The sequence below is a fragment of the Cucumis sativus genome, chromosome 6, assembly GCF_000004075.3.
Source record: "Cucumis sativus cultivar 9930 chromosome 6, Cucumber_9930_V3, whole genome shotgun sequence".
Taxonomy (NCBI): domain Eukaryota; kingdom Viridiplantae; phylum Streptophyta; class Magnoliopsida; order Cucurbitales; family Cucurbitaceae; genus Cucumis; species Cucumis sativus.
In genome coordinates, this window is record NC_026660.2 from 11,045,249 (window position 1) to 11,096,914 (window position 51,666).

Below are 51,666 nucleotides of genomic sequence, written 5' to 3' on the forward strand. Positions count from 1 at the left end.
ACGTGGTTAATATTTGATTACTTCTACCATACCATTTTTTACTTTTGGACCAATATATGATTACTCTTAATTATTATTTTATATCAATTTCTAATTTATTATTTTATATTTGTTTTAGGTGGTTGAGAAAGAAGTAAATCTATAAAATCTATTTTTAAAACCTACGTTCCATTTGTGGCATCTTTAAAATCATTTTTTGTTTAGCTTTTAGATTCTCATAAAATTAGATCTTATCATTAATTTTTTTCTATTTTGATTCTAGATTTTATTCTTCAAAATTAAACAACATATAATCTCATAAATTTTAAAATAAGGAATTTTGAGATTTTTGAAATAAGTTGAATATAATGTGCTAAAATTATTGGTTGAGAAAATAATTTGGAATTCTCTGCTTTACAAAAGACCCAATGCATGACAAACATGCGTGAATGAAGTTTGTGAGAAGACATGCCCAGCTGCCGCACAAACAAACCAATCAGCAAAAAGAAATAGGAAAAATGGTCAAAGTTGGGTTTCTGATTTCGTTCTTCTTTCTTCAGACATGCACCTATACCCTCTTCTTCTTCTTCTTCACTTTTTTCTCTTCTTTTAGTCCAGATCATGAAAGACTTAAAAGATCTATATGCATTCGGGAGTTGGAGGACCTTGATATGAGTAATTAAGAAGAGAGAACTCAGCACACAGAATATAGAGTGGTTCAGCCGTAAAGGATAACTACATCCACTTTGCTGACTATCAACTCATTTCATCAAGATTACAAGCACTAATTCGAAGGATGGATCAAACATAATAATTAAGCTTTCTATCACTCTCTTTTGCTAAAATATTAAATGTTCTGTCCAAATTTCCATAACAAAAACATGTGAAACAAATAGGCCATAAGACATTTTAATGAGCCAAGGATATTCTAACCAGTAACCTGTCACCTATATCCTCATATTCACCTCATGATTAACTATACATATATATATATATATACATTTAGAGTGAAATTACCAAACTATCATCTCTATTTCCCTAGCTATAATTTCAAGCTTTGGATATATAATAAATACTATATTAAACTAATGCAAGGTTTGTCATGAATAAGATTTAAGGGCATCTTTATTGGAATATTGGTTTTTCAAGAACAGAAATTCATTTAAAAAAGTTCAATGCAACATCTGACCGAGAGCAATACTGACAGATTCCTCTTTAGCCAACTGAACACAAAAGCCATAATCATCTTCATTGCCTTCCAGAATGGACAGATCAAGTTTCACCCAGAAGCAAAAGCAAATGAAAATTAAAATTGGGCCACGTTTACGTAGGTTAGAAATCTATGACCGCGAATAAATGGAAACAACGGTTGGACCATCAAAATAGAAACTTGTTAACAACTCAGTTGTGAAGCTCGTTATCCTAATTCATTAAAATGTTTCACGGTTTGCTTGTTTTTGTGCAAATTTCCATCTATCTCTCTCAAATTCTTTCCATCCATCTTTCTAAAATTTGGAGGGATGTATAGAGATACTTTTGAAAAATACTTTGAGGGATATTTTTCTTATTTTTTAAATAACCTAATTAAATGCAAAAATGTCATTTGAAAGTGTTCTTTAAATAACCTATTAAACCCTAAGTGTTCTTTAAATAACCTATTAAACCCTAAATCCTAATTGCATGTAACTAGTTCACCAAATGTCAACGCATTCCATTAACCATTAATGAAATTTAATGAGCCAAGTGTTTATATCTCATCTAGCCACTTATTCCACTAAGAGTTAGTAGAATCATCCAACAAAATGTTAGATTTTTTCATTAACTTTATTCAAAGGGAGAAATGGTCATTTGACAATTCAAGTCAAAAGTCCACATTTTTACTTTTTACCATTTTGTTCATCTTGACTAATTCTGACATCTAGAGCATGAATCTGAATTCATTTTTTCGAAATTTAAATCTCATTAGATTTTTTTTAAGGTCTTGTAATATAACTAAGGGGGATTTGAGGACAGGACCTAGGAGTGTTAAAAAAATTCGATAATCCGACCAACCCACATTACCCAATCCAAAATGTAAGGGTTGAGTTATATTTTGTGTTGGGTTGAGTTCGGTTAAAAATTTGAGAAAAAAAAGTTGAGCCGGATAACCAAGTCATGTAAGTAAGGGGTCGGGTAACCGATTATGTATATAATATAAAAACATACATACATATATATATATATATATATATATATATATATATAAAACCTAAAACGTAAAAATAAACCTCCTTTTGAATGGATATTGTAGACTTGGAATTTGAATCTATAACATAAATATAAGTCACATTGCACCTTGAATGACAATTTGTTTACCTTGCATATTGAAAAAAAATAAAAAAGTTTGTCTAAATCTTGGAAAGATGAAAATAAATAAATAAACCAACCTGGATTTTTGGGTTGGGTTGAGTTGACTCTTGCATATTGAACTGATAGAGTTTATTTTTTGCCAACCCGGATGCTTTGGATTTGTCCATAATTTTCCTTCAACCCAGCCTAACCCAACTTATGTACACTCACACCATAACCTATTTTCCTCGAGGACATATAGGTGCCAGTTGAGCTAAGATCATGTTGGCAACACATTGAATATATTGTCAATCAAAGTTTAACTTTTCAAAGTTAAAAGTAAATCCTTTGACTTTTTAAAACTCTGACAATTTCCATCATTTTCAAGCTTTTGAATATGTGAATCAACATTCAAATTTTTTGTATTTAAATAATATTTAAAAATATAAAGCTCTATCTCTAAACTAATAATCGATTGCTATATAACATATACTTGTCGATTTCTCTCTCCTTAATTAACTAATTCGAACTCTTCGAACTAATCCAACATACTCTTCTAAGTTAATTTCATATAACCTAATAGGGGAACCTAATGAACCTATAGATCATGGACTCCAAAGACAAGAGATTAACTGGCTAAACCCTTTTCGAATGACCTAATCAACATTCGTTGACTGACATGTCATTCCACTAAAGTCTCTTAGTTGCACTCTCCTCACCGTAGATATATTTGTGTTAATCTAATGAAACCATGATTAGTAAGTTAATCCTTCACATGTTGTTTGTAATCTACCTTGGGTCAAAATATCATTTTATTCTCGAGATTACATCTTGCTTCTTAAGTTCCACTAATCCACCATTGAAAAATTGGTTTTAGGTTTAATCTATAAATTGAATCCTTCTCGAGCCAATGAGAGGGTGGGGCCCCTTGTTCCAAATTTGGATTCAATCTTTAAGGGAACAACCTATCTACTAACCTTACAATGGGTAGGAGTGAATTCCACGTAGCTGCACCCTATATCCCCAACTATATGTCCGATCTTACCTCTGAAATGGGAGGCCTATTAGGCCAACATTGTTGAGCTGCCCTGATCACCTATGCAGATCTAAAGATAATTTCTTGTGAACAGAAGTTCATAGTTACATAGGCCATCAATGAAAAAGCCAATGAAGTTTTGAATACTTCAACTCTTTTATAGATAATTATTCAAGGTATGATTATTTACACTTAATGGAGCATAAAACTAAAGCTCTTGAAAAGTTCAAAGAGTATAAGGCTGAAGTTGAAAGTCTCTATTAAGTAAAAATATTAAAATACTTCTATCTAATCAATCAAGTTAGAAAGTTATATGGATTTGAGATTTCAGAACTATATGATAGACCATGAAATTCAATTCCAACTCAGTACCTGTTATATCCCAACAAAATGATGTATCAGAAAGGAGAAATAGAACCCAGTTAGACATGATTCCTTCAATTGCCTAATTCATTTTGGGGGTATGCGATAGAGATTGCAGTTCATATCTTGAATAATATTTCCTTGAAGAATGTTTCTGAAACACCTTTCAAGTTTTGAAAATGACATAAAAACTAGTTTAAGTCACTTCAGAATCTGAGGTTGTCCAGCACACGTGTTAGAGACAAATTCAAAGAAGTTGGAACCTCGTTCAAGGTTATGCCAATTTGTTGGTTACCCTAAAAGAAATGAGAGATGGTCATATGAGATCATATGAGATCATAAATCGCTAAGTAAATTAGTATTAAATAAAGCAACTGTTGAATCAACAAGAGTTGTTGATGAACCTGGTCCCTTATCAAAAGTTGATGGAACCAATACATCAAGTCAATCTCGTCCTTCTCAATCGTTGAGTATGCCTCAACGCAGTGAGAGAATTGTATCACAACCTAATTGTTACTTGAATTGTATCAACAAGAGGTGTACGTCTCAAGAAAAAGTTAAATTGTTGCTGACGATTAGCCTACGTGTTGTGTTTGAGTTGGCTACATGGCGCGACGAGTTAGTAAGGTGATACATGTTAAGCGTGGAAGTGACCCTTTAGTGTAAGAGGACACTATAAATAGGATCGTAAGAAAAAGGGAAAAGTAGAAGTTTTGTTTGAAGGTATTAGATCTTTTTGGTGAAAGTGAGAAGACAAAGTTCTGAATGCTAAATGGTCAGTTGAGGAAATTGTCAAAAGAGAGGAGAAAGTCGAAAGTAAAGAAGGAACGAGTTAAGGCTAAGTATCTTCTATAAGTAATCATTCTTCATGAACAAATGTTTTATGAAATTTTTATAATGAATAAACATTTGTGAATGAAAAATTAGTTTTCGAACATGATTTCTGAACTGTTATTTATGGGTATAAATATTTTTCTATGCTTGAATACGAATGATTGCTTGAGATAGGACAACGTCTGTATTTATGATCTTCATGTTAAAAGGGAATGTTTCATAAATGTGGGTTGTAAGTATTTTTTCATCACCTTGTGATTTTGTGTATGAGATGCCCTTGTTACTTTGTGATAACCTATGGTAATAATAAGCTATAAGCTAACTCCCCTTTGTTAGTAACTGTGTGGTTTTTGTGTTATGGTGTGGTATAACCTATTGCAAGACGCTGGTGGAAATCTCAAATAACTCGCATGATGCTGGTTGAGTGTGAATTTCAAGTCTAGACGAGGAGAGAATTCTAGGTTGAGGTGAGTTATGATGTGTTTTTGATGTTGGACACTAATGGAAATCCAGGTAACTCGCATGACACTGGTTTAGTGTGAATCTCAAGTCTGGGAAATATTGAATGTGATGAGACACTGGTGGAAATCCCAGGTAACTCATTGATGCTAGTTGAGTGTGAATCCTAGGTCTAGGCAAGGGGAGAATCCCAGGTCTCAATGATGATCTTGTTTGCAAGATGATTTTAAGCACACAGTGCTTGTGATGCCTATTATGATAACGATTAATTGTAGTGACTTGATGCGGTGTGATTTATCTGAAGTAGTTTGACCTTATTATTGTGGATTCCATATGTTTTCCCCAAAAAGGTTTTCTCAAACTCATCACTCACTAAGTCCATTTGACTTATGTTTTAAGTTCCCCTCCCTAGGTTGTCAAGTGGTGAAGCCATGCGAAGGTTGGTCCTCAGGCATTGCATCCTAGTGAAGGAGGAAAGACAGAGTTACTCTATCGTCTTTCGTGGCGTGCTAGTCATGGCATCTCATCATGCATCTAAGCAGCCGATTGGTAAGGGCATCGCTCCTTAGCGCAATGGCCTGACTCGAAAGAAAGGTGAGAGAAATACCCAGGTTAGTGAGGACAAACCCGGTGAGACAGAGAGCCAAAGTGTCGAGTAAGGGAGATGATAGCCCTAACGCTGTCTGCTAAGAGAATTGGTTGAACGATTGAGGCGAAGGACGAAGTTGCACCTTTACACCTCTAAGTACCTACTAGAAGGATCAATGTTTAATAGTGAAGAAAGAAAAGAAAGACCCCAAAGGATGTCCTTGGGTTGGATTGAAGATGAAAAAAAAAGGAAAAAAGATGAAGATCAGAGTCTTATACACCCAAACACCTCGACACGAAGAACAATATCTTAGTGAAAAGAAGAAGGAGGTGAGAAGATCATACTTGGTTTTATTTTATGAAAAGTAAATTTAAAAGTTTGTAATTTGTATTGTATGAACTCTTTAAAGTGTTAAGTTAATAAAGGGAAGAAATTAAGTTATTTCACTACTTTATTGTTATCTCTTGAGTTGTCACCTAGAAGTGGAATTTAAGTTGTTCTTGTAAAAGTACTAGGCGACGGAGTAAAGTTCAAGAGTTGTAGTTATTTTCCGCTATGTTTATCCTTGTGCTTATCGCCTACAAGTTAATTGAGTTATGTAATAAGAGCTAAGTGATGAAGCTAAGTTGAAGAGTTATTTTTTGCTTCAAAGTTGTGGAGGTCTCTAAGGCTCAATGGAAGAGCTTTCCGAACGGACAAGAAGAAAAGTTTTTTCGCATACTATGTGTTTAACGCATCATCTCACGGAGAGATACACAATGGATGTCTAGGTGGTACGCCCTCATCTGGTCACATGAAGTGACATATAGGACAGAATGTGACAGGTTTAACTGAAACTCCGATTGTCAAACCAGATGATGATGTTGAGGATCCATTGTCTTATAAATAGGCAATGAATGACATGTACAAGGACAAATGGGTCAAAGTCATAGAACTTGAAATGCAGTCTCTGTACTTTAGTTCAGTGTGAGAGCTTGTAGATATACCTAATGGGGTGAAATCTATAAGGTGGAAAAGGATCTATAAGAGAAAGAGAGATTCAGCTAGGAAGGTAAAACCTTCAAAGCTAGGCTTGTAGCAAAAGGATATACCCAAAGGGAATGGGTTGACTATGAGAAAACTTTTTCCCTTGTTGCTATGTGAAAGTTTATAAGAATTCTATTATTCATAGCCACATTTTATGATTATGAAATATGACAAATTGATGTCAATACTACTTTTCTAAATGACAAATCTTGAAGAGAGTATCTTTATGTCTCAGTAGGAGGGGTTCATAACCTAAGGTCAGAAGTAAAAAGTTTGCAAGCTGAATCGATCTATTTATAGGTTGAAACAAGCATCCAAATCTTGAAACATTAGGTTTGATGTTGTGATCAAATCTTATGGTTTTGACTAAAACGTTGATAAAATTCGTGTATACAAGAAAAATCAACAAAGGTAAAGTAGCTTTCTTAGTACTTTATGTGGACGATATCCTTTTCATTGGAAATGATGTAGGATACCTAACTGACGTTAAAACTTGGCTAGCAGCTCAATTCCAAATGAAAGATTTGAAAGAGGCATAATATGTTCTTAGGATCCAAATCATAAAGGATCATAAGAACAAAATGCTAGCACTATCTTAAGCAACCTCTATCGATAAAATATTGGTTTGATATTCGATGCAAAATTCTAGGAAAGGTTTATTACCTTTCAGGAATGGGGTTTGCTTGTTTAATGAACAGTGTCCTAGGACACCTCAAGAAATTGAAGATATGAGACATATTCTTTATGCCTCAGTTGTGGGCATCTTAATATATGTTATGCTTTACATTAGGTCAGACATTTGCTATGTAGTGGGAATAGCCAGTAGGTAGCAATCTAACCTAGAGTTAGACCACTGAACGACAATTAAAATTATGCTCAATTATCTTAGGAGAACAAGAGACTACATACATGCTTCTGTATAGAACTAAGGATTTGATTCCAACCCCGCTTCTTTTATTCATTTCTCTTCTAGCAAGTGTAAAATTACAAGAACATTTCATCTTTCGGTTTGATTCCAACCCCTATTCTTTCTTTCTTCATTTCTAATAAGCAACCGGTGGATGGCATTGACGATGACTTGTTCAACTTTTTTCTACTACTTCTGCTATTCTTCTTCTTCACTGTTTCATCCTTTGTTTGGTTTTTCTTCAATTCTTCTGGTTTGAACCTTGATTCTTCTCCTTATTTGATTTTAAAGAAGAAATTTGAAGAAACCACTAAACTTGAAGAATGATAGAAAAAAAAATGTCAAGTGCCTCATTGAAGAAAAAGAAAACACGTTTTTAGGCAACAAAAAGATGTAAAAGGCCGAGCACCTCAAACGAAGGTGCTCACCCAGGGTACTTGTAAGGCAGACACTGTGGCCTCCCATTGTCTCGCCTCTCACCATAGGCACTCACCTTACTGCCTCACTGGTTTATAGTCAACTTTTTGCAGACAAACTTTGTCCCTAATAACATTAGCTCTGTGAATTTTGAAAAGATATTTTTAGTGTCCCTTATCTTGAATGAAAATTATAATTGTTATTTTATCATTTTCAAGAAAAAAATAACTTCAGAAATACAAGGACTAAGACACACTTTAAGAGTGCACTGCCTATATCTAAACATATGAAAGTATCAAAGTTTAGTCAGGAGGTGTAAGCATCAAAATAGTATTTTTGATTTTCTAATAATCTATTATGCCCCCAGAAGAATTAAGTCAACCAACAAGGTTTTTCTGTCTAATGTCTACTCACCAATGTAGATCGGCTGATTGTCTTTCACCATGGCTGCCCGGAAACAAGGAGCTGTAGAAGGCCTAAGTTTGAATATCTAAGGACGCAGACTTTTTTATTGACTCTTCTTTTGAAATTCAACAGCTTCTGTCATCTCCAAGGTTTTGCTGTTTAATGTCTACCCACCAATGTAGATGGGCTGATTGTCTTTCACCATGGCTGCGTGGAGACAAGGAGCTGTAGAAGGCCTAATAAGTTTGAATATCTAAGGACACAGACTTTTTGATTGACTCTCTTCTTTTGGAATTCAACAGCTTCTGTCATCTCCCTAAGGATGCTACAGGTCGTGTTGAGCAAGCTGTTGCGGTTCCTGGTTCTCACCCAGCGTGTTGTTCTCCGCCTAAGGCTGGCAACTGGAAGTTGAATGTGATTGCAGTTTGGCCGAAGGAGAAAAGTTGGGGTGGACTGGGGTGAATCATTCATGATGGTCCTGTGGTTCTTGGAGGTTGTAAGTTCACTAACAAGAATTGGAGCATAAGCCTCCTCAAAGCTGTGGCTTTGGTGGAGGGATTGAATGCAATCGAATTGGAGTGGTCTGGGCTTAACCCCCCATTTGAAGTTGAGTTTGATGCTTTAGAGGTTTATTCATCTCCTCGACAGGGATGAATTTTGTTTCTGAATAAGGATTGTTCATGAACGATATTCTTATTATTGAGAATTCTGTTAATGTATCTTTGGGTCACATCTCTAGAGAGGAGAATAAATCTGCCTATATTATTGTAACTTTGGCATCCTCTTGTAGTTCTTTGATTTCGAAATCATAGCATTGTCCTTTATCCTTGATGGGATTCCTAGGGAGCACCTGATTCTAATGGCATCCTCCTAGAGAGTACCTGGTTCTGTTTCCACCTTAGGAAGGGAGCTACTACGGATATACGAGTTTTGACACCCTGGAAAAGGTAGTTCCTGGACAGGTACAATTTGACTTTATTAATTTCACACAATGAGAATCGAACCTTGAACACCGCCAAGATGTTGTACAACAACTAGAATTAAAAAATGTAGCTACTGTTATGCTGTAATAAAAAGAAACCTTCAGGATTCATATTTACAAGTTCCCTCATATTGTATCAGCAGGTATACTAAAAATGTTCCTATCACTAAAAGCAAAAAGGTATGGAAAATTGAATAACAAGTTAAAATAAGATATGCGTATAGGTATTAGGTGTTACTTGTTAACTCCGCCCCTTCCGACGATATCCTAGAATCTGAGAACATGTAAAGAATGATGAGATAAGTGAACCAATAAATCAACTTTTAAAATTAAGTTCCAACAATTAATGTCCAAGAAATTAACTCAAATCATTCTTATTGTGTACTCACCAAGAGGTCCCTACTATAGGTGCAATCTGATTGAAGTCCTGCCAAAAAAATTTCGCCTTCCAAACTTTGTAGCTCATACTTAAGTGGATCAAAAACAAGAGACATGCCATCAATTGAGATTGAAGCACTTGGGGTTGATTGCTCATTGCTAGTCCTAGGGCGACCTTTCAGTGACAGTATTTCAACATCATCAGCTTGCAGAGGTGTCTTTCGCGAGACATACTGCTTTCAATGGAATAAGAAAAGAGAACGTGATAGTTGTTAGTCAAATGGAAAAATCATTGGGCAAAAAAAGAAAGAAAGAAAGAAAAAGTCTCATTGGCAGGTAAGGTCATTAAACGTCACTTACTTCACGCAAGTGTTTGACAGTCAAACTTGGACGGCAGTAGAGATGTGGCTGCTGCAAACTTGGAGTGCTTTCTTTATCCACTGAAATAAGAAGGAGATGGACATCCAACTGCAATAAAGAATAATTTTTCATAAGAAGATGATGGTTGTGAACTAGGAGGGATGGGAATCATTGGCACACAGCAAGTGGTTGAGTTATCCAAATAGCAGCTAGGAACAAAGAACTTGAACTGCTTTGCTTACAAACAAAACCCAGTAAAATATCAAAGTGGGATATGAGTTATGACTACGACAGATACTGACTTACAACAATAGACATTGTTCCATACCTCATTGTTATTTTCTTCTAGGCCTCGCAGATATTTGGCTAGTTTCATTAAACGACTACTTCTAGAACTTTTATTGCCGGACCCACCAGCACTACCATGCCTGGAGTTACTACGTACACCACCACGCCCCCAACCAAGCATTTCAGTGTTCAAGACAAGACCTGGAGAAACTGTTCGATTCTCTCTGCTCATATCTAAATCACTTTCAGCACATCCATCTCCACTATCTATGTTGGCTATTGACGAAGAAGGCTGAGAGGAACGAACGGTGGGATGTCTCTTCTTCCTCCTTTGTCTAACTTCTGTAAATCTTTCATCAGCTGAAGATGAATCTTTGCCCTCATTGTTATCATCGTCATCGTCATTATCTTCATATCCCGATACTTCATCTCCTCGGCCATTTTGTCTCCTTAAATGAACATTCCTATGATTGCGACGTGATCTTGTTAGAATCACACCAGCTGTATCCTTTCCCAATATGCGTTTCTTACTTAGTGCTTCTGATTGTCGTTGAAATATCTGAGCAATTGATTCCTGAATCTGTACTACAAAACAAGAGGACATGAAATCACACAAGATTGGACAAAAGAATTCTTTTTACCTTCTCAAAATAAATGCCCTGGAATTCATATGTACTATTAGACTCTTGTCATATCATTTTTTGAGAGGAAACAAAAAATTTCATCGATATTTGAAATATAGCAAAAGAAAGGGCATATCCCGAGAGCCTGAAAACGGAGTTACAAAAAGGATATCAGAATGAGCACATCACAATGGTTCACTGAACAAGCTACGTTTTAGGATTACTATAAGTATAAACTAATGTTGTGAAAGGTTCAACTAAATGAGAGTACAATATTCCATGACAAAATTGTTACTTGTTCAGAATAGAAATTGTCCACCAAAGCAAGCAAACATTGCAAGCATACAATATGAAATATTGCAACCATACAAATTCAGCGTCCTCATCCCCCATACAATATGAAATATTGCAAGCATACAAAGTAGACCATCTGTTGTCCAAGTCCCCCATACTATAAAATTTAAATGTTGTTCAGAAGTCAGGAAAAGAAGTGTGCCCATGAAAATAACATCTCAAATTCAGCGTAAAGTCTTGTAAAATATTGCAAGCATACAATATGTACCCTAGCAAAGAACCTGACCTGTTTATTACGGTTCCTTTCTTCTTCATGAAATGTTAATTCCTGAGACAAAATTAAGAACAGAAATGCTTCCTTTAGGGGGATATAAAGGGAAAAAATAGTTCTTTTTTAATCAAATAAATAAATAAGTGCAAAACACCTCCTCCTCATATTTATCAATATCTGGATATAGGGCGGCAATCAGTGCATCATAATTTGGATCATCTCTCAAAGAACGTCTACTGGCACAATGTGTACGACAAGCTGGACATTCATTGTTCCTAGAATCGCAAACATAGTTACATAAATAAGTTCAATAGTTATATAACTTGTTCTAGTTCACCATGATAGACTGAACAATAAAGCAACCATATAAAACAAAAATACAGTTCAAATAGTATAGTATAGAAACAACAAGGACTTATTCATATACCCCAGCCGCATTGATTTGTCAATGCATTCTCTACAGAACCGGTGCAAGCATTCCATTACAGTTCGCGTTTTCTTAATAATCCCTGTCAAGGTCAACAAGGTTGCTAGTTTCTTTACTTGATTGATCAGAAATGCAGGAAGACAAGTTACAGAGTGATGTACCTCAAAAATCAAATAGCACGAAGTTATGGAACCAAAGGAGTTGTTCATTTAAGATTTACAACAAATGCTGATTATGCAAATCTTAAGTCATAAAACTTATGCCACTAATTAATCAATTATCATGTATTTCTTTATCCTGTTTCCATTTTCCTACCTTCATTATTTTAAAAAAAAAAAAAAAAAAGCCAACTGTCAATCAGAAGAAACAGATTTGACCAAGATATTACAAGGAGGTGCCTCCAATAATTCAGAATCATGATCAATGACTATCATCCCCCAAAAAGGAAAAACAAAATCAAGATTCAAGATTAATGTGCAATTAACATTTAAAAAAAAGAAAGAAAGAAAGAAAGAAAGAAAGAAAGAAAGAAAGAAAGAAAGAAAGAAAGAAAGAAAGAAAGAAAAGAAAGAAAAGAAAGAAAGAAAGAAAAGAAAGAAAAGAAAGAAAGAAAGAAAAGAAAGAAAAGAAAGAAAAGAAAGAATGGTAAAAGCACACAGAGAGGATTAAAATGACCAAACTTCAGAACTTTTGTCAGAAAAACCTCGAACTGTTAACGTAAAAAATTTTCTGCTTCTTTCTAGCCGAAACTGTGTGCCCCTAACTACAGCTTTCTATTTCCCCATTGACATTTTAGGAAGAGCTAACTTTCTTGTTTTTTATGTTAAAAAAACATAAGTTTATCTGCAACATTTGAAGCAAACATACCAAGACAAATTGGGCACTGAACATCTTTCCGAATGCCTGAAAGCTCCACAAAAATAAATCTGCACCACAAATACGTAGGATTAGAACTTCAATAAATTTCGGTTGTTAAAAGTTTAATTCAGATAACTTCCATTACTACATTGTTGATAAGCTCTCGTTAGGATGAGTATATTTGTCTATCTATCAGCAGTGTTGGGGAAAAGGAAATTGATCGATCAAGTAAAATCCTCGATTTCTAATAATAATGAGAGCTTAATTTCTAAAGAATAAAAGTACACACATAGGTGATAGTGATACACAGACAATTCCAGATGCCAGGAAAAAGTTCACACCAAAATGGATCCTTATTTCTCAATGAGAATATGAAAATACACAAAATGGCAAACTCTAGCCAATTGAAGTTGTAAATAGGGTACACCGTTTAGATGTAGAACTTGTAAATGGTAAATGGTAATATGGTGAACTAGCATCTGATCTCTTAAAAGTAACAAATGGAAATTCTAAGGATCTTTTCAAAGAATCGGCTTTCTTGAAGGATAATTAGCACCAAAGAAAGGACAAAACCCAAATAATATGAATATTTGTTAAATCAAAGTGTCTTGCCCTGGCAGAGAAAGTACCAGTTTAGCCTAAACCTTTGAAGCAGCTTCCTCCAGCAATTCTGAATTAAGAAAGCAGCGCAGAAACGGGTGATTTAGTTTTGCTCGTTGCATTTGTGAAGGATGCAGCAAGAGAAAGGTATACTCTAGAAAGCCTCTTCGACACTGTATCAGCCTTACTAATACCTCCTAGAACCAACATCCACATGAAAAATACAATTTAGGGCATTGCTTACTCTAAATCATTCTGATAAGTTTGTCGACCAAACTCAAGCCATATACAAGCAATCTGACATCTATCCTTTACCAAATGAAAGAATTGGTTTTACATGAAACAATATGCATCTTTCCGATCTCCTCAAGCACAGAGATGATATATTTTTCCCCTCTGCGGAAGTTAATACTAAAAGGTTTGAGAATGAAAATCCGATTGTCTATGAAATGAAGGTCCTGGTGATCATGTGAAATAACATAAATGTCAAATTCTTTTTGTGCTCCAGATCTGATTGAAGTATGAGACACCCACGTTAGTAAGATGGTCTAACACTACAGAGAACAGGGTCCTAAGTTTCTAACAGGATTGGAAGTAAAACTGCCTACTGAAGTCCTACTATATGGTGAAAACTGGATATTGAAAAAGTTAAAGAAAAGCTCCGGAAACAACATTATAAATGCAAATAAAGATTTAGTGCGGTTGCTTATGAATGCCACGGGTAGAATAGCGTAAACTATCAAACATCATACAAGTTGCCAATTTACAGGAACCGCGCTCATTCCAACTCAATGGATCGGACTGTAGATACATCTTAAATTGGAACCTTTAACCAAATCTCGCAGTCCATCACAAGATACGAAATTCTGAAAATTATGAAAGAGGAGCGATCGAGATGCATTAACTAGACCCGGATCCCAACATGCAGCTGCTTACCGGCCATTAAGTCAACCTTGCCGTTTTACGGAAATGCCGAAATGAATAGCAGAGCTTAGCACCCGTATTTATGAACTCACATTCTTTTCTATAACTATGAAGGGAAAGCATTAAGAGAAAAAGAAAATGGTCGTGAAAAAGCACCATAATCCAGCTCCCAAAGAACAATAAAACACCAAGGAAATGAGAATCGTGGAGTGAAAAAGAAGTAGAAGGATTTAGGAGAAAGTACTCCGGTTTCTCTTCAGAGCTAGAGGATTGGGTTCCTTCGGAATCTGAAAAACACACGGAACAGCTTCAGCAAACGGTATATAAAGGAAGAACCAAAACAAGAAGCAGAATTGGAACAAAAACAAAGAAGCAGAAGAAATCGAAGAAGAAAGGAAAAAGGAATAGACGTAACGTAACCTCTATCTCCAGTCGCTTCTTCCAATTGCTGGCGTTGCTTTTCTTCCTCACCTTCATCTACTCGTTGTCCTTCCTTCAACTGTTCCTCCCGTTGCTCCTCCTCCTCCTCTTCTTCTTCTATGTCAGTCTTGGTCTCACGTTCGGTTCGAGATTGCTTGGCATCTTGATGGCTGAATTGTTGGTCTCTGGGGTCTTCGCCATGAACAGTGTCGGACCAAGAACGTTTATGTGCAGGCATTGGCAAACGTTACAAATAGAGAAGGATTTCGTATTTGGCGATGGAGCTAAGGAAACAGAGAAGAAAAGGGAAGAAGAAGAAAAAGAGGAGAAGGAACAAGGAAGAAGAAGAAGAAGAAGAAGAAGAGGATGGGAGATTTTCGCTTGCAAATTTATTCTTTTGTTATTATTATTATTGTTTTGTTTTGTTTTTTTTTTTTTTTTTTTATTCTCTTCTTCATTGCCCTTTATTATATATATTATCTTTCTTTCTGATTAGCTTAAATTTATATAATTTTTTAAAAAAACAATTGTAATTATTAAATTGTTTTTAAGAGAAGATCCGAATCAGCTGTGTTTCGGCAAACAAAAATAATATTACATATTGCCGCATTGAACGGCTGACTGTTAATTGGGGTATTTTTGTCAATTTTGTTCTCACTTAACCCTTATTAATATGAATTAACATAATAATTGAAAATGCCCATTTTTAATTCTTTCAAAACGCCTTAATATTTACCTCCCTACAAAACAATTTCGAATACACAAAACTTCAAAAATGCTTCAATTAATTCACATTCATTGCCTTATATATTTAGAACATCATACTTTAATATTTGATAAATCATCGTTCCCATTTGATTATTTTTTTCTATATCGTTTAAATTTGAGAATCTAAACAATCAAATCTAAATCTAATTGATTTTTCTTTCCTAATGTTTGGTATATTTGATATACGATCATTTATATTTGGAGTCAAATCTAAACAATTTGTTTAAAATTCTTTGTACACGATCATTTAGATTTGATTATTTAATATTCCAACCAACTTTTTACGATGTTTTATATTTTGAACAATCAAATAACCATTTGAAAAAAAAATTAAAAAATATATTTTTATATTTGGTACACAATCTTGAATCAAATAATCTTTTGAAAAGAAAAATTCTACAATAGGAGAAAAAGACAATGGAAGAAAAGAAAAGGAGAAAAAGACAATGGAAAGAAAAAAATGGCAAAAGAGAAAAAGACAACGAAAATGAAGGTCAACCTTGAAAGATTTTTGAAAAAATGGTCAATTTCATGGGTTTTTTCATTTTGTTATACAGACCGTAAATATCTTGTCGGTTTGTTATATTTATGAAAATTAACCTAAGTTAAACTAAAGTTCTTTTATAAATACGTGATCGCATATCATGATCGTTTATAAAAAGAATTAGATAATTAGTCATGTGTTGTTTGGGACATTTTTTGTATTTTTCATTGTAAGTCTACGGGGTTTTTCCATTTTCAAAATTGTTTTATACATTATAAATATTTTGCCGGCAATTTCTTATATTTCTTTAAAAAATCATTCAAGTATATGTTATGTTAAGCTCTAAGTAAGTGACTTATTAGGCGGCTAGAAAGGATCTTGCGATAAATGATGTTTTTTTCCAATCTATGTTTTGCTAAATTCCTTGATGATATGTATGTAGTACAAGTTTTCCTCTCGCTTGCCCAAGTATAAGCGAAGTAAGTGGTTTCCTGGGTAAAGCAGGATCAAACACAAGGGATTTCTATCAAACATAGTTATAAAGTTCACTTCTCATGTAAGCGATATACAATAACTATACAATATAAAGTAAAAATATAGATGTGTATTAAATGTACTATTTACACTAGAGATTCAATAGAAGATGACATGAAATGGTGTGAATATGGAGAGTGAACTAAATTTAAATTTAGTACGAATATCATAATCAAAATCATTTGATAAAACCAATTTATAAAAATGGTGTATTAGATCTACAATATATATTTTAGAAAAAAATTATGAAAAAGTCAAGTTGTAATAATCTGCACCAATTTACACCCTAAACACAGTTTATAATAACAAATTATGAATTTACACCCTAAACACAGTTTATAATAACACAAATTATGATAGTCTAGTTTGAACCTCAAACTCAGACCCTCATAATATTAGAACTTTTACAATATTAAAATTATCATAATAATCATAATACTAAAACCATCATAAATCACTCCTCGCTCCAAATGAACTAGTATAAAATTTAGTCTAACATTTTCCAATCTAAGAATCAAATAGAGATTAGATGCAAAATCCGAAGAGATTAATGGCCTATTTGTAATGAGTCTTTAAATGTAAAAATAAAATAACAACGTTTTTAATCCCTAAGAAAATCATTCCAATATTGTAAGATTGGAGTGCAAGAATAAACTAGGAAAACATATGAAACATACTTGTCGGAATATTAATTTTAGTTCCATTTCAGAAAAAAGTTAAGCCACTGCATAAATCTGGGTTCCTCACAACCCTACCATTAGATGGCGAATGAAGGTTCCAAAATGAGCCTGAGAAAACAAGATAGGTAAGCAAGGTCTTGCCATGGGATTGTTCGGTGCAGTGCAAGTTAAGAGCTAATTTTACTTTATTATTTTAAACATAATACAAAGATTCAAAGTAAGAAGAGATTTACTCACTTCTACTACCCCTATTGAACTACAGATATCGTATCAAATGTACAGAAAAGATATACATTATACAAACAATACAGATCAGCTACTGGATGTGATTGTTGAAGCCCAACATTTTGTAACTCTCTACATAACATCTTAAAGCTGCTTCAAATCTGCCCTTGTTTTCCCAACCTGAGAAAGAAATGGCAGAAATATGAAGATGAAGCCACTTGCAACACCCTTGAAAAATAATGGGCAACACTTTAATTTTTACAACTGAAATCAAATGCTTTATTACATACCAAAATTTGGGGGCAAGGAAATGTCAGTTGATTTGTAAATAAATGTAGATACAACTAGATAGGATCAGGCAGGAGGCAGCAAACGGCGGCAAGTCGGGCATTCCATCTTTATATCCATCCATCTTTGTAAGCAACCAGAATGGAAGAAATGATCACATGGAGTAATCTATATGACATGACGCACCAAGTTAGAAATTGATCATGATATCGTGGGTACTGAGAGGCTAATAGATTACCAAAAACCATGACGACAAATTGTGCAGGCATACCATGCAATCGTTAGGGCGTGAAATATCTATGGTGGTCATGCAAATGACACAATCTGTAGCATGATTCCCATTTTGATCTATCCTCCGGTAGTAGCTGTATTTCTCAGGTAGAACCTGTGACAAATTATGCAAAATCAATGACGAAAAACCATCCTTTGCCATATACCCGCCATAGCAGAGAGGGGGCATCTTGGATTAAAGGCAGGGGAAGAGGGAGGAGGGGTACAGCGAGATGCACGTATCTATGTAGTAATTGCAGAGCAAGATAATATTCCTTAGTCCTAACCTGACGGGGGATGAACCACCTGGATCCAAAATAGTGCTGAAGAAGAAGAATGGCCACTTGGAGAAAAGTAAAAACACCCAAACAAATGCACCAAGTTTTATCAGGCTGAATACGCATGAAATTGTGGGGACAGCCGAAGACATATAATGGAATTGCAAGCCGAGTTATAGTTATTCCTAAGATGTAATATATATGCAAAGGTTTTCTAGAGTCACGAATAACGTTTGTGACTATTTGAGGTATCCAAAAGGAGTACATGAGGAGAAGAATCGGTCTTAAGAAACGATGCAACTCGTACATAAGAAAAATGCCTCCCAAGAGAATTCCATCTGCAGAAAGTCATGAAAGATCGATTAAAATTTGAACAGAACTAGCAATTAGGCAAGCTTGCATATGAGAAGAGATAAGTGGTGGTCATAATTTGATACCTAAATGGCAGTAGTCAAAACTTGCAATGATATGCAATCTTCGTACAAAGGAATAAATTTATGAAATTTCCAGTCAAAATCGTATTGCATTCCATGTGCTGATTAAAGAAATTTCAGTTGAAATATGATACTCACAGAAACGGCTATATAGAACTGAAAGTTCACGTCTCATGGTTTCCCAACCTTCTCCATTGTTCATAGGCCTACTGGCTTTCCATATTGCAAGAAGATATCTCATCTCAAAAATTGAGAACACAACGAACTTGAAAAATGCAGCAGTTGCAAAAGCATTAAATAAGGATTCTGAAGAAAAGACAGCAGCATGGTTAAATTAAAAATATCAATGATAATTGATAAATAATTTTAAAATACATAAAGGAGCCAAATAAACAATAAATTATCCAAAACACAATGGGTTGCCACACAAAAAAGGACAATCTCTACACTTGAAGAATTCAAATCCATCTAATATAGACAAATTAGAAATATTCAAAATGTAATGTAGCAGCTTCAACCTTTATGTGACTGATAGTGGCTGCAAACTTTAACTAAATGCCAATACAAACTAAAAAATCTGCTACAATACTTCATTCCTTTTCTGAGTAAGGTGGACGAACACATTAATGATAAATATCTTGAGACATACCCAAAGCCCTTACAATTTTATAATGCTTTACAGAAAATTATATGGACAAAATCACAGAGAATACCGAATATTAGAACTCTACTAGTAGTGATTAGTTGATGGAGTTCTCATACTGTATTCTTAGGGTAGGGGCTTGCTAGCTCTCGAAAAGAGCTATTTTTATGTCCTTGACTTGTTCTGCTTGTTAAGTATTATGTGATTAAATGCCTACTTTTGTAGAATTATCGAGCATATCATGCATTTCAGGGAGTTTTGTGCTGTTAGGGGTTAATTTAGAGCTACTGGGAATGAGATCAGGCAAAAGAGCTTCAAGAGGAGCAAAATAACCAAAATGCCCCAGGAATGAGTGCAACGAGGCATACCATGTGCTGCGCTCAGCAGTTGGCATTCAAAGGTTAGCGTGCAAAGGCGAGAGCACCGCAAGTCTACACCAGAGCGACGGATTTTGATGGATGAAGAACACAAGCACACACACTTAAGCGCTGCAGCTCTCAGTGCTTTGCTTCAGCACTATAGCTAAAGCGCAGCAGCGCTCTCCACATAGCACCTGCACTTAAGCTGATTTTTATAATAATTCTTTTCCTCTTTCAGGGTTTTATGATGTGGGGAAGCATGAAGGTCAGAGTGAAACTCAAATTTCTTCTTTTTCCTCTATCCTTCTTGCATTTCTAAGTTAGATTTGCATTTTATTTGGGGTCGTATTCAAGGATTGGATGCTCTCCTCTTCCTCTTGTCCATGAGATATTGAAGTAGTGTTGTATTTGGTTTTTGGGGGCAAGACCTTGTACTTTTCTTGAGATCTTTGTTAATGGATGAATGTATATTGATTCATGTTTTCCTTCAAATCTATTTCAACTTCTAAATACACATTTGTGTTGTTGGCTATCACTCATGAGCATGTGTTACTCTTGCTAATCAACTGATGGAATCCTAAAGATTAACATGCATGTCAAGAATTTTATATGATCGCTTTAGAACCCAATAGGACTAAGATGTTTAGTTCAGTGTGCTAGTTGTCGGGCTTTGTGAAGGCTAGTTAGGTCGTGTCAAGCAAGTCTATGTACATCCATAAATCAATTGCATGACTAGTTAATAGAAATTGCATAGATCTCTCTCTTGAAAACAAAATCGCTCTTATCCTTAGCTCTTACCCGTTGCAATTTATTTCTCTTGTCTTCACATTTCTTTATCCATCAAAAATCCCCTCCATTTACCTAGCAATAACTAAAGAATTAGCTTAATGAAACTAAACTCGCTTCAACATATCAACCCTGACTTGCTACTATTGCTATGCCATCATAGTAGTAGTTGCAAGATTTGGTATTGTAAATTTCTTTTGATTGTTGGAGTGAGGTTTACAACGCCCCATCTTCTGATCAGATGAGGGCTCCAGGTTATGGCAGCTTTAAACTCCTACCAATTTGGATTGTCTTTGTAGAAAAGTCATGGAAACTTCAGAGGCCAATCAGAAACAACGATGATATCATCTCAAGGCTAATTTATTTTTTTAGGACTCAAGGACAGATGTAAAAGCAATAAAACTAATCGTATTCAAGTATGCTCGTGCCTCAAAGATAATTTATAAAGGATGCCCGTATATAATGATTTCAATTTCTGCACTTATCATTTTGAAAGTTTCCATTCTACCCCCAACGTTTTAAGTTTAAAACAATCTTAGGGTAGCAAACTCTCTTAAAATGCCTAATGATCGATGCTCTCAATGTATCAACCAGAAGAATGGATGAAGATCGTCTCCTTTATATACCATATCAATATGTCTAAAAGTCTCATGAGACTCCCTAAAATCTTCTTTTAAAAATGGTAATAGCTATCAAATGGTTCAACGTCTTACCCTTTTGAATACCCTCTTCATTACCTAAACTCGAGAAGGCCCTCTAGCACATATTGTCTTGGCAGAAAAATTACTGGTTATCGTGATAGAACACCAATAAGATGTGTTCTTATTCACTTGATATAAACATCACTATTGCAGAGAGGAACTGATGAATATCAATTCTGAGATGAAAATGCAGAAAATAACTAAGAACAAGAAAGATACTACCCTCTCTGCCTATCCTCTCTCTCAAGGAAGAGTGCAGAAAAACTACCCACAAAATGATCTCCCCTTTCTTCCATCGCCAACTTCCTATTTATAATCATGTAACTGCCCTTGTACCCCTGCCCTATACTTATCTAGGTATCTAACATATTGCTATAGCAATATCCTGACCACTTGCAAAGCCATTTTCCCCCTTTTATATGTGCTAATAACATTGGATTACCCTTCAATCATTCTTACAAATCCCTCTTGGTAACTCTCCAGTTCAAAGTCTTATCAGTCCACAAAACATAATCATCACAGCATAATTTCCTAGAGAATCAGTTTCCCTTCAACATCCTATCGGTGCTTCTAAACCTTTCACATAGCCACGTAAGGGATATAATAAAGATTGGGACACCGTCTCCCCTCCTCCACTTGCTGCCAATCACCACACTGAAGCTCTTCTTCTCAATCATACCAAGTACTAAGCTTTTAACACTCACCATTAAAAGGAAACTACATTCCAAAACATGGTCTATACAATGAATTCTAGACGATAGAAAATAACTTTACATATAATATGAACACGTTTGGGAAGTAACTTAAGGAAAGCTGGAAATTACAATTTAATTTAAACTTACCGACTAATATTCCTGCTGTCAAATGCAGAAGGCATAGATAAGCGTCCATAATAGCCTGCTGCCCGATCATCAGTAATGAAACTTTGGCAGCACCCTGCAAGATACAAATGGATAATTTAAAGTTCTAGATGAGTTTACCCAGAAACTATAGCTTAAATGAAAGTGATATAGGTAGAGCATCAACATCTGCCGATATCAGAATTCAGGGAGCGCCCCAAAATAAATGTACGTCCTTACAGATTGAGTGTTGCTATGTTCCATTTGCCGAATTAAGAGAAGTACTTGAAGGAAGGAGATCTAAAGAAATTTTGTTAAGTAAACCAACAACGTTTTCAAATATATATTAGAAAATCCCCCCCCCCCCCCCCCCCCCCCAAAAAAAAAAATAAAAACTCAATATATAAATGTAAGAAAAGGATACAAAAGTGACCATCAAGGTATAATTCACTGCCTTGTTGTAGTAGATTTCAATGTTCACAGAAGTGGCATTTAGTACTAAGGGTGAAAAGCAATCGCCATCATCATCTACTGCAGGAGACTCCATTAATCCTTCAATATGGTAATGGTCATGTTCTCCATTTACTGCAAGGTATAAAAGTCACAAGGAGAAATGCCAAATTATAAGAGAAGTTGAATCAAGTAAAGATCAAGAACAAAAGAATCTACAACTAAAATCCCCGTTATTTCATGCACTTCTTAACCTAGTGAACTGATTCAGGTCCTTCCAAGCTCCTCCATAGGCTTTATTTTGATTATATTCTTAAAATGGCTGGGCATCAAGAGGACAATGCCCTTGAGCCTACGTTTCACTTCACAGAGACATGATTGAATCTCCTTCATTGCACTAGAAATAAGGCCAAGCAGCATTGGATTTTTTATGATTATGTTATGGCATAGATCATCAGATGAGAAATGACAAGAAAACTGTTCGTAGCGAAGTTCTAACGGAGATTCTGAAGAAATATACAGGAAAGCATCTGAACCTGATATTTATGTTCACATGGTCATGTCAAAATTGTAATATATTAGGAAGTTGAATTTTTGTCTAAGGCTGTTAAGAAAAACTGAAGCTAGAAGCAAACACATATGCCGTTTGGTAATCATTAAGTTTTTTTATTTTTAGTTTTTGAAAACTAAACATGCGAACACACCTTCCACCTATAAACTTTTTGCATTGTTGTATATTTTTTATGTTTCCAAAAACCAAGCAAAATTTTGACAACTAAAAAAGGTAGTATTTAGAGAACTTGTTTTTGTTTTCAGAATTTGGCAAAGAATTCAGCTCTTCTTTTTTAACAAGGAACATGCCTCTTGTCTTAATGAAATGAGACTAATGTTCAAAGTACAATGGAAACAACAAGCATAAAGCTACAGATAAGGAGGTGCTCCAGGTGCACCCAAAATTCAACTCTTTTATTTAAGAAAGATGCAAACATTGTAAGAAATTGAAAGAATAAATTGGTTACCAAATGGGACCCTCGTATATTGTTTTTGGTTAGAGTATGTTAAGGCATGAAGAGTCATCAGAGTATTTAAACTTAAAAGAGATGGCCCCAGACTACTATGACCATGGCAATTTCAGTTATAAAACTGCCAAAGATACCTTTTGCAAAGCACGATAGCGAAAAAAAGAAGCAGGTGTTACTCTTTGGCCTAATTAGAATTTAAGGTTCTACTTTATCTTCTTCTACTGCAAAACTAAACCATGATTGTCAATATCACTAGAATGGTAGAAAGAAATAACAGTTTAAGTTTTTGGAATTATAAACAGTAGTTGACTTCCTGATGGATCCATGTTCAAGGAATTATTGAAGGATATTTGACCACATAGATTCTGTTCTGCCGGCCTATATGTTTCTTGAAGAATGTAAAAGAAACTTCTTTCTCCAGATATAGTTGCTTATAAATGTTTCTTCAAGTTTCTAATCGGTAATAAAATAAGTAATCAAGCACTTAAATTTTATGAAGAAAAATAAAAAATTTGCTATTTCTCTGATGCAACTCCCTACTAATGGTAGTATCAAAGCAATCCACTGGCTTTCGGAACACATAAGAAAGTGCTACAGTGTTGCCATGGGAAGTTGTGTACTCTGTCGGCACGTTCTTAAATACTGGGAAAAACAAGTGTAGCTACACCCACACACAACATTGACTCTTGTGAAGAACAGTATCTTAAAAGCAACAACTTTCACAGAGAGAAGAGAAAGCCCAATTAAAAGGGAGTTCCCTTTACAAGAACGGCCTCCAACTAAGCAAAATCATGCCAATAATGCCAGTAGAATAGCATATAAAAAAGCATGAATCATAAGCTGAGACATCAAGTACCATTTTGTGGAGAAGAGAAATGTGATATTTGAGCTGCTATTTCAATATTGCAATGCTTCTCCATTTCATAGATTGGCGCTGCAATAAGAAAGGAAAAAATCAGTGCCGACATAATTGAAAGTGGGTTGAAGTCCAAGTGAGAAAATTACAGTGGCTTCTTCTCCACATCTTATCTTGTGGAGATTCTTGGAACACCTGGGAGGAGAAAACTCCAAGCTGTTCAGAAGTTATTTAGAAGCTTCATCAGTACGGATAATTCACAAGATGAAATCAACAGCATTATTTCAAGAATAACAACATTTATCCTTGAAGGAGGAAGCCTTGCCAGATGATAGGGATTGGATAAGATACTGTCAACTTCTTGTTTAAATTCTCCTCCCTTTCCGCTGTAAGTAGAAAATGAAACTAAGCTTATGTTAAAAATTCGAAGCGCACAAGTAGACTAGCTTTAATAGTTTAATCGACATAACAAAAAAAAACCACTATAATAAACTAACAATGACAGTAAAAGGAGGATGAACTGAGATAAATTGGAAATGGCACACAATACCATAAAGAGTGCACACTGAGAATATGAAGATGACATTTCTAAACAGAGATAAGGGATGGCAATTTTTTAGTCAAAAGATAAGCAACTGGAAATTTACCTGTTAGCTACCATCCGAAGCTGTCTAAAAGGCCAAATATATACACCCTCAACCTTAATTTGAACTCCACCAACATCATGTTCGTTACCAATTACATCATGAAAAATAACAACTCCCTGTCATCAGCAAATTAAAAGACATAAAACAAGCTCCAGATAAAAAGATGTGCAAGAAAATAAAGGTAAAATAAAGAATTTGACATACATTTATCATCCAAACTCTAAAGGCACAAGCACAATTGTGAGATGTATACAGAAAAGAAATGTTATGGCAAGCAAATGTCATCAATGAGACTAACATTACGCAACGTAATGCAAGTGTCTATTTGGTTGTAATGACATTAATTTCAATTTTAAACAGTACCTTCAAATAACTACAAAGTAGATGCCATTAAATTCTTATAGTAGGCATACAAAAGGAACTCCCTAAAGTATGCTAGCATATTTTAATGTAAATTACCCACACTCACAAGAAGTTGAATAACAGGGTCACTTATCTCAGATTCAAAATCCCAGATACGCTTAAGAGAATTTTCTTACAACCAAGGTACTCTAAAGTTCATATTTAGAAAAAAAGGTTCTACACCAAAAAAGATGCATCTAGAGTGAAGATATTTTTATGAAGAAATAAGGGAAAACAAGAGAATAAATTTTTATGTTCCAAAGCCAAATTTTTTGCAATAACTTGCCAATCTTAATGACAACCAAAAAGGCAAAAAAAGTTCCATTTGAATACATAAACACACAAACACATCGATCTCTACTGCATCTACACAAGACACAATTGAATTGTCTTGTCTTTTCATAAACATCGAATGACCTCACCTGAACATAATGTACACCAGATATTTTGGTAGGTGTACTAATTAATTCAATGATTGAATTCCCATTGGAATTTCTGAAGTCTGGAAACCTGGAAGAGCTATTTGTGGAATCTAGAAAACTCCAACTGCCTGCAATTTACATTTCCATGCAAGAAATTAGTTCTTATTGTAGCTGCCACTTACTGTGAAAACAAAGTCCCCTTTGAAACTCAATTTGTTTCCACTTTCTGCAAGTTCGAAGGTGCTTTCCATAACTACCCTAACAAGGACTTCCCTTTCTTGTAAATTTCAGTCGATGAGATTGGGAAAATAAATATGCACATTGACACAGATCAAATTAATCCACAGCCACAGAAATAAAGCACTATAGCAGGTCTATTTGGTGTTCAATTCTGACGACAAGATTCACAATAAGGAATTTCAGACTTCTTTAAGCAATACAAGATGTCAAGCTCAAAAAAATTCTGCAAGACATATTCCAAATGATTTATACTGACTCGGGACAAGCCAATTCATAATATAAATGTGCCTTCAAACATTTACCAAACTTGACAAAATTGTGTAAATGCTAATTGGCCAAAGTTGGGCTCCCTTTTTCGTAAATTTTAATCATTGAAATTGTCAAAATAAGTAGACATTGACAGAGATCAAATGATTATTCAGTCACAAAACAAATAAAGAAATATAGCAGGTTTTATTGGGTGTTCAACTCATAAGACAAGATATTAAAAAGGAATGGCAGACTTCTTTAAGCAATAAAGGATAATTGAGCACAACAGACTTTCTGCAAGAAATATTCCTAACAATTTATAGTAAATCAGACAAGCAAAATCATATTACAATTAACACAAGAGTCTTCAAACATTCATACATGACAAAATCGTGCAAAAGAAATGCTCAGGGGCCGAAATTTAAGACTAGAGAACAAGAATATCGTTAGACCATGATGGACAAGTACAAACCTCTATATGTTCCTGTAATATTCCATTCCGAAAATGGACCCAACTCACTCTTATCTTTTGTTACAAACAACCACTGCAAACAAAAAAGATATATCACCATAACATATTAACAAAGATGACCAATAAATCTAATAGTTACAGATTCAGAGTCTGATTCAAAAAAATGATGCAGTTATCAGTACCAAATGGTAAAGAATTTTGACTGACATGTCAACTTGGGAGATCGCAGAAATAAAAATGTGAAAAACAACTAGTCCACCATTTATAATTCACAACATTATATATCCATAGGCATATCTATGACATGAAACCAGGTGTCATGAAATGAAAAAAGTTCAGACTTAATTAAATGGAGGAGCTAAACAAAAAACCAAAAAGAAATGAAGTCCTAGCAACAGAAGAGAAAGAAGAGAAACAAATATTCTTCAGAACTTGTGGAATGGCATCAGCTGAATGTAAGCCTGAGACGAAGAACTGATTTTTAGAACAGTTAAGCTAAGTCCTAGGCTAAGCCTGAGGCAGATTGTGGAAATACACAATGTGTTTCCACATTGCGTATGAGAAAGTTCAGCACAACAGAAACAAGTAGGCGGTCCCTTGATTTTGACACAACGTTATCACTTTCCTATTGCCACGTCCAAAAATTGTTCAAGCAGTGAATCTCACACACTTTTCTAAGCTGTGAAATTCAGTAATAGACTTCTAGACTGTACATACGGTACTCGCACCAAGTCATTCAAAAGTAAAATTCAGAAAACAATAGCAACAAACTTAATCAAGAACATCAATTGAAAAAGTATAATCACGAACATTAATTAACATCAAAGCCCAAAAAAAAATAAAAAATAAAAATAAAAATAAAGTGTACAAACCTCATCGCCCCATGATCGAGCCCTCTCCCGCAATGGTCTAAGACCATCCACAGGCTGGGAAACCAAACAATGAACAACGCACAAAGCAATAACAGTTGTGGAAAAAAATCCAAATCCACTAATCTGAAATTCCGAACACCCAAAACCTTCTCTGCTCACCATATCAGGAAAATAAGGCTAATTATGAACCATAAACCTCAATGATTCCAATCGGCGACAAATACCCAAGAGAAATAAAGCAAAACCCATTCGAGCACAGAGCTTAAAAGACAAATGGATTGCTTCAATTGGAGTCAAAACACAAGAACTACCAAGAAGCACGACACCCACAGTCGGATAGAGATGGTGAAAGCTGAACGACTAATTAACCTTGTAAAGGAAGAGCAAAATGGAAGAAAGCCCTCGTTTCAACGGATGTTGCTGATCCAGTTTTACTCGTAAACAAATGCAAAATAGTACAATCGAACCCTGTTCTGTAGAAGAAGCCTTGCAATTTGTATAAAGGTTAAAAAAACAATAATTTATTCATCTCATCAATTTCTTTTTCATATATATATATATATATTGGGACAAAGGAGGTCGCGTGGGTGTTTTCTCTTGTCTCGAACCTCTTGATGCAAAGCTGGATGGATAATTAGAGGCTGCTAATGGTTGACTTACCAAATATTATTCTCTTCATCGGTTCTCAATTACTTCTCCTTTCTTAATCTTAGTGTTACAATAATTTAGGAAACTTCCATTTTTTATATATAAAACTTTAAATTGTATTGCAAACATGTCATGATTAGATTACTATACTGTGGATTTCATCACCAAATTATTTCATTTATCTCCTTCAATGTCCATCTAACTCTACATTTCTAATTCTTTCAACAAAACAAATGTCTAAATTTCTACTCAATTGTAACAAAATCCACAGAATATCATTTCTAACAAACATACATTAAAAATTAAATTTAAAACCTGCAAATGGCTTTCAAAAATATTATTTTATAATCACTTTTTTAAATAAATATTTACAATCATTCAAACAAACTCACCTATCTTAAAATTACCATTTTTTTCTTCATAAAAGCCACGTTCGGCTTCAAATTTACAAACACCGCACATAGATTTGATTAATATTATTATAAAAAATGGAGAATGAGAAGACAATATTAAGGAAATTGCATAATAGGGGATATCCATTTTTTTTCAAACAACGTGTTTGGAAAGTACCTTCCTCAAGCAACCTCCTTCAAACCCAACGCATATCGAAAGGAAATCGGTCGACGACCTGTTTTCTATTTTTGTTTATGAAAACTAGGGTTTTATCGCTAACAAAGTAAAGAATTCGACCCTAAAATACTAGCAAGCTAAGCATTTTTTGTTTGTTCTTCAGTAAAATGATTAGAGATGTTTTCCAAATTTATTTTTGGGTTTGAACAATAACAATGTGCTATATATGAAATTCATGAACTAATTTGTTTGGGATTCAACATCCATGTGTTGCTTCCCAATAATTTTTTTATGAATGGAAATAGTATGTGGGATGAGGGCATGTTTTGAATCAATAGAATGAAGATTGAAATAATATTATATCGTGTCTGTTAAAAATACTTATTGTATATAAATAATGGGTGTTTGTTGAAGTGAATTGAAAGCCCTAGAATCCAAAGTAACAGTGAAGCGTCCAATAGAATGAACAATCGGAGCAATGCATTGGTCCACAATTGATGTTTTTATGTGATAAACTCATTTTACATAGTTATCATTTTTAATAGACAAATTCTTTTAATTCAAACATCCTATAGAACTTAAGCAAAGATATATATCTAAATTATCCAAATTAACAAAACTTCCTAGCTTGGATATAGTATTGTGTAACTCTTGAAACGACGTATATTCATGGACTAAAGTATCTGATACAGTATAACTAATATAGTTGTTCAACATTGAAATTTAAACCATTGTAATATACTGGACCGTTGGTCAAACCTGATCAGAAAAAATATACGTCCATAATAAGTCCTGGTATATTTCAGATAAACATTTAATATGATTCCAAAATTATATAAAGTGGGAAATTATAAAATAATATTTAAATATATGAATAAAATTGATAATTGAATGTGATATAATCGTTATACATTCAAAATATATTCAACTATAATTCAAAGAAAATGATGAACAATATACCTAGATGATTGAGAAAACAAAACTTTTACTAAAAAAATAATATCAATAGAACAGAAAATAAATTGAAAACCCATTAAAAAAATAATGATTTTAAAACAACATATTCATGTATATCTCTACTAAAAAATGAGCAAAATATATAGAATGACAAAAAAAAAAAAAAAAAAACTCACTAGAAAAAATGAAAGAGGTGAACCCCTAAAATGAGTTTAATTAATTTGACCGACAAAAAAAAGAAATGTTTTTTTAAATGATTGAAAAGGTTAATTTCGTAAAAGAAAAAAGAAGATCAGTTAGCTAAATCTTATTAACGAAAATAACCAAAAATTTAAAACAATTGTAAAATAATAAAATTAAATTAGGTTATTCCTCCAAGTTTTCCATATTTTTATTAACACTAGTGTAACGTTCCAACATAGAATTGTTTCAAGCTAAGCACGCTTAACTTTGGAGTTCTTATGATCGAGCCACCGAAAAAAATGTGCACCTTGTTGGTATAGGTATTGTGGGAATAACTATTTACTAAAATAGTTATCTCTTTGTAAAAGACATATAGTCAAATCCGTAAGCTTTAACTTCTTGTCTAACTGGAGTTCAGCTAAGGCTCTTTGATATTCCATACACAACAAAACTGAAAAAGAAATAATATTTGGTTTCCAAAGCACAATGCAGTAGGCCTCGCTGAACCACTTTAAAACACTGTGTGTTCATCTTCTTCCCCCTTTCTCTCTTCATCTTCTCTTCATCTCTCCATCATCCAAAGAATAAGCAAGAAGAAAACCAGAAATAGCAGTAAAAGAAAGAACAAGAAAGTCTTGACAGCTTCTTCTTCAATCATCTGTAAACACAAACCTACACACAAGTGAAACTAAGGGAAAAGTAAAACACAAGTAAGTACAAAGAATTGGACGAATTCACATCTGATACCAATTAGGTGGCTTCCCCGTGTCCATAAAGTGGCAAACCCTTTAAATCGGTATTAGATCCTACAAAAAGATTCAAAAAAGCTCCAAGAATCACGTTCTTGATTTCAAGAAACTCGAAGATGGCAGTAGCAAGGTATGATATTGAAAAGTTTGATGGTAAGAGAGATTTTACCTTATGGAAAGCCAAGATCAAGGCCATAGTCGGCCAACAAACGGCATTGAAAGCCCTCACGGATCCAGAAAAGCTACATAAAACAATGACTCAATAAGACAAAGAAACTATAGAGAATGCAGCCTGTGGTGCCATAGTTTTAAACCTAAGTGACAATGTCCTTAGGGAGGTCATTGGTGAAGAAACAACTTATGGAATGTGGACAAAGTTGGATGAAATCTATAAGTTCAAAGATATACCTAACCGTGCATACGTAAGGGAGAGGTTCTTTACCTTCAAGATGGATGACAACAAATCTTGGAGAATTCAAAAATATATCTTCAGATTTCAAAGAATTGGGAGACAAGATTGGTGATGAAAATGAATCGTTTATTCTACTCAACTCACTTCCAGAAACATACAAAGAAGTAAAGATGACTCTCAAATATGGAAGACAAAAAATCACCACATATGATGTTATTTCAGTAGTAAAAACCAGAGAATTGGAACTTAACTCACAGAAAGGAGATCAAGCTAATGGTGAAGGTTTGTTCTCAAAAGGGAAGAGCAAAAACAACTCAAAAGAACACAAGAATCAGAAAAATAAATCAAAGCTTGAATGTACATTCTGCCACAAGAAGAGACATCTCATACAAGATTGTTTCTTCCTAAAGAAAAAGCAAAATCAAAAGAAACAAAAAGAAAAATAGCAAGAAGAACCTAAGGCAGAAGCATCAGTAGTAGAACAAGCCCCGTTTGTCTATTCAGATGCCTTAACTATCTTAGAAAATTCAATTCAAATAGAAGGTAATAAAGATACTCACGATTGGATACTTTATTCAGGGTGTTCATTCCATATGACACCATTAAAGGGATGGTTTACAACATACAAAATGTGGAATGGAGGCCTAGTATACATGGAAAATGACAATGCTTGCAAGATAGTAGGCACTGGGTCTGTTACACTTAAGTTCAAAGATGGGACAACAACTAGAGAGAATTAAAATAATGAAATTTTTGGAAAGCAACAAAAGTAGGATTGCCCTTACTACAGAGATGTGGATTGCGACAAGTCAGAAGAAGGGATACATGGCAATCACTACACATTTTATTGATGATTCTTGGGTCCTACAAAGTAGACCTTTGAGGTAATTTAATTTAAATATTTCATCTTATAATCTATTTTTTGTTCAATATTTAGTAGTTTTCATTTTAACATATTATTACGTAATAATAGGTTTGTACATGTGCCTCATCCACATACTGGACATTTACACTTGTTGAAGCAGTAAGAACATAGATCGTAAGTTGTCCACTTTAATAGTAGATAATTGTTCTACAAATGATGCAATGGTTGACATTTTATTAAGAAAGTTAGATTTAAGGACACTTTGGTTGCGTGGAAGTTTTTTTCATATTTGTTGTTGTGTACACATTTTGAATTTGATAGTGGAAGATGGTTTGACTGTAATTTCTGATGGTATAGAGAAGATTAGAGGTACAGTTTAATTGTTGGACCATTTCTTCAAAAAGGAAATAAAAATTTGAGGAAGGAGTTCACCAATTACAAATTTCATGCACTAAAAAACTATGCCTTGATTGTGTTACAAGATGGAATTCAACATATATAATGCTCAAAACTGCTTTGGGATACAAGAATGTGTTTCCTCGTCTAAAACAACGTGAACCACTATATAGTTGTCTTCCTTTAGAGACAGATTAGGATTTTGCAAAATAAATGTGTGATTGATTAGAACCATTCTACTTGATGACTGAATTATTTTCTGGGTCAAGTTATCCAACCTCTAATGTTTTTTTAAGAAGTTTGTAAAATTAGGTTGGAACTTTCTAATTGGCTTAATTATGATGTCAAGGAGATACAAGTAATGACATCAAGAATGATTTCCAAGTTTGAAAAGTATTGGAGTGTGATTCATGGTGTGTTGGCAATAGCTACACTATTAGATCCTAGATTCAAGTTGAGATTGATCAAGTTTTATTTTCCTCAAATCTATGGATCTCATTATACTGTAGAAATTAACAATTAAATGTGTTAGAGAATTACGTTGTAATTTGATAAAGGTTTATAGTTCAAAATCAAGTTTAATAGAATAACCTCAACTTTCTGTATCTACATCTTATTCAACTTCAAAGTGAGATGGAAGTAGTAGTAAAACTTCTCTTGCTAATAGGGAAGATCACCACCTTAAATTTGAAGAGTTTGTTAGTGATGTGGAGAATGATGTTGACAATGTCAAATCAGAGCTTGATCGTTATTTGGATGAATCTCTTTTACCACGCACGGAAGACTTTAACATTTTGCAATGGTGGAAATTGAATGGAGTCAAGTATAATATTTTGTATGAAATTGCAAATGATGTTCTAGCTGTTCCCATCACTACTGTTGCTTCTGAATCTACATTAGTATTGGTGATAGACATGTAGGTCCACATCATTCTCAAATTCATGAAAACATTGGAAGCTTTGATGTGCACTCAAGATTGGCTATGGGCCGAAGGTATGAGTTAATACTATTGTTTAGATTATTTAACAAACTTTTACTAATTGCGATTTGAGCTCTATTTTTCTTTTTTTTGTACATGGCTCACATAGATAAGCATACTTCTATTGATGCTAAAGTGTTAGAAAATGTTCTTCACGATCAAGACTTAGACAATGATGTAAGTAATAAGTTTGTATATTATTATTATTTTAAAAATATTTATTCATACTAATTTGTATAATATATTTTTCAGGAACCATTTCCTACAAAATTGGATGAAATTCGTTTATGGCTTCACTCGACTTTGGTTATGTTGGCCTTGAATATGTTTGGCCTTGAATTGTTATTTTGTAAACTTCTCTTAAAACAATTGTTGTTGTGTTTTTAAAAATATTATTCAATTCAAGACTTTGTTAGAATAGTTATGAAATGATCTTTGAATTTTTTTTATGAATTTATGAATGGATTTCTAAATGCTTCTAATATTGAATTTTTATTTTTATAAACAATGAGAATTTGACATTTTAATTGTCTTCAATAAGAAAATTCATAATATTCTATTAAAACTAAAACATTGAAAATCTATACATATTTAAAGTAATTGTGGAATGAAAAATAAACTTCAAAAAAATATATATACATATTTAAAGTAAATGTGGAATGAAAAATGAGATAAAAACTAAAAAAAAAAAACCAGAAAAAAACTTTTTAAATAATAAATGGGGAATTTCCTTGCGGGGTATGCCCACCCCATTCTCCATGGGAAATTTGGTGGGGATAGGGAATGGAATAGGGGGCGGGGGCGGAGACGAGGAGTGGCATCCCCGCCCATGCCCCGTCCCGCCTCATGGACATCTCTAAGTGAAACGAATGGTAATACAATTAAGAAGATGGAGTGGTCCTGTAGACTTCGTAGTTGTAGGTATGGATGACTTTGATGTAGTACTTAGAATGGAATTTCACCTTGAACATCAGGTGATCTGAATGCCTTCAACCAAATGTCTAGTAATCACTAGGTCTATCCCCACTGTTGTTCAGACAGACCCTCGCAAACCCAACAGATTGAGAATAATTTTGGCCATGCAATTGAAGGAGGAACTCGCTCGAGATGAAACAACGTTCAAGGCCACCCCGCTTGAGTTTTCCGATAGCCCAAGGAAGATAGTTCGTAAAGACATAAGGTGTGTCGTAGAGAAGTATTGTGATGGGATGCTTGATAGTTTGCCCAAGTTAAAATCGCCTATGAAGAAAGGTTGTTGTATGACGCTGTCAAAGTTAACTGAACATCGGAGAAAGTTTAAGGGATTGTTGAATGCATGATTCACTAGACCTGTAAAAGCTTCGTACGAAGCCCAAGTCTTTTTACGAGAAAAAGAGAATGGAAATTTACGATTGTGTGTCGACAATTGTGTTTTGAAGCAAGTCCTGATGGAAGGGCCAACTCTTGGGTTTGTAGATGTGACCCAATCTGTTCATGTTCACGCTCATGCGTTGGACGGTGTTCTCGTGCATAATGAATACTCAATCGCATCTAAGAGTCGAAAGTCGAGTAGCGCACAAATGAGTTATACGATGTTTGAAGAAGAAACACTTGCTATGGTACACTTTTTGAGAACTTGGAGACTGTATTCACAGGATCTACTTATGTCACAAAGACCAAAAACATTGTTATTGGCCACTTCAGTAATAAGCCAAAACGGACTTTGAGTCAAGCAAGGTGGTAGAAAGACCTGATCAGACTTGATTTTGGATCGAAACATAGGAAAAGTGCGAGTAACCGAGCAGCTGATGCCCTTAGTTGAGAGAATCCTTGTAGAAAAACTATGTTGCTTATGATGGTGTGAGTTTAGCTAAGGCCGGTAAGACATAACAAACTAATTGGGTTCAGTTTCTAAAGGTAACCTAATTTTGTTTTAACACAATGATTAGTTCATCAACTGGGAGAAGCCTATTTGAGATTGTTTGTGGCGGTCAACCTGTACTGTTGTGTCTTGTTGATCCTCCCTATGTCAAGAAGAGTCCTCAGGCTTGCAACTTTACCAAGAAGTGGAAACGAAAATCAAATATCTCTTGAACCTATCTAGAGGAAGACCTAACTAAATATCATATCACAGGATGAGAGCCCACCAGAGTATCTACGATTCCATCCTTGTGATTCATATGATGGAAAGAAAGTTTGAGTTAAACTATTGATGGTGATGTTTATTCTAGAAAGTAAAAAAGCCTCGAAATGTTAGAAATAGGTTTAAAAGATTCTATATTATGTTTCAAAAGACCAAGTTTAAAGTTTATTTATTCCAAAAATATGTTTTACAAAATCATCACTCACTAGGTTATTTAGCTCGCCCTTTGCAAATGTTTTTCCACTTTTCAGGTGGAGGTCGTGATTCACAAGCCTGACCGTTGTCTTTAAGTTTGCTATGCAAAGTTGTAGATAGTTTTGTTGTTGTTGGTCAGTATCTAGGTTTACTTTTGTGGTGTACAAAGTTAGGGTTCAATTGATTTGTTGTTTAGTTTCTCTTTGATCTAAAAAATGTAATTTGTAACTAATGGCATTTAGCCTTGTCTCCTTTGAGGTTATGTAATAAAGTCCACTAATGTATGTTTCTAGTGTTATTCCTCTGCATAAATTTTAATTTACTCAAGATATTTTACATTGCAAAAGGTTATGAAGTTAGGGTCAATTGATGTCATTTAGGGGTCAATTGATGTCATTTAGAAGGAGAATGACGTAAGGTTGACTTCACTTCGTCTCTCAGGTCGATAATAGATGATTCAGGAGGGAGTGTAACATGTGGGGTAGGGTGTGACAACGTCTCTAGTGACTGCCAAGTTTGCATTATCGAGTCGAAATTCTCTTATTTCGTTTTGTAATTTTTCGAATTGACTCTCTCGTCTTGTTGGAGCCGATTTGGTTTCTTTGAGTTAATGTTATATCCCTATTATTCTTCACATAAGAAAAATAAATAGATAAAAAAGTTCTAATAGTTCAATACTTATAGATAAATTTTTTGGTTAACAATTTGGACCTATTTCTCGTTTTTAAATTTTGATTTGATTTTAAAAAATATTTGGTAAATAATAGATAAGAAAGGAAAGAATTTAAAGGTTGAAGAAATATTTTATAGACTTGATTTTCTAAAATAAATAAATAATTAATTAATTAATTACTAAACTGAACTAAATAAAATTTGAATATAACTCAATTTCTCAAGTTATGCACCATCTACGTACATAATTTGGAGTTTAAATCTTCAAAACTAGTATTGTTGATATATGTATGTAGTTCATAATTTCAATTGAAATCTCAAGATTTCAGTTGAATTTCCATTTTCCTCCATTTCTCAAATTTTGAAATTTTCATACAGAAATTTCTAGAAAGTATTTTACTCTTTTATCGTTCAGAATCTTTATTTTCAAGAAATTACATATATTTTCATTTAAATACTTTGCACTGAAGTTTTACATCATTTCAACTCTTAGTTGAATGAATGTGAGTTTTCGGATCTTTCTTTCATTTTCTTTTAATCTCTATCTACAATGTTTCTTTTTTTTCTTTTCTTTCATTTTTGCTCGTGCGTCGAGATTTACATATATTTTATCATATAACAATCTTCATTCATTGCCAAAAGTTTTTCAAAATTTGGATGGATATCAATATTTTCCTAAATGTTAATTTTTATATTTTGGAGATTGAATATCCATACATACATAGTTTATTTATTTTATTGTGTTTATATATTCTGTTAGGATGGCTCAGCTTTAGCCTAAGGTTAAATGTGAAGCGTGTTGGATTGGATCATGCGTGTGTTTGGTTGGTGTCAAAAAGTTTTATGTATTTGTTAGAAAGAGATGGAGATAGGTGTTTTTACAATGGTGGCTTTCACTTTCATACCCACATTTTCTTTCTTTCTTCTGCTTTTATCTTCAACTCCAACATGCCAAATCATATCCTTTAAAACCCAAGACAAAATATTATTTAAAATTCTAAACGTCTAGGAGTGAATCAATTTTGTTAACCATCTATTTTAAAATTGTTAGTTCATGTCCTTTATCCACATAAACTTCTGTTTTAAATATACATTGTTATGGGTAATTATAAAAATCAAGTAAAGTGATAAGAGTTACCTAATTCAGAAAACAAACTAGAGACTAAGAGGAAGTAAGCCCAAAAGAATTTCCAAAACCCACCAGTTGGCTCGTGAGGCCAATTCAGACTGACTCTTATTCTGAAACATTCCAATTGGCCCAAGTTCAACCAAGAGTATTTGGTATCCAAATCTTTGAGTTTGTGCTCATATCTCACTCAAACATTGGAGTGTTTGTTGCAACCATTAATGTGTTATCTTTTATTGTCTTGCAAATAATTCTTTTCTTAAATTATAAATTTACCTTTAATGGCACCTAAAAGTTAGGTAAGTTCCCTTAGTCAATTTTTACTGAAAACAGATATATTAATAAATATAGATGAGAAATTGATGCTAAAATCAAATAAACAGTAGCAATTTTATTTATTTGAGTGGTTTTTCATCTTTTGGTATGCTTCTACTTTTTCTTTTCAACCTTTAACCTTTAAGATTTTAATGGATACATCTATCATACTTTTTTCAACCGTTTCCTTAAAAATTATACATTTGAATTAAGTATCTTTTTTTCAGCTAATATTTTTAGTAAAAATCAAACCTGTAACATAAAAAGTTTTAGTTTGCTAAATTTCTGTCTCGTGTTTTCTCCACCACCAATATGTAAAGATTTAATCATAGAATACAAACTAAAATCCATAGACCATTAAAATTATTTAGAACATAGGTATACTATAACTTGCAAAAGTATATATATGATTTGCATGGTCTTCCTCAAATCAGATTGAACAAACCTTCACTATCAGCTAGAGGAAGAATAGGAGAGGTGGAAGAGGCATAGTATATTTATGGATCATGACCTTCTAGTTATAATTAAGTTGATGATCGATTCCCATAATTCCTTAGGATTAATATGTTGATTTCCTACTTAGCATACCACACTTTGATACGAAAAATAAGAAGTTTATCACCAAGATCATACACTATACCCATACATTGGTTACTTGTGGATTATGTTTTCTCAATCTCTTAGACTTTAACATCTAGGAAGCGCACCTCTTTGGTCAGTTGGGTGGGTCCAATCTTGCTAAGATCGAGCAAGCTGACCCAAACCAACCTTTATCTATTAATTAAAACATTGTATCATAAACTTTGTAAAACTATTAAATTAAATTGGGCTTGTTGATAATAATGTGAAACATGATTGATATTTGTATATTCATAACTGTGTTGCTGTTACCTACCTAGCTTCTACAAAGTGCAAGAGTGAAATTAGAATAAATATAGGAAACATCATTTATCAACACAACTTTATTTCATATGAAGGAAGTAGCTAGGAACCTATAAAACAAATTTATATATGTACTTTGGATTACTCCTGTCTATTTTGGTCTAAATTAAAAGATAAAATTCATCACACAAATTACAAATTACTTAAAGTTTATAAATATTATTCTATGTGATGGTTAGTATAAAACTTTTTTCAATCTTCTTTCCAACAATGTTTCCAGAATTTAAGTAAAAGTTTTTAAATGAAAGATCATAGGTCTATTTTTTTAAAAAAAACTACAAATTTCTATATTTGTACTGAAATTAAAATTGTAGTTACTACTACAAAATTTGAACTTTCTTGACACATTGTTTTTTTGTTCATGCTTTGAAAACAGTGAATAAATCTTCGATTTATAACTTAAAATATATTATTAAGTTTGAAATTCATATATTGACGGCTATAAAACATTAGTACATGTTAGATTTTAGTTGATGTGTAACAAAAAAAAATTTAACCATTTAATTTTGATCATTTCAATGAATAGTACTATATCATAGACACAATGCACTTAATTTTTTTCATGAAAAATTAATTAATATACTTAGTTATGGCGTAAGAGTAAAGTTTACGTGATAAAGGAATGAAAAAAAATTAAGATTTCATAACTAAATATTATTAAATTTTTCTTCTTGTATGAGAGATTGAACTATCAACCTTCACCACAATTATAATTATACCTTATCTACTAAAATATAATTGGATGTATTATTAAGCGAATTTATATATATATATATATAATGCTCTTATTTGCTCTCTTGTATATATTACTCATACTCCTATCTTACCAATCATCACTTAATCCTTTTGTTCAACTATTAACAACATAATTGAAACGTTAGAGTTAATGAACGGGCCGTACAACTATAGATATAAATTTGTAACTTCTCTCATTAATTGTCAGCAAGTTCTTAACTTTTTTTCTCTATTTGTAGGTTTTTTCTTTCTTTTTTGTGTTTTCTCTTAGAAAGAACTTTATGAATATGTGATAATTATATTTGTTTGTAAGTAGTTGTCAATATTATAAATATATATGCTTTAGGTCTTTGTCATGTGATGATGGGTTGGAGTACGAGTACACAATGACTACAATTTTTGAAAAACAAATTTGACAATTATGTCTCTCTCTCTCTCTTTCTCTAGCTTTAGCTTCGTACCACGCCCAATCCCTATCATCAACTTGCTTTGCTTCCCCATGCTATGCCTCATTATAATTTCAACAAACAACACAAAACTCTCTTTTCTTTTTTCCTTTTAGTTACATATGCATTATATTCACTTTATTGTCGTTCTTATTTCTTAATATTAACTTGTTTTGAGTTATTTTCTCTTATTGATTTCGAGAACTATACGGTTTTTGTTTAGCGCTAGGATTTGAGGAAATAGGAGTTGAGTGAACTCTCTCTGTTCCTTGTTGCTTGACGGAAGAAGTTTAATTTGTAGGTTCTACTATTTAAAAACATCATGTTTATAATGTTGATCTCAATAACCTTACATGTTACGAAATCAACAACTAAGCAATACAAAAAAATGTATAAAGATCTACACACAAATATACATAGTTAACTAACATAGTCTATTAGCTACGTCCACGAAAAAAGTGTTAAACTATTATTTATAGTGTCACATTCAAACATTCAAACATTACAACTCTCTCAACTTTATAACTATATGAAGTTCACAAGTTCATTCTTTGCTCTAAACACCAACATTTTAGATCCTAAGAAGGAATTCTCGAGTTTAGTGTATATGTCGAGATGTTCGTTGAATGTAATCACCATGAAATGGACAAAATATATAAGAGACGTACCAGTACTACCCTAATTGTTTTATTGATTCTTTTAATCTTATATTGTGATTGTCCTATCCTAAATACTAATATCATATGATTTTTTTTCAATTACTAATTAATTAATAAATAAAATATCCTCTAAAATTAGTTGTAATTTTTTTTTCTGACAAATTGCAAAAACCATCATCTACATAACAGTAGTTGCATAATAACATTTTTAAACTTTTAATAATAACAATTGGACCCTTAAATTTGTAATAGTGTTAAAATTGGATGCTCAATCTTACCATAAATGTAAAACTTGAACTCACAAGTGACAAAATTATATTAATATTTCATTTTTTCAAACTAATTACTAAAATATAGTTGCTTTTTTTGGGCGACTCTCGAAGTGGTTTTAATTATTTTTTTTCTCCTTCATAGGGTGAGTCTTCAAGACTAGCTCTTTATATTTCTTTTTCCATTTTTTTTTCATTTTCACGCAATTTAATTTAATTTCAAAATAATATCTTTTTTAAATTATTTTTTTATTTATATAGCAAATAAATTTTTTAATTCAATACCCATTTATTTTTCTCTCATCCATGGAAAAAATTTATTTGTTTTATGAAAATCAATTTTATTCAAAATGTTGGTTTGATATCCAATGCAGAACTCTAAGAAGGGTTTATTACCTTTTAAGCACATGGTTCACTTGTCTAAGGAACAGGGTCCTAAGACACCTCAAGAAGTTGAGTATATGAAACGTATTCCCTATGCCTCAGCTGTGGGCAACTTAATGTATGTTATGCTCTACACTAGGCCAGATATTTGTTATGTAAGGGGAATAGTCAGTAGGTATAGGTTCAACCCAGGGTTAGATCTCCACTGGATGGTGGTTAAAATTATTCTCAAGTATCTTAGGAGAATGAGAGACTATATGCTTGTGTACGGAGCTAAGGATTTGATCCTTACAGGATACACTGACTCTGATTTCCAAACTGATAAGGATTCTAGGAAATCTACGTTGGAATCAATGTTCACCCTAAACGGGAGAGTTGTGGTATAGCGTAGCATCAAGAATGGATGCATTGTAGACTCTACTATGGAGGCTGAACATGTTGATGCTTGTGAAGGAGCAAAAGAAGCAATTTGGCTCAAGAAGTTCCTACATGATTTGGAAGCTGCTCCAAACATGAACATGCCTATCACTTTATATTGTGATAATAGTGGGACAATAGTCAATTTTAAAGAACTTGACAGTCACAAACAAACATATAGAGAGGAAGTATCATTTGATACGAGAGATTGTGCAACGAAAAGATGTGATTGTCACCAAAATCACTTCGGATCACAATATTATTGATCCATTGACGAAGATTCTCATGGCTAAAGTGTTCGAGGATCACCTAGAAAGTCTAGGTTTTTGAGATATGTACATTAGGTGATCTAGGGGAGTGGGAGATGTATAATGGATATGAGGATGCCCTAGTTTATTGTATTTGTATATATACGTTTTATGTAATATACTTATACTATTTACCATTTTCAATGTTTGAACAATACTTTATTATGTACATCCCACAGATACTAGAGTTTTAGACCAAGTGGGAGTTTGTTGAGACTTATGTCCTAAAACTCATATGTTGTAAATATAAACTATTGACCGTTATTAGTAAAGTGTTATTATTATAATTTCAATAAATGTTACTGATTATATTATTAGTTTTGTCTTAATAACCCAAATCCAATAAACTAACATCCTAAGTTATTTGATCAGTCTTGAACAGTATGTAGAGACATGCATTAATCTGAAGGGATGAAACCTCTATGGTAGCGAAAGATTTTACAAAACCATTCCTCAAATTAATTTGGGAATCTTAAAATACCAGTACACTGGCAAAAATTTAGAATCAAAATTCTAATTAAAAGATATAGAGAACTTACTTTTCTTGACGCTCTGAATCTGCAAACCACCAAATTGAGACACCACCCGTCGGAGACCTTCCTATCATCTGGGATGAGATTGGTTTGTGTGAACTAATTGGGATGTGAAAAAGTTTAGAGGTAGTTGAGAGAAACTGTTTTCTTTTTGTAGAGCAAAAGTCTTGAATTTCTTTTCTTGATAAATTCGTTAAAGAAAACTATTTTTTTCTAGATATTTATAACTCTCTTTCCTTCTTGGAATAGGAAAAAGAGTAGAAGAGAATTATGAGATTCTATTATCAAATCTACTGATTAATTAGCAATTAATCAATTAGTTAAAAATCAATTAAATCATATTTCATTAATATTTCATTCAAATCTTATTTGAATTATGAATACCTTTCCAATATCTTATAGATTTATATTAATATAATTAATTAATATTTCATTCAAATAATTATCTCTCCAATATCTTATAGATTTAATTAAATCAAATTTAATTAAATAAAACTAAATTATTAATTAATTCTTCAATTAATTAATAGCTAAATTAAATATCTTATTTAACCTAAATTAAATTTGAATTATATTTAAATATAAGCTTATCTCCTAATCAATAATTTTAGTATGAATCCAATTCACATTAAACTAATACTTGAACTCATTCAAATATTTTATCTCTCATAAATTAATTTTGAATCATATCCAAAATTAAATTTATATAAAGTTTGATAAACTTTATATTATAATGTATCACTATACATTAAACTAATTCCCAAAGTAGATTTGAACATTTCAAATTACAACCAATATAAATGCTCCTAACAATGCTCCTAAGGACCTTTCTTGTGCAGTAATGTACATTATTAATGGCTTACCAGGTATTGGAGCATCCAAAATTGGAGGACTAAGCAAATATTTCTTTATACTATCAAAGGTTTTTTGTCAAGCTTCATCCCACACAAAATTTTCTCCTTTTCTCATCAACTTTTGAAAGGTTGGCATTGACTAGCCAACTGTATTATCGATAAGTTTAACCTTGAAAAACTAACATCTGCAGATTCCATTTATCAGTAACTTTCGTGTTCTTAGATGTAATTTTTAGATTTCTTAACACAAGCATTTGATTTTAGTAAAAATCTAAAAATAAAATTAATAAATAATAAAAATAAAAATAAAACAGAAAATTTAAAATAAAAATGTGGTTTTGGTATCTAGGTTTGTGATTTTTTATTTTAAAAAATAAAGCAAGAAACTTGGTTCCTTATATTTTAAAAAACCGAAGGTAAGTTTTGAAAATTAAAAGGAAAATAGTTTTTACAAAATTTATTTCTTTTATTGAAATTTGACTAAAAATTTAACTCTTTTACCTAAGAGTCTAAAAGAAATCATAAAAAAATAAGAATATATTGTTATGAATAGAAAAAGAATAAACTAGTTATAAAATATAACTGAAGTGGTCGAAGAAGAGTTGGATAAATTTTACTATATTTTATAAAAAAATTAATATTTTATTATTTTTAAAACGATCCAAATTAAGAATGAAATAGTTACTTAAATGAATATGAAAATGTGGTTCTAATTAATTGCATATACAAGCATTTGTTATATTGATATTATGTGTGAAAATTCTAATATACAATGTCACTTGATGTCAACAATTTGACCACTTTTTGTGACCAACATCATAGGGAAGGAAAGGCTAATAGCTTCATTTCCCCCTAAGAATGGAAAAACATTAAATAGTTGATATGATATGATGATGATGGTATTTAATAGTGTTTATATACTTTTTTTTATTATTTATTTCTTTCTTCCTTTCCTTTTTTTTTTCAAAAAACTGTTTACACCATTGGAGTTTGTAAAAATAGCAAAAAAAAGTTATGATAACAGAGTCATGTTAATTACATTTTTAAAATTACAAAAATAACAAATTTAAATGCATATTACCATCATTTTTGCTAAATTTGCAATATGAAAAAAAAAAGTATTATGAGTTGTTTTTTTCTAAACTTTTTTTGTCATCCAATGCAATTTTCTATTTTTGTATTTGTATAAAAATTAGGTCGTGAATTAGGGCAATGCAATACTACTGTTTTTTCTTTTTTCTTCTTTTTTCTTTTTTTTTTTTGGTATTTTCCATAAACTAATATTATTGCTTTAATAATGTTTTAAAGAAAAAAATCCCTCTATATTATCCAAACAAAGAAACAAGATAATGAATAATGAAAAAAACTCTATTTTGACCCTTCGTCTCTATTGCTAGTAATAATTTTAAAAAGAAATTGATATAGGCTAAATTTATTCACTGTTCAAAGTTTAGAGTTGTATTTAATACAAAAAAAAATTAAAATGATGTTTTAAGTTATTCAAATATTCAAAATTTAGAAATATAGATTTGTTACCCATTAGAAAAACAAATTAGTTGTCCAAATATATTTAAGAACCACATGATATATTTCTTTTAATGAACTTGAGTTGTTAATTAAAATGTTGAGAATAATCAATTAAACTACATTTACTTGAAAAGAATTATTAGGTTGAACATCGTTCTAAATCAATCCATTCCGTATGCTCTTTTACAACAAACTAGAAAATGAAAAAAAAAAAACTTAACTTGAATGTAGCTCAACTAATTTAAAGTTATCTCAGAGATACTTTAGACTATAAGAAATTCAAATCATCCAATGTTTAGTTGTTCAACTCAAAAGAAAAATCAATATGAAAAACGATAGACTTGTCTTTTAAACTTTATGGTAAAAAAGGAGGAGATTACTTTTGCTTCGTTACAATTTGAGTTTCAATTTACAACCACTAATCATAAACCATAACGGAAATGAAAAACAAACAAACACAATGAATATACTAATACTACTTACTTTTAGAGGTATAAAAAGAAAAAAAAGATTTTTTTTTTAAAAAAAACAAGACATTAATAATTATACTTTTATAACCCGCTTACACTATGAAATGAATAGAGGGAAATTTGTTTTTAGTATAAGAATGGTGGAGAGATTATTTGAACTTAGAATTTTATTATTATAATTTGATTAAAAAAACCTCATAAATAATCTATTTGTTTTGTTTATGACCATTTGTAACTTAACCCTTCATGTATGATTGTAAAGAAAAATGTTATGCATGTTTGAGTATTACTTTATACAAAATTTTCTACATCTTGCTGCCTTATCGTAAGAAGGAAAAGAAGTGTTGTCATGGGCAGTGTCCAACCACTGATTTATGTTCCTACTTTTTGCCAAATATCATTCATTCAAAGGCACATTTTTCCTGTTAGTTTCATTGGGCAAAATGCTACTTTCTCCTTCCTCTCTCTCTCTTTCTCTATTCTCTATTCTTTATTCTTCCATTTCCATTCCAATGATACTTCTACAACAGAATTACATTTCTGAATTTCAAACTTCACCCATTTTTCACTTCTGAATTTCTGAATTCTTCGCTTTTCCTTTTCTTTTTTTTTCTTTTTCGGGATCATCAAAACCCTAAACCCCAAAACATATTTTTTTTTTTAAAAAAAAAAAGTAGATTCTTTGTTTCCACTACAGTTCAGTACCTGCAGAATCTCCACTTGAATTTCAACTGCCTTTCATGGAGAACAACCCATGGATTCCAACAAACCTTTTCTCAATTCAACCCTAGAACAACATTCAACACCAACTACCACAATGGGAATCAACACCATCCCTGGTCAGAACATACACATCCCCGGCGGCGGCCTCGTCGTCCGATCCACTGCCCGGAAAGACCGCCACAGCAAAGTCTACACTTCCAGAGGCCTCCGCGACCGCCGTGTTCGTTTATCCGCTCATACCGCCATTCAATTCTACGACGTTCAAGACCGATTGGGTTTCGACCGCCCTAGCAAAGCTGTGGATTGGCTAATCAAAAAGGCTAAATCAGCCATCGATAAGCTATCCGCCGATCTCCCCCCTTGTAATACTAATGCTTGTTTCTCTGTTCCTGTAGAAACACAGACGAATGGAATTGATGTTGTTGTAGACCGATCTGAGTGTTGTAAGAATCATGATTTCTTGTTTCAAAGCCAATTTAGTGAGAATTTGATTCCGCCGCCGCCGCCTCCACCGATTGAATCTGGGCTTGGTTTTCAGAGCTGTCGGAATTTGGGGTTATCACTTCAAACCCAAAATTCTCCCCAAAATGTTCATCATCATCATCAGACGGTTTTTTACACCGCTAGTTCGGGAAATTCTGGTCCTGGATTCGACGATGGATTTGAGAAAATTGTGGCCTGGAACACTAATGTCTTCGGTTCGATTCCGATTCTCAACCAAAGCTCCACCGCGTTCCCGCAGAGGGGGCCCCTTCAGTCCAGACTTGAATCTACGGTGCCGCATTACACTTGGAATGATCTCTCCGTCGTCGCCGCCGGAAAACGCCATCCAAATCCAATTCAGGAAAACTCCTCGCCGTCGATACCCCGGTTCATCTCCAACGAGTTGCCGCATCTAGATGTCCATGGACAGTTTCAGAACGACGGCGACGGCAAGGACAACGGTGGAAAGTCCTCGTCTCATTCTTCTTCGTATTCCCGCCGTTGACTCACCGAATGTTCGAACTCTGTTTTTTCTCTAAACGGAATATTCCGGTGGGAAAGAATCAGGGATTTCAGGTTTTGCTTTCTCTCTTTTTTCTCCGTTTTGCGTGTGCGTGTGCGTGTGTTTTTGTTTTTTCTTTCTTTTCGGTGGGGCGGCGGCGGGAATTCTGAATGAGGATGAAATTAACGGTGGCGAAATTGACGAGAAAGAAGATTTTATGATCTTCATTGCAACATTTTCTGTTTCGTTTTCCTATGAATTTGATTTTGAGTTTTAATTTTTATTATTTTATAGTTTAAATCCTATGTGTTTGATTTTATGATCTTCATTGCAACATTAGTGTTGTATCTCAATGTTAATTAAGGGCCTAATTTTCATTTATTCTATCACTATTTTGATTGAGGTTATTTATTATTATCATTAATTAAGAGTCCAACAACATGATGGGTATGTTTGAGAATTCCAATTTATGAACTCTATTAAGCCTTAATCAAGTTGATGGAGGGGATTATAACCTACCATAGGGTTGCTTGGTTGGGAATCTAACATTTTTATGAAATCAACCATTGGATTATCTGTTTTGAGATAATGTAACATGTTCCTGAATTTGTATCTGTCTAAACACATTCCTAATAAGAGTTTTTAATGTTTTAGTGAAACATGTATTTTCCACTTTTTACTTCCCGGGAAATTGAAATGAGTAACACTTTTCGGACTATTAAGTGCAAAACAAAATGTTTAAAGAAGTGCAAATATAATAAAGTTTCATCCATGATAAACTTTTATTAGCAATAGAGTTTATCATTGATGGACTTTAACAGCTGTATGATCCTATTACAAAAATATTCTAGAAGCTAAATTTAAATGTTGTATTTACTAATTCTTTTGCATTGTACTATATTTACAAATATTTTGGAGAAGTTGTCAAAAATAGAATACTTGACAAAATATTTATATTTCATATAAAAATTAAGTGTAACAAATTTTATCTTTTAGTGATTTTGTTCCGTAGATAGTTTATTAATTTTTTTCTATTATTAATTTATAAAAAAATTTAATGTATGAAACCTATTAGATAAAGAAAGAAAAAGAAACCATATTGACGAAAAGTCAAACTTTGCATCAAATGGGGTTACAAGTTTCTCGTTTGATTTGTTTACCATTGAATCTAGTATAGTTTTAATTTAACTATACGAATACCAATTGATATAATACACACAAAATCAACTATTTTACGGACCTATGCTCCTAGCCCCTCTTTGGATCTGCCATATTGCGGGGAGATGTAAAAATATCGTACCTCTAAAAATTTCAAGCATTGATGCTAAATTTTGGCCAAGTAAAAACTTATATCACCCTAATATGACATTAACAATTGAATTTGTTCAATTTGGGAAAGAAAGAACCTCAAAAACAAGGAAAAAGACTTTGATGCCCAAGTCAATAAGAGAGTTATAAAATAGTAAAGAATTTGGGAGTCTAAGCTACCTCATAAGGAGTCATAAAAGGTGTATTTTGTAAGGATTTGAGCTAGGTTTTATTTTTGTCAAACTAAGACTAGGATGTGAGTTTCCTAATTCTAATCCTAAATGAGATAGGAAATCTCTCGAGTTGAATGGACTAGAGCGTGCTGAATGGAGAAGGTTTGACTCTACCTCGACCGAGAGTCTTCCTCAGGCTATATATTGGGCTTCAAGTGTGACTTTGGGGAGGGGCATGCTTAAAATATGCCTCGTTAGGCATTTGGGAAATGTTGAACTCGGCCTCAACCACTAGCTTGGGCTTGAGTCAACACTCTTTTCTAGTCCCACTTTGGTATGTAATTGTCTATTCTGGCTTGTACCATGTTTCTTCCTAGCTCTATTATTTTAAAATGTCAATTATAACATTTGGTCTAAAATTATCCATAACATTAATCCCTACTTTCATGTTGGATCTTGAGGTTTTGCTAGTCATAATTATGAATTAAACATACTAGGTCCGCAGATTGACCCATCAAACCTGTAAGCTTGATGTTGTGTACTTTTTTAAACATGCTCAAGGTCCTAAAGTTTTTTTTATAGCATTACTAGGTGGTTCCTAGATTATCCTAGGAATGACCCATAATTCTCTAGTAATAGGGTTGAGGTTTGGGGTTTAGGCCTCATATTTCCAAGGTCAATCATGTTTTGAGAGTCTAGCCTCGTATTGAATTTTGTTTGAAAGATGATGTGACACTCACGTCCTAATAAAGTGGTTTCTTGTGAATTTACTTTTGAAGATAGTAGAATTAGGCTTGAGATAATGCAAGGAAAGGGGCAGATGGCGAAGAAATTAGACAATATATTGTAAAGAAAGAAAACACGATACAGCAAGATAGCACGAGAACGAGAGACGACAACGAGCACTTAACCATATATCAAGTGACAAGCTAAATAAGGAGGAGTCTGATTAGTCAACTATACATGAGTTAAGTTTGAGTTAAGAATGATTTAAGAAGAATACTAAACTAACACATGTAACACATTAAGTAGAAACTGTCAAGTTTAGGAGAAGTGTAATGCTAACTTACCTGATTTGTGGGAGAGTATAAATAGGTTTAAAAATGGATTAATTCATGTTTTTGGATTAGAGGAAGTTCTATTTAAGGAAAAAAAAAGTTGAAACTTCATTATAGGAATAGGCGACATAAGGGAATGCTAACTTCTATTTTGTTATTTAAGCAAATTAACCTATTTTATTTGATAGAAATTAGACATGTACAGCGAAAATCGGATCTAAATTTTACTCTAATTTCTAAGAATAACATGCATATAGTTAAATTAATTTGAAGTTGGAGTTTTTTTGGTATACTTACATTCAAAGCTCTGACGTTTGATTGAACCATCACTAAGGTTGACTTATTATACTTTAGACTCAAAATCGGCTTGTGAGACTCGTTGGAAGAAGGAAACATGAGAGAGAAAAAGATGGAAATAAAGAAATGGGCCTTGAAGAAAAAAAAGAAAATCTTATAAAAGCACAACAATCTCAACCCATCAAATGAGTTATTTTGCTCTATTTACAAGAGATTTACATACAAAAAATATTTGTTTATATGCTATCAAATCTACTCATTAATTAGTTAATAATTAATTAAATCATATTTAATTAATATTTCATTCAAATCTTATTTGAACGAATATCTCTTCAATATCTTATAGATTTATGTTAGTATAATTAATTAAATCGTATTAAATTAATATTTCATTAATAAATATCTTTTCAAAATCTTATAGATTTATATTAATTTAATTAATTAAATCATATTTAATTAATATTTCATTCAAATTTGATTTGAATGAATACCTCTACACTATCTTATAGATTTAATTAAATAAAACTAAATTATTAATTAATAACTAAATTAAATATCTTATATTTAACGTTAAGTAAATTTGAATCATATTCAAATTAAGTTTTTCTCATAACCAATAATTTTAATATGAATCAAAATCACATTAAATTAATATTTGAACTCATTCAAATATTTTCTCTCTCATAAATTAATTTTGAATCATATCTAAAATCAAATTTATATAATAAAGTTTGATAAACTTTATATTATAATGTATCACTATACATTAAACTAATTTCCAAAGTAAATTTGAACATTTCAAATTACAACAATTCATTACCTTTTATGAGTTAGGATGGAGACTTAATGGATCTACAAATCAGAAGCTACAACGATCTGAGATTAATTGATAAACTCATTAACCACATTAATCAATATATTTATGTGTCCACAAATATAGGCTAATAAGAGTTAGTTAGTTCTTCACGAGTATTCATAACACCAACTGGGTCAATTTACCATTTTATCCCTGAATTACCTCTAATCTTTAAATATCAGTGCTCCTCTAATGAACAACATGTTTATGGTTTTACTAATAAACAGAAACCCTTTTCGTACCATAGAGAGGGTAGGGCCCTTTGTTCAAGACTTGAAGACACCATTTAAGGAAACACTCATCTACTTACCCTAAAGTAGGGAAAGAGTGAATTTCATCATGTGTAATTATGTTTCTAGCTCCTCATTCGGTCTTGTCCCCAAAATGATAAGCATATTGAATCGACTATTTAGCCACTCTCACTCGTACAAATCAAAGGACCATCTCTCGCGAGAAAGAGTTCATAATACACAGGATTAAGACTAATTAGGTAACAGAGTTACATCTAATGGTTACTATTTTGCGATATTGTCTTATGCAATCTCATTACAAAGGATACCCTCACTTACATGTAAACTACACGAACGCGATGGATCATTATGTCTATATCAAATACAGAGTATGTCGTATCCATTGTGTTACTAGGATAAGGTACCCAGCCTTATCCCTATATTATAGATCCTTTAAGCTGATCTCGAACATTGATTCATGTATGTCTCTACATACTATTCAAGAATCATTAAACAGTTTAGGATGTTAGTTTATTGGATTTGAGTTATTAAGACAAAACTAATAATACAATCAATAACAATTATTACAATAATAACACTTTATTAATAACAGT

At 32.9% G+C, this 51,666-nt stretch overlaps 3 protein-coding genes across 6 annotated transcripts; 1 reads left to right on the top strand and 2 right to left on the bottom strand.

The window, feature by feature from the left end:
• Window positions 1-9,294: 9,294 nt before the first annotated feature.
• Window positions 9,295-15,162, bottom strand: LOC101221333 (putative E3 ubiquitin-protein ligase RING1a). Of its 3 annotated transcripts, none has more exons than XR_004217380.1 (10): window positions 14,769-15,162; window positions 14,593-14,635; window positions 12,834-12,892; window positions 11,967-12,048; window positions 11,694-11,814; window positions 11,555-11,596; window positions 10,392-10,931; window positions 10,064-10,171; window positions 9,715-9,965; window positions 9,295-9,599 (listed from the first exon to the last, which is right to left on the bottom strand). XR_004217380.1 is itself a non-coding variant. In XM_004149223.3 (10 exons), the coding sequence occupies exons 1-10, from the start codon at window positions 15,004-15,006 to the stop codon at window positions 9,567-9,569; spliced, it is 1,488 nt and encodes a 495-aa protein (XP_004149271.1). In that variant the 5' UTR covers window positions 15,007-15,162; the 3' UTR covers window positions 9,295-9,566. The 3 variants fall into 3 exon arrangements, 2 of the variants coding, with proteins under 2 accessions (XP_004149271.1, XP_011657079.1); XM_004149223.3 differs by having other exon boundaries at window positions 9,715-9,936; XM_011658777.2 differs by having other exon boundaries at window positions 9,715-9,939.
• A 2,117-nt stretch (window positions 15,163-17,279) lies between these two features.
• On the bottom strand, window positions 17,280-28,209 carry LOC101221568 (transmembrane E3 ubiquitin-protein ligase FLY2). 2 transcript variants are annotated; one of them, XM_011658782.2, is made up of 15 exons: window positions 27,690-28,209; window positions 26,818-26,890; window positions 25,857-25,984; window positions 25,033-25,148; window positions 24,684-24,771; window positions 24,535-24,601; window positions 24,386-24,463; window positions 22,482-22,642; window positions 22,298-22,357; window positions 22,061-22,154; window positions 18,868-19,035; window positions 18,305-18,633; window positions 18,019-18,132; window positions 17,750-17,915; window positions 17,280-17,639 (listed from the first exon to the last, which is right to left on the bottom strand). In XM_011658782.2, exons 1-14 carry the CDS (start codon window positions 27,849-27,851, stop codon window positions 17,814-17,816), a joined length of 1,740 nt encoding a protein of 579 aa, XP_011657084.1. In that variant the 5' UTR covers window positions 27,852-28,209; the 3' UTR covers window positions 17,280-17,639; window positions 17,750-17,813. The 2 variants fall into 2 exon arrangements, with proteins under 2 accessions (XP_011657084.1, XP_004149272.1); XM_004149224.3 differs by having other exon boundaries at window positions 24,711-24,771; window positions 27,690-28,208.
• Window positions 28,210-46,239: 18,030 nt separating this feature from the next.
• LOC101204399 lies at window positions 46,240-47,133 on the top strand. The gene has a single exon (XM_004149237.1). The coding sequence runs from the start codon at window positions 46,240-46,242 to the stop codon at window positions 47,131-47,133; it is 894 nt and encodes a 297-aa protein (XP_004149285.1).
• The last annotated feature ends 4,533 nt before the right edge of the window (window positions 47,134-51,666 follow it).

Coding starts and splice junctions, on each gene's coding strand:
- LOC101204399 (XM_004149237.1), top strand. CDS start 46,240: ATGGGAATCAACACCATCCCTGGTCAGAACATACACATCCCCGGCGGC.
- LOC101221568 (XM_011658782.2), bottom strand. CDS start 27,851: ATGGTGAGCAGAGAAGGTTTTGGGTGTTCGGAATTTCAGATTAGTGGA. Junction 24,772..25,032: donor CTTCGGATGGTAGCTAACAG/GTAAATTTCCAG, acceptor TTCTACTTACAG/CGGAAAGGGAGGAGAATTTA. Junction 24,602..24,683: donor TTCCTCCTTCAAGGATAAAT/GTTGTTATTCTT, acceptor ACTTCTGAACAG/CTTGGAGTTTTCTCCTCCCA.
- LOC101221333 (XM_011658777.2), bottom strand. CDS start 15,006: ATGCCTGCACATAAACGTTCTTGGTCCGACACTGTTCATGGCGAAGAC. Junction 14,636..14,768: donor AGAAGCGACTGGAGATAGAG/GTTACGTTACGT, acceptor TGTGTTTTTCAG/ATTCCGAAGGAACCCAATCC. Junction 12,893..14,592: donor AGCTCTGAAGAGAAACCGGA/GTACTTTCTCCT, acceptor TTTGTGGTGCAG/ATTTATTTTTGTGGAGCTTT.